The sequence below is a fragment of the Ambystoma mexicanum genome, chromosome 14, assembly GCF_040938575.1.
Source record: "Ambystoma mexicanum isolate Mex_15411 chromosome 14, UKY_AmexF1_1, whole genome shotgun sequence".
NCBI lineage: Eukaryota > Metazoa > Chordata > Amphibia > Caudata > Ambystomatidae > Ambystoma > Ambystoma mexicanum.
The window spans coordinates 52,109,909-52,181,997 of NC_090940.1; the positions used below are offsets into that span (position 1 = coordinate 52,109,909).

Genomic DNA, 72,089 nt, shown 5'->3' on the forward strand with positions numbered 1-72,089 from the left:
AGAACCGGGGGTGGTTCTGCTCAAGTTTGAGAGAGGCAGGGATGCTGTTCCAGAGGGAGGCCACAGCCGAGGAGATAGATCTGTCCCCAACTCTGTGCTCAGAGAAGCGCCTGACCCTCAGAGAGTTGGAGGTGGATGAGCAGAGGGCTCGAGAAGGAAGATGTTTTGGAAGAGAAAGTTGGAGGTAGAGCGGTCCCAGGCCCCAGAAAGCATTGACGATGATGCAGAGGGCCTTGAAGTTGATCCTTACAGCACAGGGAGCCAGTGCAGAGATTTCAGTCCTGGAGAGATACGGTCCCTGGGCTTGAGGCCAAGGAAAAGTCTCCCAGTCCTGTTCTGGATAAGTTGCAGAGGGCAGAGAGTAGAGGCAGAAAGATTTAGAAAGAGGCTGTTGCAGTACTCCAGCCTAGAGAGAACCAGAGCTCTGGAGACAGTGAACCTCTGTGGGAAGGAGAGGAAAGGAAGAATATCTCTGAGGAGGTGCAGCGGATAGTTTGACTTCTTAGAGACATCTGAGATGTGAGGAGAGAAGGAGAGGGTGGAGTCGAAGATGACACCAAGGTTCTTAGCCACACAGTAAGGAGCAGGAAGAGGGCCCAGAGTGGGCGGTCAGAGACAGAGAGGAAAGGGAGAGCGGGTGTACCAATGTGGAGGATGTCAGTCTTACTGGCATTAAGGCAGAAATTATTGGTGGCACACCATTCCTGAATTGCGGCCAGACAGTCTGGTATGAGAGAAGAAGCAGAGGTGGCTGAGGGGAGCCTGAAAGAGAGCTGAGTGTCATCCGTATAACACTGAAAATTGAAGCAGAAGGTAGCGATGCAGTGGGCAGGAGGTGCCATGTAGCGGTTGAAGGGCCAGGGAGAGAGGGTACAACCCTGGGGAACACTACAAGAAGAGAGAGAGACAGAAGAGACGAAAGACCACATTTGGACCTGAGGGGGTCGGTCGGCGAGAAAGGAGGTCAATCAGGCCACGGCCTGATCAGTACTACCAAGGTTGTTGCAGAGACGATTGAGCAGGATGGGATGGTTGACCGTGTCAAAAGCAGAGGATAGATCGTGTAGAATGAGGACAGAAGGGAGATTAGTGTCAAGATTGGAGAGGAAGTCTTCACAGGTGTTCAGGAGAGCAGTTTCTGTGCTTCTGGCAGCTCTGAATCCAGAGTGGTGGTCATGGAGGTCACCAACAGATTCAGTATGTAGATTAAGCTGGGAGATGGCCAGCCTTTCCAAGAGTTCGACCAGGAAAGGAGTGATGGAGATCGGGAGATAGTTAGCCGAAGAGGACGGATCGGCCCAGGACTTCTTTAGAAGGGGTGCACAAGAGAGTGCTTAAGGTGGGAGGGGAAAGTTCCAGTGGCAAAGGAGTGATTGCAGAAATCGGCCAAGGCTGGAGCAAGCATGTCAATGTGGTCCTTGATTGTTCCGGGTGAGCAGGGGAGAACCTGCTTTGATGAAACTTTCATAAATTGGACTTGTCTAGAAACATTGTCAGGGGTGAAAAGGAGAAAGGAGGAGGACAGATGGCCTCAGAGGGGCCAGGATTGGTAAAGGAGAAGGAAGAGGAGGTAGAGGAAGAGAGGAAGGGAGGGTGGACAGGATGTTCTGAGTTCTTTAGTGAAATGAGAGGCCAAGGCCATGCAGAGGGCCTGGGAGGGAACAGGAGATCTAGAGGCTGAAGCAGGATTGGCCAGCTACTTGTAGATTATGAAAGGTTCGGGCCGTGTTGATAGATGCTGCAGAGATGCCTGCTTGGATGTAGGCTCTCTTCGTAGAGAGGACACAGAGACTGTACTGCCTTTGGAGAAGGCGGCACGCCAGTTTGTCACGGGGTGCACTCGATGCCCTCCACTTCCTCTCTGCCGCACTACACTTGTGTTTAAGGGCAGCAAGGTCAGAATCGTACAAAGAGTTGCACTTGGATTTGGGCCGCAAGCTGATCCTCATGGACATCCAGAGTGTTAGAGATTGAGAGATGAAGGTTAGAGAGGGCTGTGTCAGGGTGTGAGTCAGCCAAATGTCCAAGAGGAGAAGAGAAAGTAGCGGCAAAAGCCTCAACTGACACACGCTTCATGGGTAGGATGATCGAGAAGGTAAGTGGCAGTGCTGGAGTTGGATTTACCTGCGGGGAAGAGATGGAGAGGTGGGAAGAAAGGAGACATTGATCACTCCAAGAGAGAGGAGTGGTCAGTGTGATGCTGGAAATGCATCGGAGGGACAGGTCCACCGAATCCTTGTCCTTTATTGCTTTATCATGTATGTTCTGTCATGTTTTCCGTGCAGGGGTTCCTGTGTGACTCCTGGCGGTGTGGCTCTTCCTCTTTTTGGTTTGGTATACATACCCATGGGATACCCTTATGGCACCCATGTGTGGGGGTACAACCCTGTACCCCTAGTGTATGCTTTTGTGCACCTGTGTGTGGCCCACAGAGCAGGATATGAGCTGGTGGCAGCTCGATGCTGACTTTGACAGGTGCTCTGGGTATCCTCCATTTGGGGATGACCAGGCCCTACCATTGGAATCAGTAGATTCCTGATGGGAGACAAGATGGCCCCTGTGGCCTCTTGCTTTCTATCACCTATTACCTTGTTTTCCCAAAGTCCTGGGAAGCCCTGACTCTGTCCCTTCCCCCTGACTGGCTGTTGGGTGGAAGTTCCATATATGGTGTTGTGGGGAAGTCCAGGCCAGACTGGCTGGAGCCTTCCCAATGACTGTATGTTGTGGGTACGTGCTTGGAGTGGGACCTGAGTGAATGGAGTGTGTGACCAATATGCACTTCATGTTATGGGTGTCTGGTTTCTGGTATGTAACATAATGAATGAGACAGCCCTGCTCGAAACTGGTATGAATGCAGTGTGGAGTGCTGAATGGCTGGGTACTTGTCCCAATACACATTTCTTGTTGTGGGTGTCTGGAGGGAGGAGATTGGGCTGAATGCACTGTGAGCCTGATTGGCTGCCTGCCTACCTGAATGCCCTTCTGAATGATTGGCTGCCTGAGTGTGACCCAGCAGAGTGAATGAGAGACCAAACAGTATATCTGGAGACCTCTTACTGATGGAAATCGTTCAAAAGCTGAAGTTAATGCTTGATGCTTAACCTGGAAGCCGACTGGAAGAAGAAGAAGAATTGCTGCGGCTGTCCTTCACCAATCTGAAAGCTGCTGTGCCTTCAAGGAACTGATCCAAGAGAGGACCTGGCTAGGAGACCTCACCCCGAGCTACAAGGGACCATCATGCACCAGCTAACCTTCGCCGAAGCGCCCTGGTAGTCAGTCCTCGAAAGGCTGCAGACCGGAGACGGGGACTGCCGCAGAATCACGAAGCCAAGCACCCGGACATTGAAATCCATCACCGCCGCCGACCGGAGCCGCAGTGCTCCTTTGCCCAAGAACTCTTTGAACGAAGGACTCCCTCGCTCATCACCGACGACCGCTTTGTCCCCCCAGAGAAAGTCAAGGGCATCGATGACCAAGGAGAATCCGCCAGTGGGTTTCCCGCCACCCGAAGACCACAGAGACGCCAACGACCTGACGCCCTTGCTGGACCAAAGTGCTTCAGTAACTCTTTGCGGCAACTAACGTTCGTCGTCGAGGTGCAACTCATGCCTCATCTTCGCAGGACGTCCACGACTGATCATCGACGAGCACCACCAGGACCAAAGCTGCTGCCTCAAAACCTTTGTTCACCATTTCCTCGTGGGATCTCAACGATCCGTGGCTCCTGCCTTAAAGGGAGCTGCTAAAGAAGGATCCGTCGATGACCTGATGTTGAACTCTGCTATTCCAGGTACACTGGGGTGGTAGAACTTTTTTGGAGGGAAATAAGACTCATATGAACAATATATGGACTGGACTTGTATTATATCTTTATTTACAGGTTGCCCAGGTTGGGGGATTCTCACACAAAACTGTGTCTAGGTAACAGTATTCTGCCTATTGTTTTAACCAACCTGCTTTCCTCCTATGTAGATTGTTGGTTCACCTTATTAACTGATGTGTATGACATTTGAACTGAGTACAGTTGAGGCATTTTAATGAAATCAAGGCGTAATTGTGATACCACATAGAAACGGTATATATTTACCATTTTAGATTATCTTGAGCACAAAGTGTGTTATTGTGATTGTGTACATAACTTGAGCCTTATTTATTTAAAGAACTGTGTTTTCACTAACATAGTGATCCACTCAGGGAAAATCAAGGCTACACCCCCACCAGGACGGTTGGTTCGGAGAGGATCTTGTAGCCATCGGGAAGGAAGAGAGTCACAACCCGTGACAGAGCTGGCCGTGAACCAAGTCTCGATGAGACCGAGTACATCCAAATCAAGCTCTTCCAGGAGACGGCAGATGTCAGAGGAGTGTTTGATAGCTGAACTAGACTTGAGAAAAGCGATGTGGAGCAGATTGCCACATTTGAAGGACTTTCAGGGAGGAGTGCCAGAGTAGTGGCAGAGAAGCGAGGCAACAGGGTTGCCAGAGATGCAGCAGGGGGTGCTGAAGAGGTGGCAGAGGAGCCATAGAGGGGTAAGAAGGGATGGCAGGAAAGGAAAGGAAGTTGATAAGGTGCGGGAAGCATCTATCAAAGAGGAGGAGATTGCGCTGAGGACCCTGGACCAAGATTGTGGCATTTAAGTAGACATTAATTATGGCCTTAGAGGGATGGACGGGGCCAGGTGGGCCTCCCAACGGGTGCCACCATTAATGGGAGTAGAGGAAAAAGGAGAGAGAACAGAGACCATATGGGTGGTCCATAGGCCTGGAGAGGGAATGACAGAGAGAATGTTGGTAAGGGTCTGTCTGGAGGAAGCACTGGTGTAGGTGTCAGTGATAGGGAGGCCTGGGTTGGATACCAGATAGGATAGTTGATAGAAAAGCAGTTAGAAATGATAGGTGAGACAGTGAGCACCATAGGGATTGCAGTGCGGTAGAGTGGGTTGGGGGTAGGGAGAGGGTAGCCCATGCAGGGGAGAGGCGAAGGGAGGTCACGCGGGGGGGGGCATACAGGAAGGAGGCACAGGTGGGACACGAAAGGGAGGGGTGCACAACAAAGAACAAGAACAATGGACCTACAAATCCGATGCAGTACAGAACCATCAGAAAGAAAAGAGCACAAGAGGGAACCTAGAAGTAGAGAATGCAGCTGTAGTACAGAACCAAGGCAAAGCACAAAGCACAAAAGTGAACCTGGAAGTAAAGAAAGCAGATGCAATACAGGACCAAAAGCAAAACAGAGGTCAGCAGGGAACCTAGAAGTGAAGAATGCAGGCAATTACAATGTGATACCACAAACCGTGGACAGCAACACAATATCAAGAACCGTAGAGAGCAAACACAAAGTCAATACAGTCAACAAGGCACAGACCACAACAGGAACATAGAAGAAGAATGCAGGCAATGCAAAGTAATGCCAGAAAAATTGTGGAGTATGAGACAGTGTCAGAATAGTACACAATACTTCGAAGAGGGTAGGGCTGGGATGCGAGAGGAAGGAATGGAAATGCAGGAGGGTGGTGAACGGAATAGGATACAGGGACTTACGATGCAAGGGAGCGCACAGGGCTAGAAAAGCAAGGGAGTGCACGCTGCTAAGTTATGCGTGCCAAGTTGTGGACTAAGTAAGCAGAGCACAATGCAACACACCCAGATTTGACATACCTGATCAGTCGCAGCAGGTCAACGGCTGCAGGCTAAGTGCTACCACTGCGGACACCAGCAGACACCACTGGAGCTGTCCTTAGCCTATTGTCCTTGGCCGAGGGGACTGCCATCGCAGGGGGTGCCTTAGGTGGCCGATTTAAAGGGGCCACCAATGGGAGCACGGTGGGAGGGAGGGATGGAGGGAAGGGGGAATCTAGGATTTGAGGAGGAATCTAGGATTCCGTTGAATAGGCCAAAAATTTGGGCTCTGTATAGGGAAATTCCTGCCCTAAGTGCTATATCTACGGCTGTTCTTAGATTGGTAGATTTATTTGATGACAACTGTTTGGGGAAATGCAAGGTGCATTTATATTCCAAGGTGATTTGTTATCTGATCTATCTGCTCAGCAGGATTTCTCACAGAGAGGCTTTGAGCTACACAAGCCAAGAGCGCAGTCTCAGTTGGGCAATAAAGTGGTGAAATGGAAAGAGAATTGTGCGATGGGGAGTGGTTTGAACATATGCTGTAGAGTTGATGCAGGGGGGCGGAGGCAGGTTATTGCTGAGCAAGAGACAAAGGGTTGTGCGGACTGGTCATGGCTCGCCTCCACCCTCAGGTCAACTGTACGGCATATACCAGGATTCTAATGTGTCTTCTATGTCCCTTCTTTGCTGGAATTCTCTGGGATTTAGCAGTTTTATGAATCACAGAATGGAGGCACATTTGTAAAAATGTGAAATGGTGTTGATCAAAGAAACGTGGTTGATTGACTGTTCAATTATGGATAGCTACCTTATAAATACCAGCAACGCTAAGAAGGGAAGGTATGAGTGCCCTTAGTGGCAGTAAAACATTTGGTTGGCTGGGAGCTGTCCCCCTTGCCGCTTGGGTTATGTTCCTGATCTCTAGATATTTTGTTATTGTAATAGTTTTTTTATAACGCGCTTAATAACTGAATTCGGTTTCTAAGCGCAGATTCGAACCTCTGTTGCGCTGCATGGTCTTGCTTCCAAGACCAGCACATTGCCCCTGTGCTATCCTCCGTTCACAATAGATAGAATATGAGTGCAGGGGAAAATGCGAGAAACATGCTATTTATTAATGTGTATATTAACCCAGGGGGGAGGAAGTGGAGAAGACTGCCCTGGACATAGAAGAGGTCTTGGTTACGGTGGATTAGGACTCAGCAGCAGAGCAGAATTATTGCTGGTGGTTATTTAAACTGTTGCTGCCCGGAGATGGAGGACCTCTTCATGGAGATTGACATTCAAAGAAGTGCCAGTATATTTTTGGGTGTCGGAGCAAGGTATAAGAAAGAGTCTAGAGGGATGGTATGGGCAAGGTCTATATCCAGATGGATCTTGTGTAAAATCAAGGACCTCTTTTAAGGGCATTTGCCCTGTCAAGCAACTTAGTATGGCCTGGTGTAATCTACAGAAAATATAATATAGCATGAACCAGTGGATTGAGGATGACAAAATCCCTTACTCTCTAGTATGTTATAAAAAACAATGTATTACAAAAGTACAAAACTACACTATGTTTACTCTAAATGCATACATACATTGATTATACAAAATAATTTATTGGCTCACAAACATTTATCTCATCACACATTCTTACTCACACTCTCATGTACGAAACTGGTTCTCAAGGTGACACCTCATATATCACCATCTCAAACACAGGTGTAATTGTCTGTCTATTAGTATCACAAACAATGTTCTAGGTCGACACGTGTTTCGGTTGTCTATAGTGGGCACTAGCAGTCTTGCCCCTATGTTGCTTCAACCTTCATCAGGATGCAAAGCCAACTACTCATTGTGTCTTGCTTCAAATATACTTGGGTGAGCCACACCATTTAAAACACATAATAAAATCTCTTGTCATTTCTCTTCTTGTCATACTCATTATTTTATTCACTATGTGCGAAAATAACTCTACTCGTATTTATACCCATCGCACTCACCTCCACATTGAGTAATTGGAGGGTGTGCAGATGTCGTGGATTAAATCCTTCACAGGCTCTCGTATTTAGATATGGTCTTGTGTCTTGGCCTGCAAAATCCAAGAAACCCAGGATTCATATGCCCGTTGGTTCCAAGCTCAAGTATTTCAACCTTGAACACAAAAAATGATTATAATTCATTATAGGTGCACAGGTTGTATACTTACACTCAGGATCGACCGTGGGTAGTGCAGTCACCAGAGCCTACTATATTTCTTCTATGGGTAGGTAGAGTTGTTGACATACTAGGGCGTATCCGGTCAGTTCACAACCCCTACAAAAAGGAGACCATTTTCTAAATTTCTGTGAACCTATTCTGGTATCTTTTTCTTACATCCTTCTAAATGTATACAGTAAGTATATTCATGAATTTACCACTTTCATGAGGGGACATCTCCTCACTTGTCTCGGATTTCTTTATTTTATTTTATTTGGATATCGTCCTCCCTGCGGTTCCTCTTTATCACTAATTAATTCTCAATGTTTCGCACATCAATTGTGCCTGTAGGCTGAAAATAAAAGCAGCTCTCATCAATGTTAAATTTCTCAATGTTCAAACATTCGCTATTTTCTCTCTAGTTCGCCTTTTCCTTACTCTCTATTTTCAATGTCTGCTTAGTACCCCTGTGACTTAGCCTAAATGACATGCTGTATAACAGCACGCTCCCAACTTGTTTTACTATCCATCACTTTCGCCGCATCTGGATATTCACATTTCAGTTGCTATGTCTATGTTGCGCATTCACTTTTCAAAGCTTAGATGCAATCATATATGATGAACAATGTTTTAACGTTCATTGTTAACCTCTCACGTTGTGCTGTAATGTTCGTGGTTCACAAGGTTTTCTCATTTCCAGCCCTTATTTCAACCCCCTTATGCTCTGTACTGCCCTGTTATATGTACACAGGAATACTTCTTTTTCTTCCTTACCTTAACTTGTTTTATCGCTGTTCACGGCATTCTCAAAACACAACACGGGCGCATCCATCTTCACCCTTCTCGTTAACCACCTCCCTATCTATGTTCAATGAACATAGAAAGGGGACAGGAAACACACCGTGTTCACCTGTTGATCATTTTATTTTTTGTTTTTAGCATTGCTGCAAACAAGTTATTTACATTCATGTTTAGTTGGTGTTCTATAGTCAACAGCATCAATACAGGAAAAAAACACATCTTGCGCAGTCATTCCATCCTGGTTGGCTATCGGTTGGCATGGTAACAGGTATGTCAACATTGTCTACGGGTGCCAAATTGTAGAACAGATGTACTATTCGTATAGCCACAATGTTGTTAAAGGCATCCAATGTCATTATAAGATTCATAGTCTACATAGGCACGTGTCACATCTAGCGTCTAAACTGGCCTATGGTCAGTGATGTATGGCTAGTGGGGGAGCAGACTCGCTCGATATTCTCATTGATTACCATGTTTCAAGGATAATATTTATTTGTTTTCTCGTAACGGAGGAGCTACCCGTTATTGTGGGACGTTCACTCTTGTTCTTCGTAGAACGTCCCTGACTCAGTTCTCACCGAGAACAGGCCACTCCGTGTTCTCTCCAATTCTCATATCCCAATCCCACTATTGGCCTTTTATAGAGTGCAGAGTTTACATTTTCATGCATCCATTTTTTTCATACCCTGTTGTACAGTGTTATATTCTGCTGATCATGTTCTGCCACCACATAAGTGGCACCACTGTTGCTTTTGTGTTTCACCTTATCCTTTTGTGATAAGGTTATTCCACTCCACGGAAACATTAAGTCCCTGCCGTACTGTATCCAAAGTGTATATCCAGTGCTGTTCTATCCGATGTAATATTGTTGCCATATCTCTGCCTCTGGATTGTGGTTTGATAGATTGTAATACAAACCATTTCAAATCCGTGTCCTTATGATTGAACCGCACAAAATGGTCCACCAGAGGTTTGTCTGCCACTCTGTTACGTAAGCATGACCTATGTTCCAATATCCTCAGCCTCACCTTGCGGGTGGTTTTACCAATATATATCAGATCACACAGACATTTGTTGATATAGATCACGTTTTTCATCAAACAATTGGTGTGGTTTCTTAGTTGCCAGCTAGTTGTCCCATACTTAAATTCATGCTTTGTTTCAATCATCGGGCATGCAGCACAATTGCCACACTTGTGGTGGCCAGTTACTGGAGGTAAACCCCACTGGTTTAAGACTGACTACTCTCTTCCAGTTTCCTTGTATATGTGTTTTAGCTTTTGTTTGAGATTTTGGCTTCTTTTGAAGGCAAACATAGGTTTCTTCGAAAGACTCCCTGATTGTTTCACCAAATTCCAATTCCGGTTAATGATCTTCTTTATTTCACTGCTTATTGGATTAAAAGTGGTTACGCATACCAGCCTATCACTCTGGGTCTTTTTTCGCGTGGGGGTCAAATAGACCTCCCTGCTTGTGTTCATTGCCCTCTTCAGGTCCATGCTATATTATATTTTCTGTATCTTTACCTGAAGGACCAGGGATTAATTTCAGGTAACTCCCATATTGTTTTGAATCTGGTATCATCTACTATATTAGATTATATCTTTGCTGCTGGGCTCCAGAGAAGTGATATCTTATCCTTTTCTGTGGAGGGAACTGGACTACGTGATCATGCATGGTTGACCCTGCAATATAGTTTCCCTGGAGTAGAAATGCGAAGTATTAAGTCATGCTGTGTGAATATCTCGGTGAATTGTGCCGGAACTAGAATTAGACAGTTAGGCGTGAATCCCCAAAAAGTAAATCAGAGGATTAAGGGGTGCTGGGTTATCTGGACAATAGGAGAGAGACAGGTTCACTGTTCACCGGCACATTATAGTGACACATTGATAAACTGGCAACCTAGTGTTCAGAGGGAAACACATTAGAAGAAAAGGCCCTTCTGTAGGAACGTGAGAGTGGACTTTAATCCCATCGTGAATGATAGGAAAAAGCAAATGAGGGCAGAAATTAGACAGGTATGTTGTATCTGGAACAAAGGGGTAAAAGTACAAAAGATCAGGCCGGTCCATAAGAACTGGCTTAAGTCCCATAGAATCTTCTTGACCATATTAAGAGTAATCAGGAAGTGATGTGTGCTTCAGTGGCGAAAGATGCCAGCACTAGCTGGCAGGTACAAAATAGCGATGATAACAAGCAGGTTACCTGTCAAGCTATTTGTGTCCCGCAGGATATGTGGGTGGATTACTTTGTACCTATGCATGAAAGTCCTAATGGGAATGTAACGTTCCCCTCTAGTTGTGCCCTCGATGCCTGGAAAGTGAAATTTGATAAGGAAGATGTAGAGCTTGCCCGCCTTAAATTGAATAATTCTCGGGCATGTGGACTGGATGGCATCCCTAATTCCCTCTGAAAGGGTATTACAGGGTTATGGGCAGCCATTCTTCACAAACTTTGGGCAAGTGGCTAAGTAATTAACGATGCCTAGGTCTTGGTCAGAGGCGATTGTCGTCCCTATTTATAAGAATGGAAAAAGGACTCAGCCTCAAGTTATACGCCCATCACTCTCATCGATACCTCGCCCAAAGTACTAGCAGGGCTGATTTTAAAGGACTTAGTCAATTGAATTGACTCTGTAGATAGGCTGAGTATATTCCAGACTGGATTCAGGAAACAGATGGAAACAGCAGTTATTGGTCTCCTTATGTCTCTGTGCATGGCAAAGGCTTCTGGGACTCCTGGAGACTCGCTGTATGTTACGAGTCTGGATCTGTCTGGCCTTCGACAGAGTCGATCAGGCTTGTTTATGGAGCAAGTTAACTGATTGTGGTATTCAGTTAGCCTTCTCAACATGCTGCTCTTATTAGACTCAGAAAATAAAATCAGAGTGCGCCTGAATGTGGAAGGTGACCTTTCGAGGGCGGTGGGGGATGGGGAGGGGCCTCCAGCAGTGTTGTGTCCTGGCCCTGACGCCTTTTAATTTTTATATATCGGATGTGTGGGCTGTGCAAATGATATCTGGTGCATTCCCCCCAACCTGAGGGTGGAATGTATGGCTTATGCTATCGATATCATTCTCTTGGATCAAACCCCAATAGGATTGCTGGGACGGCTTGATATGGCTGTGGAGTACATTACAGAGAATGGGTAGTTATCAACCCAGAAAATCTAGAATATTGCAGACTTAGAAGAATAGGAAAGGTAACAGATTCCACTGTGTAATTAACAGGCAGAAGGCAGAGGAAATAGACAAGTTTATCTACTTAGGATTCATCTTTGCCAATAGATGTCATAAAAACCTAAAGGGTAGAGTGGTAGTGAAGCTAGCAGCATTTATTTCCCTTATGGAGATTATAAAGGTAAAGAATTGTACATTCTCACTATGGCCTCTCATTGGATTTTATAGGGCAAAAGTTACCCCCGCTGTTATCTATGGCTTATAGCTAATTCATTTTCAGAGGAGAAGATGGTTTGATGTTCATGAGGGTAACATTTGTAGGGCTGTGCTGGGCCTTCCCCCTTCTGTACTTATTAGAGTTATTAGGTTGGAACTGATACTACATTTGTGGTGGTCCCAATATAAGTATAATATACTGGGGCTTTACTTTAAAATTAGAGATGGGTCGGATGGCTCATTGAATTCTAAATTGGGCGATGTGGCCCATGATAAGACAGAGAAGGCACTATTAGATTTTATGAGATCATGTGATGGTTACCTATTGGAAGCAAACATCTCAGCTGACCTGTCGAAGGCCGTGATTAAATCTAGGATGAGGAATTGGGACACAATTGAGGATGAGTTGGACTTGTGCAGGCTTAAACTCTATATGGACTCCTTGATTCAGTATTCCAATCAAAGAGCCTTGAGACCTTACCTCATGAAATATCCATCACAAGATATACGGATGTGGTTTATGACGTTCCGCCTAAACGGTCTCCACACACTAGAGTCATTGGGCCTAGAATAGTTATTTAGAGAGACAAACGCACATGTAGGCTGTGCTAAATAAATTGTATAGAGTCACTCTATCACTTTTTGATGAAATGGCCTATACTTACTGTGACGAATCTAGCGATATCGTCACTGATTCTCTGGAGGGAAAATTCCCCTAGGTGGCCAGGGAAAGGCAGAAGCTACCTGACTCTGACCCTGGGGGTTCCTATCTGTGGGAGGTCCACATAGGAGAGGACAAACTCCAGAGGGACAGAAGAATATCAGAACAAAATAGTCTTGCAGTTACAATTCCCAGTGACACATATATGCCTTTGCAAAATACATAACTATTGTGGTATAAATGAAGAAATCCAACCTTTACGGCAGTCAAACACCTTATGTCCGCCTTCCTTTCAGTTCTGAGATGAGGAAGAGGGATGGTAATGAAGATGACCAGAAGCGGTAAACCAATACTGTGACCTAGTCTTTGGAAAGCATTACACTGATCTGGAAAATTTAAAGTTGACACAGCTGGGAGAACACCAGAACGAAGAGAGTGGCAGAGGCTGGCTCTGTCGGGGTCTTGTTCTGATGTCAGTCAGAATGCAGAGGACAAGCAGACCATCAGAAGCAGTACTAAGGCTGACACAAATGGCATGCAGGAGAGACAAACCGAAGGACCCTTACCAATTAAGTGACCGAAGCGGCAAGAGCCCTGTGCAGCAGAGGAGGGCGAAGCAAAAGCCTTACCAGCTCACTGGAAACACACCATGTCAGCGAACCGAAGAAGATGGAGAAGGGAGGACACAAGGAACACTGAAGCCACCAGTAAACCCAGAGACAGCGAACAGGTTTCTGGAGCACATGTAGGTGAATGCTGTGTCATGTTAAATAACAACATTGGAGAAGTTGATGAGGATGCAAGCAATATTAGAAAATGGTTGGTGACATAACTTTTCAAAGCAGTAATTGGTGTGAGTGTGAACAGTGCTGGAAAAGGGTTGATGACCAAATATCTGAAGAAGGAAGTGAAAGCAGAAATTAACTGTAATGACAAAGGGTTAATGGCCCAATATTTAGAAAATATTGTTTTGTAGAAAACAAAGAAAGGAGTTGGAGAATGGAAAACCCTAGCAGGTTAGTGAACCAGGATAATATTGAGTCTGGGGCTCAACCAATCAGTAGAAGTAAGCTTTGTGAAACAGTGTGACATCCTGGCACGAGAGTAAACCAAGAGAAGTGAACTTTGTGAAACAGTGTGACATCCTGGCAGGAGAGTAAACCAAGAGAAGTGAACTTTGTGAAACAGTGTGTCATCCTGGCAGGAGAGTAAACCAAGAGAAGTGAACTTTGTGAAACAGTGTGACATCCTGGCAGGAGAGTAAACCAAGAGAAGTGAACTTTGTGAAACAGTGTGACATCCTGGCAGGAGAGTAAACCAGAGGTGGGAAGGGAAGTGAACCTGAAGTTGGGAACAGTGTCAATCCAATACATAAAAGGGGTGAATTATACCTCTTTTTGTACTCCGTGAGAAAGGAATAAACACCCTACACCCTGATAGGAGTGTATACTGGGGACATATAGAAGAACGATCATCGGAGAAGGGTATATTGATACCCCAGAAAGCAGGTGGAAGATACAAAGTGTGAGGAATTGGAACAATTAAGAGGAATGGCTTATTTAAAGGGAGATGCAGGGGAAGGCTAATCCCCTTGAAATTGTGAAGTAAAGAGCACCATTTGTGTAAAGGAAACTCATGGGAAAATCCATATCATTTAAGATTGTGAAAACCTAAAGTAAAGCATTGAAAGTGGAAGTAACAGAAGGAAAAAGAGGAATTTGTCCTTAAAAGGAGTAAAGGCCTAAAGAAAGGTAGAGAAGCTCAAGGGAGAAATTGCTCTCAATGAACTTATAAATCAAAGCCTTAAAATTGAAGAAAAACAGAGGGAAAGAGTCCCACTTTTGTTGAATAGTGGAACTTTATGAAACTTTATCCAGAAGTGCCGGATAGACACAGAAGGATCAGAAGAAACATAGGGGAAGGTAGGATCCCTTTTTCCTGGTGGAACTTTATCTCTTTCTTTTCTGCATATTGAACATTTTATATTTTTGGGACTTTGAAAGAAGGCTACGAATGCATAGTCTCTAGAATTCCCCTTCTGCACATTATATTAAGTTTAAAGCAGAAGGGTCAGTTTAGGGATTTTAGACACAGGAAGGAGTACGCTCTTTTGTTTAACATCCTGTAGCAGACGGTCCTTAGTTTTGTTGAGGCAGGGAAACCCCCCTTAGGTTAGGGATAGATAAGATTTCCCCCAACCCCCTTATTGTTTTGAGAAATAAAAGTCTATAGCAAACAAATAAACTTTCCACTGTGTCAGAGTCTTACTCTAAATCCCTTACATAATGCAGAGGAGAATATTTCACTTGGGGAAATGTGTGCACTCACTTGCAGAGGTAATTCCTAGTAATGTGTGGTCAATAATAGTAGGCTGGAAGATGGATATCTGTGATTGTAGCAGTAGTGTCATTTATAAAAGACATTTTTTGTGAAATTGGAGGATACTGTATAAGTGAATTTGAGAAAATATGTGACCCTTGACTTAATTTGAATAAGATGGATTTTTTTAGGCTGTATGTTATGTATGCGATTTTATAAAATGGTGTGGAAATCTGTTTATATAAATGTGTAAGGTCTAATATTAACCTGAAACACAATTAAAACAATGAATATCAACCTTACAATCTAATACCAATGAAAGAAATTCCAAATCATCACTTTTCAAATAATGTAACAGCCTGTATCGCATTTATCCTAGTTTTCAGAGTGCATTCTGATACTGACAATCTTGATGTGCCTAGTTCATCACAGAAAGTTGTAAACAATTGTAAATTTCTTCCATGGCAAGACACAGTAACACAAGTACAAGTGCACTATTTCACGTTGAAAAACACTTAACACAAAATGAACAGAACATACAAAGTCCAATGGATGATAAATGATGACTATCAGTATTATTTGTATACCTGTGGTCCATGTGTCTCTTCCATCTCGACCGCTTCAGTAGTAGACGTCTTGTACATAACAACACATGCAATAAACATGGTACACTAATTAGACAACATAATGTTAACCTTTTTGATAATAAAGATTATGGGCCTCATTAGGACCCTGGCGGTAGCCATGCCCTTATTTTTTTTTAAAACTCTTTTTTTATTAATGGTCACGTATAGGCCGCCACATCACAGCACAATTGTTTAACAGTTACATCAAGGGTGGAATATCCGTTACATTACACATAACAATATTATGAAGACAAGTCAGGATCGGCAATCATGTTACATAGGTAGGATCTGAACGGGCCCCAAATGTCCTTGGGCCTGCATGCCGAGGGGCGGGTTAAAACAAACTGTTCCTCTGACTCGTTGACATGTGTCAGTTCTTCAAGGAACTGGTTTAGGGTGGGCGGAAGCGAACTTTTCCATTTCTGTAAAATACATTTTTTGGCAATAGCGCATGCAATGTTAAATAATCTTCTAATTTTCTCCGGTTGCTTGCCAATGTCCCCAAACAAGTATTTCTGAGGAGTCAAATCGGGGGGAACCTCAGTGAATTCCTCCAGGAGCTCAGCCACCTCCCTCCAGAATCCCCTCAGTACCGGGCAGTCCCAGTACATGTGAAAGGATCCAGCCTGGGGAGCATTACATTTAGGACAGGCGTCAGAGGCATCCGGTGCAAACCTTGCGATTCTGGCCGGCGTATAATGTAGCCTGTTCAGGATTTTAAATTGAATCACCCTTAGACCAGCATTAAGCAAAACCTTCTTGGATAGCGCACAATAGTTGGCCCATTTCTTTTCTTCAATGGTCCCCTGTAAATCCGCTTCCCACTGCTCCTTTATCTGATTTAATGTGGGGGTATGAGCTTGCACGGCTGTGTACAACCTGGCAATCCCCAGGCCATTTTTAGATGTTATCAATTGCACACATGGATGGGGAGGGGGCTCATCCGGGAAGGGCGGCCACCTCTTTTGGAATGCAGACCTCATACGGTAGTATTGCAACGTTTTCAGGGGTCCACCCCCCAGTGCCCTCAACAAGAGACCCCGGTCCGCAAAAGCACCATTCACAAACATGTCACCCAGTTTCATTTCCCTGTTAGGGTCCCAGGACTCCTGTATGTTAGTATCATGCGTGGGGGGTATGCCCGGGAAGTCCCAAAGCGGCACCTCTGGGTTGTAGGGGACCTCCACACCTAGCCTCTTAAATATCGCCATCCATGCCCTGACTGTGCAGCTAACCGGATTGTATGCACATGTGTCTTTATACTTTGGATCGAAAATGACTGACTGTATATTCGTGGGATGTGTGGTGTGTTCCTCTATCCATGCGTGGGGTGTATCGTTCTCGTCATTGTACCAATATTTCGCAAATTGAGCTTGGGAGACGTAATAATAAAGTTCGAAATCGGGGGCTGCCAACCCTCCAGAGGCATAGGGCTCCGCCATCCTCTCCCAGCTAATCCTAGCAGTCTTACAGTTCCAGAGAAATGTTACCACCATGGATCTAAGCCTGGAGAAGAAGGCCCTGCCCGGCCATATAGGAATATTAACAAATAGGTATAAAAGTTTAGGGAGGACCACCATTTTAAGAATGGCAACACGGCCGACTAATGAAATTGGGAGCCGCCCCCAGATCTGAAGCTTGGAGCCTATTGCCTGTAGGGATTCCTCGTGGTTATCTGCGTAGAGTGTGAGCTTGTCCCTGGAGACCAGTATTCCCAAGTATCTAATGTGGTCCGCGGACCACTTGAGTCCCACTGTGTCTGTAGGGCATTGGGTGGCAGGAGTTAGGGGAAATATTTCTGATTTCGACATATTTATGGTATTCCCGGAATAGTCTGCAAACCCCTGGATCTCAGTCATGACGGGTGCTATATTAGCCTCAGGTTCCCTGACATATAATAGTGTGTCATCCGCGTAAAGCGAAATTAGTTGGGTGGAGCCCTTCATAGTGATCCCTTTGTCTGATTGTCTAAGACGGACCACGGCCGCCATAGGTTCAATGGTCAGTGCAAATAGTAGAGGCGAGAAAGGGCATCCTTGTCTGGTCCCCCTTTCTAGGAGGAACATCTCGGAAATGGTCTTATTGGTCAGGACCCGGGCTCCAGGTTCCGTATATAGGAGTTTTACATATCGTATAAAGGTGGAGTTTTACATATCGTATAAAGGTGGGACCCACCCCAAACGCCTCATGCACCGAAAGGAGATAGACCCATGACACCGAGTCAAACGCTTTTTCAGCGTCAAGGGATATGGCCAACCCGCTCCTCGCGGGGTCGATCTGCACCATGATACCAAAGAGTCGTCTGAGGTTTAGGGCTGTAGATCGAGTAGGGACAAACCCATTTTGATCGGGGTGGACTAGGGTCGGGACTGCCGGCAGAAGGCGATTCGCCAGGACCTTTGCAAAGATTTTTGCGTCTGTGTTTATGAGTGATAAGGGCCTGTAGGACGAAACGTCCTGTGGTGGTCGCCTGGATTTGTGGAGTACCACTATTATGGCCTCTCTCATAGTTGAGGGCAATCTGCCGGATTCGAGCGCTTCCTCCCACACCTGTAGTAGTATCGGCACAAGTTCCTTACAGAACTCCTTGTAAAATTCGGCGCAACATATCGGACCTCCCTTTAAGCAAGCTTGTCAAATTCCTGGAGATTAGTGTGTATGTCGGCTAGCACTTTCCTGTCTTGCGTATTTGAATATGCTACCTCAAGTGCATCTAACTTCCCTTCCACTGCCGATAGTTCGGTCCTCACAGCCCTTAACATACCCGTAGTTCTAGACATCAGCAGACCCCTCATCCAGACCTTGAATGACTCCCATACCATTGAGAGTCTGTCGACCGATCCGATATTATTGGAAAGAAACTCTGAAATTTCAACATGAAGTGACTCCACCACCCCGTGGTCACTTAACATTCCACCAGACATTATCCACCTCCTAAAGGGACTCGGGGTGTTCCGGAATAGTAGTTCCAGCAATACTGGGGAGTGATCGGAGAGGGTACGGGGTAGGATTTCACATCGCTCAACAGAGGGCGTCATAGGCGTGGACACCAACCAGTAATGAATCCTGGACTCGGAATCATGTACCGAGGAATAAAACGTGTATCTTCTGATGCCCGGGTGAACCTCCCTCCACGCATCAACCAGTGAGAGCTGTGCAATGACATGTCTGAGGTTCAATGCTGTCCTGCTTGGGGGTCTCATCACCATAGAGGATCTATCAAGAACCGGATCAATGGTCAGGTTGAAGTCCCCCCCCCACAAGACACCCGAAACATCCAATGCTGTAACCATCTGATATATATCCAGGTAGAAGGCCGGATCATCAATGTTGGGGCCGTATGTATTAACCAGGAGAAGCTGTTGGTTAGCCACCTCCCCCCAGACCATGACAAATCTCCCCTGGGGATCGACCTTGTGCCCACCAACCCGGAACCCAAGGCTTGGGTGAATAAGGGTGAGAACCTCTCTGGACTGGGTAGAGTAGTCCGTGTGGTACCTCTGGGGACCCCACCCAGGCAGGATGTGAGAATTACCTGTCCCCACTGCATGGGTTTCCTGCAGCATCAGTGTTTGTGGATTGTGCCTGGAGACGTAGTTGGATATCTTCCTAACCTTAACTGGATTATTCAATCCCCTCACATTCCACGTTAACAGCTTGACCAGCAGCCCGTCACCGGGGACCTGAGATGTCACATTAGCCATTTCCAAATCTCACAGGTGCATAGTGTACGTGCCATGTAAACAGTGCCAGCCCAGCCACGACCAAAATTTTACTTTTCCAACAACAGGCCGTCCCCCTCCATCCTCCTTTCAGAGGTAGCTCCGGAAGGCAGCCAAAACTTCCAACAAAATGTCCCCTCGAGTCCATCCAACAACTGAACATAACTTCCCCTCCACCCTGTCCCACCCGTCCCCCCTCATCACCCCCAACTTGACGATGTAGCCCATACAATTTATGGAACATTCCACGGGTGGCCATGTTGCTTCACATGGCCGCTGATCAGGTCCAACAGCTCCACCGACCAAAGTGCCTGGTGTACTTCAATCAGTTATTCGTATGGGCCCCGGGCCCGCGCCGGGTCGACGTACAAGTGTTTCTCATTCCACGGGTCTGGGCCTGTTATTTTGTGCTGGTCTGCCCCCTCTGGGAGCAAGGGGTATGGAAGTTTCAATATAATGCATGGCCTCCGCTGGGGACTCGAAGAAATGGGCCCTTCCCGCATGTTGAAGCCTCATTTTTGCCGGGAACATTAAAGCGTATGGGATCTGGCGCTCTCTTAGGAGCTTCTTGACTGGCTCATAGGACCTTCTGCTCGCTTGTACTCCAGAGGAGAAATCAGGATAGAAATGTATGTGACTTTCCTCATAGTAGAGGGTTCCCGCCTCTCTTGCTTTTCTTAGGATTGTGTCTCTGTCTCTATAGTTTAGAAGCCGAGCGATTATGGTGCGTGGTGGCGCACCTGGTTTAGGTGCAGGGGCCAGCGTACGATGTGCTCGTTCCACCAAAAATTGTTCAGAGAAGGCCTCCGGCCCAAACAGGGTTTTAAGCAGTGTCTCAAGATGTGTCTCCATTTGGGCCTTCCCAAAACATTCCGCTACGCCCACCACACGAAAATTAATGCGCCTAGAGCGTGATTCTAGGTCCTCGCACTTGCTCTGTAGCTTCGTCATATTTTCCTTAATTTGGGTGATATTGTGGCTGTGGTGCGCGATAACGTCTTCATTAGTGCTGATACGGGTTTCAGTTTCCGTTATGCGTAGGCTTTCCTTCTCCACTCTAGCCTTTAAGGAGCCGATGATAGAGACTATGTCATCCAGCTTAGAGTTTATCGAGCGGAACCCGTTTTGAACTATAGCTGTTAGGTTGTCCAAATTCTCACTGGATTCAGCTGCGGGGATCTCGGTGTCGGCCGAGTGGGCGTCGGCCGATGCGGCCTGTCCCTGACCCCCCGTGTAGGCGTCCGTGGGGCCCTTCCTCTGCTTCCCCGGAGTCTTGGTGCACTTAGCCGGCCTCTGTGGTTCCCCCATGAGTAATGGCGTTCCAGGTGGAGCAGCACGCCGTATTCCAGTTATCGGTAGGGGTTTGGTTTTCCGTCCGCTCTGAGACTTGAGCACACCGCCTCAACAAGGGGGGTGCGGGTCCGATTTAGTTGCTGCCCGGCCAACCCCGCGGCAACCCACGGAGCCCCCTCTCCGCCCAGCCCCGTCTCCTTACTGGTCGTCCGTGTGGGTATTACTACTGCAATTCACTTCGGGTGCCTCGTCCCGCACAGCCCTGTGGGATTTTTAAGGAGTTCTATGGGGCTGAGCATCTGCGGAACCACCACTGGGGCCGGGTCGGGCCTGGAGCAGATACGGGCCGGAGAGTCGTCCACACCGCCGCAGCCCAGAAGCCGTATCGTGTCGCCAGAAGAGTGTCAGGGCAGAGCCGGGACAAAGCTCCTCCCCTTTTGGGCCCAGCCATTCCGGCCGCGCCGTGGCTCTGTAGTAGTCTGCTCTGGAGCTCGCCTCCGGATACCTGTCAGTCCGCGCACCGGTCAATCTGAATCGTGCCGTAACTCTGGCGACCTCGGACCCCGGGCCTCAGGATTTCGTCTGGTCACCCACAGGCGGCCGGGCAATCACCCCAGCCCGTCTGAGCAGAAACAGGCAGCGCTGGACGGATAAACTAGCTCAGGATTTCTCGTTGGAGCGGGAGCTCTTAGATCAGGCGGCCATTTCCAACGTGCGCAACAGCGCCCCCCGCCATGCCCTTATTAAGGGCAAGGCTGCCGCTGGTAATTAATTTTTACCAGGTCCATGGAATGGGCAATTACCAGGTCATGCGGACCTTGACGGACCCGGTAATTGCCCATTCCATTCCATGGACCTGGTAAAAATTAATCCCCATTCCCATTGAGCCCCGTAGGGCTCAATGGGAATGGGGTGATGCTAACAATGGGCACGTTAATAACGGGCCCGTTGTTAGCATGCTTATCCCCTCATGGGACCCGCAAAGGACGTCTGAAAAAAACAGACGTCCACAGCGGGTCCCGCTAGGGGACCTCGTAATAGGGCGGAACGGGGTTAATGGCACCGGCACCTTTACCAGTGCCGTTAACCCCTTACCACCCTCCTTGTAATGAGGCCCTATATCTTGATAAGTTACCTTTTAAGCTTGTCAAATTTCAACAAATAATCCAATTGGCAAAGAAAAGGTAAATATATTGAAAAATTATTTTATAATTGAAAAAACATGTATTTTAAAGAAATAGAAAATCAATCATTTCAAGTAACTAAACATTTTGAGAATCATTGATTTTGAAATGTACCTGTGGCGCTTCACTGGTGTCGCAGGTAATTGGCGTTAGAGCTAGCACTATACTATCATCCTTCAAAAATAAAGAGAATACATTATTATTGACACCAAGAATAAGCTGCATTATAATGTAGATTTTCATGTCTTGCACTTTAGATGTCCAACAACAGTATATTAATACATACATAGACCACTTGGAGAATAAAAGATTCCATGTAATTCATCTACAATCATAGTTTTTGGATTGGATTACTGTCAAAGTTGCATGTAGGATAGTGAATGACACTACTACATCCATAATTGCATGCATGCATTCAGATTTTTTGACAGTGTTGTTATTTGATGATCATTTAATGACCGATCATTAATATCATTCAATAAAGTATCACATGCCATACCTCATCCGCCTCACTGGTTGCAACAGAAGAAGAGTATGCTGCTGAAGTACCGTCATCATCCTGTATATAATTCTTTTTGACAATTATAGTGATAGAAGAGAAGTATAGCAATATACATTGAAGTAGAAAGAGAATAGATACTGTGGTACGATTAAAAATTCTAATTATTATCAATAAGAAATATAATCAATAACAATTATCAGTTTGTTTAATATTTGAACTTGACCTTAAACATCTGTAGTATAGTCACAGATACATTTAGAATTAAAAAAAAATATTACTTGAAAGGGAAGTGAGCTTGATGTTGATTCTAGACTAGTGGTCTATGATGAAGCTTGTTCCTTGATTCAATTTATATATTCATAACAATGGTCAATAGAAAATATATATTAGTCATAAACAATATATATTAGTCATAAACAATAGACTATTTAATACACTACAAATCAGTTCACGTGCATGTCAGTAGGGCTCACCGTTTGGATATTTGAGGTGTCTGTCATTTCCTCAGAGGTACCAGTGTGGACTTCCATCATTGTGGTCTGCGTAATGACAGACATTGTAATGATTACATTTGAAAAATAACCAATTTACAGATGCTGCTATTAAAGTTTTTAGAAAGGCTCACATTGCAGTGAACTTTGTATCCCAAAAGTAGGTATTTATTCAAGTGGGTATAGCTTTGTGAGCTAAAGGAGACCACTTTTTTAATAGGGGCTTGTGGGATGTGGTCAATACCGGATAACAGAAGAAGAATTCCCAAAACAAGCTACCTACTGGTGTCACACTTCTGGGCTGGTTATTTAGGCTGAAATGAGGCATACGTGAATCACAGTCTTGTGTCAAAGCAAATATCACAAGATATGCACATAGGCTAGTATTTCGAAAGGAAATATTCAATTTTATTTTTCTAGTACATATTAAAAAAAGGAACATAATGGGTCCAATTATTAAAATAGCACAAGACAAAACAGAGAGAAATCACAGTCCTGTTGGAAAAAACTCATGTGAAACGATCACGTGAATCTATTTACTTGAGTCAAATTGTACATCAAACCTGTTCTATTTTTAAGGTGATGTTAGTAGTGAAAAAAGTGACTTCACATCATAGACATAGTATTGTAGTACTTTTGCAAAGACCCCAGTCGGGACAATGTGTAAAATGTAAATAAATGTGTACATTGTAACACAACATAAAGTTGGCAATAAAATATCTATGCCAATATTACACAAAAACTTCAATCCTTTCATCCCATTGACACACAAGTTCAATAGACTGTTTGATCATATATAATGAAAAAACTGTTAAAAGGACATTATGGTTACAAGTAAAATCGAAAACCCCCTGAAATCTGCCAGTTATGGTAAGCTAAGCAACCATAACTCGCCCCACCACCGAGCACTGCTGAGACTAACACCCAGGACATCAAAGATGACATCACAAATATCATTGATGACATCACTGATGACATCACATGTCTAGCCCCTTCATTTTTGTTCACTGCCATATCTAGGCCAGGTGGGTTTATTTACTGACAGTCAGAAACCTAACTTTCAAAAGGTATTACATTTATAGATATTGCTATTCTCACATGTTCTTACACTACTTTCCTTAAAATGTAATCGCATCTTATGGTGTGCATATATAGGGGAAGAAGCAGGCCTGAAACACAGCAATCATTTTTGTGCGTGAATCCAATCATGTAGATTATACACAGTTGCTAATGATGCTGCCTCTTGTTTGCTTACTTTACTCTCCATATATAAGCCCCATCTTTGTATGCATTGTAGTCTAATTATGTTTTGTGTGTAACAGTAGAAATATGCAGTAAGTGATGCATTATTAGCTACTTAGTACATGTTTCACAGTACGGAAAAGTCTGATGCAGAAGCATTCACCGTTTTATTATATAACTTAAAAATATAGCACCTCTGTGGTGTGTGCTGCAGCCAATACCTACATTTCTGTTTGAGTAGGTTCCTGTTCTAAAAAGACCCCCCTCTAATTTCGCCCCCTCTTGAGAAAATCCCACCAAACTTTAGATAACCATTTATATCTAGATCCAAAATCGTTTTTCCAGATGTTGTACAGATTCATCAAATGACACCACATTTATATGCCTTTACAATATTTTGGGAACCCCCCCTCTAATTTTGCCCCCTCTTGGCAGAATCCCACATAACTTTGCAAAACCATTTAGGATTAGTCCTAGAATAAAATTCCAAAATTACATGCAGTTTCATTGAGTGGCGCAAAAGTTATAAGACATCCAAAAACTGCTTTTCCCCAACCCTGTAATGCAGAAATAGGTACAGATGTCCTAGGACATCTGAAGAGTTCGCGAACACCACAGGACTGTCCCAGGGCATCTGGAGTGTTCGCGGACTTTCGGGGGGTGAAACAACCCGTTTATTGGCTTCTTATGGCCAAATCCAATCCAATCCTCATACCCAGAGATTGTTTGTTGAGTTTGACAAATGAAATGCTGCTTTTTTAAAAATGTTTTCACTGCGCTGTCCGCGGATCTCAAAAAAGTCTGCGAATCCAAGTTGGCAGGCGTTTCAGGAAAACCGACGCATTTCATGTTTTCCCACCAGCCAATCAGCGAGTGTGTCCCGATGTCTGCGGACCACGCAAAAGTCAGAGATTTTTCTGTCCAATCAGAGACCAGTCCGCAGACAGAACCGCCAATCAGAGGCCAGTCCGCGGACCGAACAGGGAAGTGAGTCCACAGAGCGGACACAGATATCCCTAATTTTTTTGCCTTATGTTTTAATTGTTTGAAAAAAAAACTACTGGACGGATTTACACCAAATTAACAAAAGCACGCTTTCGGGGTCCTGCCACAAATTTGACGGAAATCCGTCCAGCGGTTTGGGCTGTAAGCGTGAGCAAAGTTTTTTCCAATTATGTCTATGGGAAAAAAAGAAATGCTGGGACCCCACCTATAACTTTGCCCCCCCCTTGACCAAACCTCACCATACTTTGCAAACAAATTCAGAGTGGGCCATTTACTTTTTTTGCAAAGTCTGGTGAGGATTCGTCCAGGGGGAGCAAAGTTTTAAGACACCCAAAAAGTGCTCTTCCTATGGGTTTAGCAACTTAACCATAACTACATGGACGCTACCTCAGGCCATGTAATATCACAATTCATTCATATTCATTACTCACCTGACTCAGTGTGTTTTGAAATGCAGTTGGAACAGCATTGGGAAGTGATTTGCAAGTGAGTCTGGGCCGACGCTTTTCAGTGAACTTTTATGGTTGGTACAAATCTTCCAAGAAGTGGAGGCTGCAGATGTGAAATGTATTGCCCCTCACGTCATCCAAGACATCCTTGGCTCTGCTTTCATCCTCAGATAATGGGAATCCACAATTGACGAACCATGTTCCCATCAACGACATATCATTGGGGAAAATATTCCTAAGTGTACCAGGAGTATTATCATGGCTGATATTAGGGAACCCAAAAACAATGCATAATGGCATTGTTTTATGCTCAGGAAGATTTAGTAAAATAAATTAAAATATATACAATATATTAAAGAATGACAGTGATTAATTCACCAATAAAACCCTTGCAAAGACAAAGTCCTTTACAGTTTGGCAACTGCCCTGTAAGCAAGTCTGACCTGGCCTGCCAGGCTAACCATCAACTTTTACGTCAGTGGTCTGTCATATGAAGAAACATTTTACTGCTACATTGATGATCCATTGTGCCACTGAAAGGAAGGAGGGATGACAAAACATTAGATATTCAAAAAAGACTGTATCATGTAATGTAGGAATTCAAGATGTAAGAATACTTAGAAAGGTGGATAATGGTGAAGGCGTTGAGATTCATGAAAATTAAATGTGGATGAAAATTGAGTAAAACGAGGACACTGTAATAGCCAAGAGCTCATTTACCTGTAATAGGGAAAATCTACCTGGCGATTCAGCAACGAAGATAACAAGCGGTGCAATGATGCTATCTGTAGTAGAGTGCAGAGATGTTTTCTTGCAAACAGTTTGAATTAATTTATAAACACTTTGTGTGTATGTGTTTTTTTCCAAGAGGAGGGTGGAGGGACTGCCCATACATTTTGCTGGTCGTTTTTGTTGGGGGGTGTGATGTAGTATTGTTACATAGCCATATTTGGGTATGTGTAAAGATGGATAAGGTGAAGGATTGATGACGTCAAATTTCAAAAAAGAATGGAATGTGGACACCTGCAAGCAACTATTGTGAGCGCATTGTCCCAAGTGAGAACTGCCTTTGATAGGGGTGGGGGTGTATTAGGATGAAGCAAGCGGAAGAGCCCAGGACTGTGTGAATGGTCACATACATTTCTTGATTGCAGGGACAGGGTCTTCAAAGGGGAGTATCCAGACAATGGGTGTGGGGTGGCCCTGTGGCCAATGGTCTCGAGAGGCCAGACCTCTTTGAGCTGTCCATGTTGTTCGACACCTTTTGCCTTCCCATCCACCCAGGCCCATTGTGAGCGCATGGGCCTGGGTTAGAACTGCCCTTGATACGGGAGGAGGATAGATGAGGATGACGTGAGTGCAATAGGCCCAGCACCTTGTCAAAGGACACACAAAGATATATTGACTGCAGGGAGAGTGTCTTGAAAGGCGAGTATGGAGAGACTAGGTGTTAGGTGGAAAATTGTCGACAGACACAAGTACACATTGACTTGTACATTCACTTACACTATGTTGAACCTGCTGGCCCAAAACCAAAAAAAAATGAAAAGGCATTGAATAATTGATAACTGTGCATTGATAAGGGAGAAATGCTTGGATAGATTTTGATTCAGTGAGAATGATATTGAAAACAAATTGATGGTAGCAACAATAATATTTGTTGATCTTGCTGGTATATCATACTGTTTTTATTATTATTCTTCCATCTACAGACAATCAAAAAAATTCTACCATTCCTCGCCTTCACGCCCAAAACCCTGGCGATCATCTCCCTCATCATGTCCAGGATAGACTATGCCAACAGCCTATACCTCAAAATGCCGGATTATTTACTAATGAAACTGCAACATATACAGAACGTAGAGGCCAGACCCCTCCTCAAACTCTCACAAAGAGACCACATCACGCCTGCACTAAAGATGCTGCATTGGCTGCCAGTCAAAAGACGAATTACATTCTAAACAATGTGCCTAACACACAAAGCAATCAATGGCCAAGGAGCGGGATTCATACAAAAGAAAACACCCTCTACAAGCCAACTAGAACACTTAGATCCTGTGACGACATCCGAAGAGAACCTAAACCTAAACATAAACCTAAGCACGAGGAGAAAAAACATGGTGGATCAGCATTCTCTTCCTTAGCCGTAAAACTCTAGAACTCACACCCAAGAAGAAATACGAACTATGGAGGACCATCTAAAATTCATAAAACCTCTCAAAATCTGGCTCTTCAGCACTGAACAGGATGAAAAACGTTGGAACAATCCCGTTCAATCCCACTAACCACCTCCACCGCCCTCATTGCATTACAGATCTGCCAGAGCACTAAGAGACCACGCAACAGTGTGCAGTATAAGAACCTTTAGCATAACATTATACTTAGTGGTGTTGTTGACTTGGACAATCACTGTCATTCCCTTGTCATCATATTACTTCACTGCTTTTATTTCCTATGACTGTCAAAGTGTGATCATTGTTAACATTTAATAGAAGAGTTGTGTATTCATAAATAGAATGGAAAGACATTCTGGAATGGTGGTCAAGGTGAGAGCAGCTTGAGTCCTCAGCTCCTGGCCTCCTCCCTGAAGCTGCTTTATTGCTAATATGAATACCAAGAAAAAGATCATGGAACCTGATATTCCTACTGCAAAAAAACAAAAACAAATCACAGTGATGGATGAGGATGACCCGAGTGTCCAGGATTTATACAAATTGATGCACCAGGTGGCCATAGACATGGCTGAAGTTAAGACAACCATGGCAGAAGTGAATGGAAAAGTTTCTCATTTGGATACAAGGGTTACTGGTCTAGAAAAGAAAGCCTCTGAGATGGGAACAGAAATTACTGGGAGCTATAGAGCTTACAAGAATTTGAAGGCTGATGTACAAGAGGGGAAAAATCATCGCCTGGAGATGGATTTGAGACTGCGTGAGAGGAATTTGCGGCTAGTTGGTGTAGCAGAGCACTCAGATCCTACAGGTGAAAAGTTGTTGCCACTGATATTACAGATATTTAAAGAGTGCTATGGTGTGGACACTTTGGGAAATGAAATTAACAATGTTTATCGTATTGGAAAACTTCCTGGCCTGAAGCCTAGACACATTTTGGTGTCATTTACTCTGGCTAGAATTAAGGAGTCCTTGTTGGAGGCATCAAGGGGCAAGATGTCTGTCAATTATAAAGGGAAACCAATCTATCTGTTTCCTGATTATCCCAAGATGGTGATGGAGGCAAGGAAGCTGTTTGCAGGGGTGAAAGAGCGTGCAAAATCACTTCAAGTGAAGGCTTTTTTAAACAGGTTCAATAATCTAACATTGATCTTGCCTGGAGGCAGCAAGTCCACTTCGGACCCCCAGGAAGCCCTTTCATGGTTGGACAATCTTGGTGTTCATGATAATAACATTGCTAAGTGAACTCTTTATTTTGCTTTATTTTTGGTCACTTACTATGGGTTAAAATGGCGCCTATCTATCGCCACAGTTGCTCTTTTTTCGTTGGAAAAGAACTTCATATGATGCGGATGCGCGTGCCGAGATCTTCGTGTTGTGAGTAAAGCACCTTCCGAGGCTCCGGTCAGCTGATTTGCCGTGGTGCCGTCTCTTTCCCGACGTCGCTGGGGATCTACTTCCTGGTTCCGGGTGCAGCAGTGTTTTCCTTTCTCCGGCGCTCGTCGGGACTGCAGGCGGCTTCCTGTCGGATCCACGAGAACTAATGTAGCTGGATCGCGGTGGAAGGACAGACTCCTAGCGATTGATTACTCCGGACCTCGATACTCAGCAGAGTGAGCGGCGGTGAGCGTGGGTGTTGATGGGACTGCAATTGGATTTTTTCATTTCCCTCTACAACTGGATCTGTAGATAATATGGTACTTTTATGGCGCAGGTCACTCGTTCGCTTGCTTTAAGGTGTTCCTTTTTGTCCTTGCCTATGTTTTGCATCTGGGGCGCGTGTACTGCTGCAGCCTCTCTACTACAGTGGCGGTGGGGCCTGTCTGTGCTTCCGGTCCCTCTCTTATCTTCAGCAATCTTAACTGTTCGTGATGTCGGCACTGCAGTCTTGACTTGCAGTATTAATACCTTAATGATTGGGGTGTCTCTTGTGCGGCATTCACCTGGGCCTCGCCCCGCCCTGGCTGAACCTGCTTGTGTCTATCAGCAACACAATCTCGGAATTCCTTGAAATGATATCTCCCATTTTTTTTTGGGGCCACCGCCGCCTACACCCGCATTTCCAGTTAACGAGAGGGCCTCACTTTGCCCTACCTGTATCCGCCTATGTCTGTTGGTGGTACACGTTTCAAGGTTCCCCAAGGGGCTTATTTTGGCCAACATCGCCTCTACTTTTGCCCATTTACCGCATTGACGTCATCAACTTTGCCTCATAGACAAAAGGGAATCTCTTTTCGGCCATTGCACGGACGGCTCATCTGGCCTTCATCTGGACCTTTGCTAATACCTTCCCGCACTCGAAGGTGCTGTGCTCTGATGGTGGCATTCCCTGTGTAACCGCAATGTAGGGGGGGGGCAGTTTTGCCGCAGCTAACTCACTTGGCCTCATCTCATCTCACTTCTGGGCTCTGGATATACGTATATGGTGTTGTTGTTGCTCTGGGGGGTTTGACGATGGGTCAAAGTCCGATAAAGGTTGCAGTCTCTGTTGTTGTGGGGCGTCATATACATGCTCTCTTCTAATGCCTTCGGGCAAGGTTTTAGTTTTTGGGTCCATTGTTTGGTGCATGGGTTCCTTAAATAGGTCCCCCTTGTTTTCTCCCCCCTCTTTTTTTTTTTCTCAACCATCTGTGAGTTTGTCGTTGTAGGATTTACTTGGTTGATATCTACTCTTGATGACCTAATTGGATTACTACTTTTACTGGGTTTTATGGGGATGGATTGGCTGATGTTTATGCATATTGTTTATGCATGACTTTGATTATTAATGTTAGAGGATCTGATGGCTACCTTGGATTTGGGAGGGGTGCTGGGGCGTTGGTTTGGTCTCCTGTGCTTCTTCTGCTTTGGCGTCCTTTTTCTGTTGCAGAGGGTTTGGGGTTGTTCTTCTTTTTTTGTTTTGTGTTATTGTTTTCATTTTCTTTAATTCTTTGACATCGCTTGAGTCTTATGTAATGTCTTCTGCTAGGGACTCTCAACTTAAGTTCTCCTCCTGGAATGTTAACGGAATGAATAATCCTCTCAAAAGGCAAAAAGTTATGAATAGTTTAAAAGATATGCAGTGTGATGTTTACTTTTTGCAAGAAACTCATCTTTTGCTGGAGGATATTGGGGTCTTGCGTAAAGGTTGGTTGGGTGAGGTTGCTGTTTCGTGCTATTCCTCTAAGTCCAAGGGGGTAGCTATTCTTTTACGGAAGGGTTCTCCTGTCAGGATTCTGAAGACCACTTGTGATCAGGAGGGGCGGGCGGTGGCTGTGTTGGTGGAAATACAGGGTGTCCAGCATGTGCTATGTAATGTTTATGCTCCCTCGGTGGACCGTGGCACTTTCTTTGGGGAAGTGTCACAGTTGATGCTTGATTTGGGTTCAGCTAATATCATTCTGGGTGGGGATTTCAATTTAGTGATTGATTCATCCATGGATATCACTGGACGCTCTGCTGTACAGAGAATGGATGGGCATTTTGGTTCTTTTCGGACACTACTTGAGGATTTTGATCTTAAGGATTGTTGGAGGCTACACCACCCGGACTCCAAAGAATACACATTCTATTCGGGTGCACATGACACCTATTCAAGGATTGATATGTTTTTTACTGCTGGGGATGCGACTGCCAGGCTTTTGAATAGCCGTCTTGGCTGTATAGCTGTCACCGACCACGCGCCTATCTTTTTGGGCCTGTCCTTGAATTTTGTGCGATGCAGGACTTTTCAATGGAAGATGAACACTTCTATATTGCATGATGAGTCTGTTTTGGAAAAGATTAGACTGGAAGCCGAATATTTTGTGACTGAGAATTCTTCTGATGTTATTAGTAAAAGAGTCATTTGGGAGGCATTTAAGTGTACGATGAGGGGCATTGCTCTGGGCTTATCCTGTAGTAGGAGGAATAGAATGTCTAAGATGCAGAGAGACACTGAGGCTCGAATTGCAGAAGTGATGGGTGAATTGGTTCGTGATCCGAATGATGTTACAAAACGAATGGAGATGAAGCGGTTGAAGAGGGATCTGAATGACGCTTTGGGCGCAAGAGCTGAGAAGGATTTATATAGGATCAAAAGCGCTTACTTTGAGAAAGGAGAGAAATGTGACAGGTGGCTGGCCTATAGATTAAGGCAACAGATTTCGGGGGGTGCCATTAATTCTATAAAAGGGACAGATGGGGTGGTTACTTTTGATCCTTGCGAGATCAATGAAGTTTTTAAGGACTTCTACATGAAGCTGTATGAGAATGAGGCTGGTGTTACTGGCAATAGTGCATGCTTCTTGGACAGTTTGACTATTCCTAAAGTCTCGGATGATGACATGAATAGTTTGAGTCAGCCAGTCAGTGTTGATGAAATTAGGATTGCTATTGCGAGTTTGAATTCTGGGAAAACACCTGGTCCTGATGGTCTGCCGGCTGAATTCTATAAGGCTCTTCCGGAGGCGGTGTTGGGACTTCTAAGGGACATGTATGTTGAATCCAGGGAGGTGGGGGTTCTTCCAGAATCTACTAACCATGCCTCCATCTCTGTGTTCCTTAAGAAGGGTAAGGATTGTGCTCTACCTTCAAGTTACAGGCCGATAAGCTTAATAAATACCGATAACAAAATCTTGGCCAAGGTTCTTGCGTTACGTATTGAGGACTTGATTCAGAAACTTGTTCACTCAGATCAGTCGGGTTTTATAAAAAATCGTAGAACCTCCAGCAACATTCGGAATCTTTTGCTGACCATGACTACGGCCCGAGATCTGGACGATGATGTGGCTGTGTTTTCCTTGGATGCTGAGAAGGCTTTTGATCGTATTAACTGGCAATACATGTTTGCTGTGATGAGGTTAATGAATTTGGGTGATGGGTTTATCTCTTGGGTATCGCTTTTGTATGCTCGCCCCACGGCTAATGTTAAGACGAACGGTTTGCTATCCGGTACTTTTACTCTAGGGCGTGGCACAAGGCAGGGTTGTCCGTTTTCACCTTTATTGTTTGTGTTGGCTATTGAGCCTCTTGCAATTGCTCTGCGGGAGGATTTGACCTTGGAGGGTGTACCCTTTCATGGAGTTATACAAAAAACTTGGTTTTACGCGGATGACCTTTTATTGGTTTTAAGAAATTTGGAAGTCTCTTTGCCTGCATTGATGGCGATTTTGGATCGGTTCCATACTGCGTCTGGTTATTTGATTAACTGGTTGAAATCAGAGGCTTTACCTATTACAAGAAGTTGTATTAAATCTGTGGTGACGGGGTTTGGATTCCAATGGTGCACTCAAAAAATGAAATATTTGGGGCTTTGGCTTACTCCGATTGTGCATGATATGGTGGAGGCAAATTTGGGGGAGGCTTGTCGTGATCTAAAGTCATCCTTGCTACGATGGTCGGCTCTGCGTCTGTCGTTATGGGGCAAGGTAAACGCTTTGAAGATGGTGGCGGCCCCCAAAATAAACTACATTCTGGGTATGCTTCCTATGAAGGTTAGCGCAAGTTATTGGAGATTGATTGATGTTTCTATGCAAACCTTCCTTTGGGATGGGAAACCACCGATGCTTAAGTTGTGGAAGCTTCAGCTCCCTGCTGACAGAGGGCGTCTTGGGGTCCCCAATTTTAGGGCATATCATCTTGCCTTCTCTTGTCAATTTTTTATTCCTTTCCTGGATGTGTCTCCGGGTGCTTGGGCGGTGGCGGAGGTGGGTGCTATGGGTCCTCTTACACCAAGAGCGATACTTACGTCAGTTAGCAATAGGGGTAAGACGCTTCCCTTGACTGGATTTTTGCGAGATGTGTGGAGAGACGTTCATGAAATGTGTGGTTCATCGGCTCAGAGATCTCCTTCGGCATCGATTTGGTTTAATAAATCCATCACTGAGGCTGGTAAGCCTATTTTTTGGCCGGAGTGGTTTCTTGGTGGTGTGCAATGGGTTAAAGACATTTACAGAGACGGAAAATTCATTAATTTTGATCTTTTATGTGCTGATTTTGATATTGAACATGTATCCTTGGCGGATTACAGAAAATTAAAAAGGTGCGATGGTGAGATTGATGTGTGTGTACTTGAAACTTTGGAGAATTTGGCGGTGGACTCTCGGTCGGTGGCGAGCAGATTATATCGCAGAATGGTTGCAAGCTATAAAGATAATACCGGATTGGTGGAGGAATGGAGCAGGCGTTTAGGTTGCGAGATTACTGTTGATATGTGGAATGAGATGTGTGCGAATGTACAGCTTTGCTCAATCAATCTGTGTGAACGTTCAAGGCAAATTAAAATTCTTAACAGGGTGTTTTGGTGTCCGGAGAAGCTCAGGAAGAGGGGCATGATTGATTCCGACGCGTGCTGGTGCTGTGGTTTGGATGTTGGTACTCTTGAACACATGCTCTGGGATTGTGTCAGGGTACGGAACTTCTGGCATGAGGTTTGCAATATGTGCTTGCGAGTCCTGAATTGCACGATTGATCTGGACTTTAAGACGATGGTTTTGGGATGTGGTGATTTACTTGCGGATCTTTCGGTGTCGGAAAGGAAATTTTTGTTTAGGGGTGCCTCAGTGTCTAAAAGACTGATCTTGAGGGGTTGGAAGTCCCGGATTCCTCCAACTGCGGAAAGCTGGATTGATGAGATGATTTCATTGGCGAATGTTGAGAGGGTAATATTTAGGCGATTGAGGAAATTGCATATACATGCTAAGGAGTGGGATTCATTCTTGGACCTGTATTAGCAAGTGGCCTATATGTGTACTTACATTGGCCTAAGAGTTGACTATATTACAAGAGGTGGGTGTTTTTTTTTTTTTTTTTTTTTTTTTTTTTTTGTCTTCTCTCTCGTTTTTCATTCAGTGTATTTGCTATGTGATTGTTGTATTCCTGTATTGGTTAAATTGTAAATAAATATTTAAAAAAAAAAAAAAAAAATAGAATGGAAAGAAATCTAGAGTACCTGAAGCCGCGAAGTAACGTGTCAAGAAATAATAAGAATAAGAATTGCAACCACCCGCTAATAATGCAAGTACTGAGAATTTTGTATTTTGACTTCAGGGTTTGTGCTTTTTGTATGTTGTTGTTAAAAATATGAGAAAACCTGAAATTTGCTAGGAAAACTAAGTACTTGAAATGAAATACACTAAATTAAAATAATTAGAAAATAAACAATGCAAACAATATTTGAATACAATGCACAATTAAAAAAAAGGTTGATGGTATGTACTAACTACAAATTATAACTATGAAATATATTATTATGTGTATAATTGTAATTCTATAAACGCTGGTAAGATAGCGCAGCGGGTTGAGCGCTCGCTGCTACGATCTGAGCGTGATCTGCAGGTCGCAGGTTTGAATCCCGGGAAGGCCAACTCAGCCTTTCATCCTTCTGAGGCCGATAAAAGAGTACCAATTTCGGTTGGGTGATATTGTATGTAAATATGTGCTCTGTAAAGCACTTTGGATAAAGGCGCTACAGAAATAACACATAATTATCATTAATTAGCTGGTAGTTGTAGTGTCTGTAAAAATCCCTTGTATTGTCCGGAGGAACTAGGAAATTGTTCACCGATGGCTTGAACCACAGAGGCAGATTTGACACATTGAGCACGGAATCCCAGTCTTCCATGAATCCACCCTGTAAACGCTTGATAGGCCACACACAAGCCTGCGCCACCTGTGTAAAAGAAATAGTTGTGTTGCCTGAATCCAGTTATCTTCTAAAATAAAAGGCATTGGTATGAATTCAGAAACATACTTTGTGCGTAAGGTAGTCACAGTCCAATACTTTTGTTGCAAGGGCAATATAATAATGTATACACCTTTTTGACAAATAAAAGCTAGGAAGCTGATTTTTAATTAGATTGAAAGTAACAAAAATTGTATTGTTGACTCGCTAAATAGAAAATGGAATAGTTTGGAATGAACAAAGAACAATACATTTTTCAATATACCAAAATGTATATCGTGAGTGAACCCATGAGATCACAATGTACTAGGAGAACAACATAGAAGGCTATAGTGCAAAGTTATCACAAATAAAACTATTGTTAGGAGCATGGGGGCGAACAGTTTCTATAAGTTACTGCATCAGCAACATCATTATTCTCAACACGGATCTAGTAAGGCAGGCAGCCTTGTAGTCATGAAGCTGGGCAGCACATAGCGGTGGAGGATTTGCTTCGGCTATGTAGGCCAAGCAGCCAGAGATTTCTCGGCAACAACAGTTCTTCACCAAAGTTGGCATGACCTCACATCGATGGCAGGTACACCAAGTGGAAACGTCTTCCATGCAATGAGAATCAGGATCCTGGGAACAATCGTCATCACGTGCACTCTATTCACCATCTTTTTGGCTACTTTTTCTCTCAACCATTTCCTCTTCAGTATACTCTGGGCCTCATTACAAGTGTGGCGGTCTGGAATTATGGGTGCCAGTCGCACCGTACCGGCACCCATTTCCGGACCGCCACACAACAATTCTGTGGCCGGTGGGGCCTTTGTGCATGGCAGGTTTCACCTGTTGGGTGTAACGGCACCCGCCCACAGAGTTTTCATGGAAGCACCGGCACAGTTAGCAACAGTGCCTTCATCTCCCCACTCCCATGCAGTCCTATCGGACTCCACAGGAATGAGGGGTTACATTTTCCAGCGCCTGACTTCCCAATACGCCGGGACGTCAGGTGCCAGAAAAGTGTTACGAGTCCAGAGGCAACCCACCGGTAGCACCAGCAGAGTTCCCGCTGGACTCGTAATGAGGCCCTCTGGCTCTTGAAGTTATGGCTGAATGATGCCATAATTATTGAGGATTGAAGAAAAAGAAAGTGAACTGCGGGAGGAAAACAGACAATTAAAAATTAGGATAACATAATGAATTGAGGTTTTATTTTAAAATGCTACATAAAAGAGAATGAGAAGAAACAGACGTGTTATAATAATCCATAGTGCAAAGACAACAGGAATAGGCCCAAAGTTGGAAAGTTCTCATTGGCACACGAAAAAAAAGAACTGATGCAAATATACAATTTAAATATGGTTTAATAAAAACACCTGTCAATTATGTAATAATAATTTTTTTAACTGAAAGCGCTTACAGAGTACATTCATTTGAGCTACTATAAGTACCTTTTTCAGTTAAATGTGTCATAGTTGTTAGGTAGCTGAAAAGAGCAGAATGAAGTTGTGGAGGCTCATAATGAAATGGACAGACACTAAGGCAGCAGAAACGCCAATGTTGTTTGATCAGAAAGAGTTTGTTGATAGTTATCGAGGAAAGAGGTGTCTTGAAATGTCCATGGAGATATGTCAATAGATTGCGCACAGAGGACGTTCAAATGAGACGTTCACTGGCATTGTGACAAGGGGCGTAAGCGTCTAATGATGTCACCATGAGGGGCAGGGGACCTGATTTACTGCCGTGAGGGCACTTGAACTTAGTGTGATGGATCAACGGATAAGATAATCACAAGATGGCGATTTCCGACCCATGAGTTTTGCATGTGTAAATGTCAGAAAATCGAAGGTAAGATGCATTGGAAAAACAATTCTGATCGATCGATACTCAAAAATACATGCCTTATCCATTGGGCCAATACAATTCCTGAAAGAACTTCCCCTTTAAGGAAAATTCTAAACAATGCTATGAATGATGTCCCAATGTTTACTTTTATAATCATTAAGTGCCTTCAAGTACATACTGCATAAGGATTATTGCATAAAAAAAATCATTATAGACTAGCTTTCCATTCAACACAGTGCATAATGTGGCACTGTTTCCCACTGAACTGAAACAGACTAGTTGTTGATCTTGAGGTAAAATGGCAGCCATATTGAGACGGCAAGCTTACGTCACAGAGTTTTTGAATAAAACTGCCAACCACAACATGGTAGTTCCCTTGCCTGTGTCTTGGAGCCGCTATGCAAGTATTGAAAGCCCTTTGTTCCAGCAACTAATAGGCCTCACATCCCGGGCTCGCCAGCTGTAGCCACCATTTTGCCACTTTCTATTGTCAGTTTGCCTCCTCTCCCACTCAATGTTTTCCACTTTCCCAGGTGTTCTTGGAGTACATGGAGGCTCCCCCTAACTTCCTGAAACCCATTCATTTCATTGTGGACCCATCTGTCCCACATTAATACCTTCCCAGACCTCTTCACCACTTGGCTATGGAAAATCTTCAATCCATCCTTCTCAGAAGGTATTTTCCATTCCTACTTCAAACCTGCCCTGAACCACTCTGTGCTAAAATAAAACCTCTGTGGACCCTGACAGCGCTTCTAATTAGAGATCCACAATCTCCTCGCTCAGCCATTTTAAAAGCATTGCCAGGTCCCAGTGTCAACAGAACATCGAAATAACATCTATTAAAGCAGACTTCCATTTCTGGAGGGTTCTACAGTCACATTGTATGGGATCTCTACTGTTTTCTGCTTTCTCTGCATGGGTTGTAGGATCTTTGGCTTATTTTTGTGTTCAGATGTATTTCAGATAAAGTACCCCTGCCGTTGCAACCCTTTTTAAGCAAATGGTCCAATGGGCTGGGGTGATTTTGAAGTACCCCATGTTGGCCCTAGTGTGATGGTGTCACCCTACATTGGTTTCAAGGAGTAGGTTGGTGGCAGCTGTAACTGAGTTTTGGCTTCATCAGGACCGCAACCTATTTAACGCGTTTGTAGCCAATGCATCTTTTTGGTAGCTATTGGGTTCCTAATGTATTTGACCAAGTCCTGCTCTCTACCATTTTGTTTCAGGGGCTTTTCTTGGTCTATGGAAACCAAAGGTCACACCTAAAATGGCAGTTCTTTAAACATGGCCTCCTCTCCCCCTATAGTGGTTTCGACTGGCTTAGACCAGTCGCTGGATCTGGGTCGGCCATTAAACACCTTGTGGTATCTGAAAGTGCTGCGGTTTCTGGGGCCAACCCCATTGGCAAACTGATAAAACCTACATTAGGATCCCTGGTATGTGATTTGAGAGTTGGCTAGGGGCAGCCCATGTGTGCCTGTTTATATTTAGGGAGAACGCTAACCCTCCCTCAATTCTGCTGGTTGTATGCTTGGATTCACAAGGCTTGATTACCTGCTAGGGGGTTTTACCTCAAAGGTATTGCTGCTGCATTTTAGGTCTGCCCATATTGGCTGGATCCTGTCTCCCTCCCTCTCCTCTGGTTTCACCTTCTAGCTGCTGAACACTCACCCTGGTCCTGAAAGTTAAGTCAGCTGGGATCGTTGTGTTGGAATCTTTTCGTGGCCATTTAACAACCGCTTCTCAGTTTTACCCCCGTGGTTGTGCATCTTGGGGTAGGAAGCTGGCGCCAACTAGAAGGGTTGTGGCACATCACTACCCCACCTCTGTTGGCTTTTTGGGCTGACCTGTGTCACTGCCACTATGTTTTCATCGTGAGACTGTCTTCTGCTGGCTGGCTGCCCCGTCTTGCCCTTCAAGCCACCAGTATCTGCTAAGCCACTTCCCTGTACCATCCTCGAGCCACCTTTGCCATTGTCTCCACTCCTAGCCGATAGGTCCAACTCCTGTGGAGGATGATTGTCTCTCTATTGTGTTGTTTCTGGGGGTTATCGATGGACTGGGGTTGAAGTTCTTGTGTGACTGGGTCCTGCAACTCAACCTGCAATGGAAGACTAGTATTCGCTCGGTTGTTTTGCCATTTCTGGGCCATCTTTTTGGGAAGCGGAACTGTGTGTAGCTATCTGTGGCCCCTTGGGTGGTGGGTTGTTTGTGGTACTTACCCTCAAGGATCTCCATGGTCCATGGTTATTGGGTTCTGCAGGCCCACCTCATTGGCCCGTATCCTGCTTTTATTTCTTTCCGTCCTGGGGCTGCTGAGTCCCAAACCCGGCACTGGATCGCTTTTTCAGGTACTTCTCTGGTGTTCCCTAGGGTAAGCTGCAGCCTCTTCTGCACCAGTGTGCAGAACTGGAACATACCTGGCCTTTCACTATAACCGCCTGTCTTTATCCCATTGTTTCCGTTGGGGCACATTTGCAAACACCGAGAACTCCTACAAAGTGGCATTCTTAGGTAATTGCCATTTTTCCTGTGCTCCCTGAAGACCCTTGTGTTTTCAACCCAGACTTTGTTTTTTAGCTAGTATTGTGCATTTTTGAACAGTTGGGTTACACATCCCCTTTTTGAGATGCACAGTGTAATTCTGGCACCATGTTGAATAGGGCCGCATAAGTCTGGGTAGAGTCAGCCTAAAGTATATGCATGGATTTTAGTAGCTGTCCTGATTTCCTTGTACACTGCACACCGTACCCCTGTTTCCTCTCTCTAGGAGATATACAAATGCGTAGCAAGCATTATTCATATCATTTTTTGCAAGAGTGTAAGAGCAATGTTGTGACTAGAATGTGGCAACTTGGTTCCTGAATATGTTGATAAAAATGATTTTTCTATCGTCTAGGGTTCCCGTCACTTCCCATCTCTCACAGTGTATATGTAGTATGTCTACCATGGGTACGGGGCTTGCGTTTTAGGGTCAGCAGTGGGTTGGGTCTCAACTAACCATTACTGTTTTCATTACTCTGCTCTTCTCTGTGTTGTGTTTCACCTGAGTACTGGTTTTTGGTGTAAGAGATATATACCTGAGAGCTTATATTCCAGTATACCAGTGTGATGTATTCTCTGGGAGTGCCCATTGGGAATAACTGTACTGCACTGCCGGCCTTCACCCATCCTTTGAGTAGGCCTGATTGCTCCGCTAGAGCCACCATTAGAGAGTCTGCTTTTCCTTTTGGGTGATCTGCTGATCTACCTTTCTATTAGATGGTTACGCAGGCCTCACTACCAGAGGGTAGGGCTAAAATCTCCCTAAAACGCTCTCAGGGGACCATGAACAAGACTCCCGCCAGATCACTTTCATTTATGACATCATCCAAACCTGGTTGACCTAACACGATCGTAGACATCGATCAAACTGGTTTTGGTTGCATGCATGTGAGTGTGTCTACACTCCTCTACTTTACAGCTTTAGACAAGGGAAGACTTACTCTATATGCCTCATGGACCTCTCTGCTGCCTTTGATCGGATCTGATCTGACTCCACCATGTTCTGTTGAATAGGATTCTCAGAACCCTGGTCCTCAGGGCTCCTCGATAACCGTCTTCTTTTCTAGCCCTATTCTGCTCTCTCACTTCTCCCCTCACTTGGAGTGGCCAAAGGTGCTAACAACCCTCTTTCACTTAATCTATAACCCCCAAATAGAATAATTCAACTATTTCCTTTGCAGATGATGTACAGCTTATATCCATATGTCACACCCTAACCCATTTTGGCAGCTGGGTCTTTTCCCTGGATGACTTTAAAAGCTGGATGGCCAAAAGCTGGCTTTAGATGAAGCAGAGGAAGGGTCTCCCATTGTTTCGCTGAGAGTCATTACTTCATGGTAATTTACCACAAAGTAATTACTTCAAAATGTAATTTAAAAAATAATGGTATTTGTGAGTAGGGAGTAAAAATGGGGTGGGGAGGGTTTGGGGGGTAGGACCAGTAATGAAGTGAAAGGACAGGCATGGGCCCCCAAATAAAAAATAAAAAATAGATGACAAATTTCAAAGTGATTAATTTGTGGTAAATATCCACTAAGTAATTAATGTTGTGGAAGTGACATGGAACCGGGGAAAGACGAGCATTCTCCCAGAATGACTCAAAGCTACACCCCTGCTCTGCCCCTTGCTTTTTTAAGGCAACGTCTCTCATGCTTAAGGTAGGGCTTTTGATGGACTCTACAATGACCCTATCCCACTATATCTGAAAAGTCAAGACCATGATCTCTTCAAGCTCAAACAGTTCAGAGACATTCTCCCTCTTTTCCCAGGAAAACATGTAATAACTGTGGTGGGAGCCCTTATTAAGCCCTGCTTAGATTACCACAGCCCCCTGTATGCAGAGCGTCTGGTTGCGGGCTCTGGCATATGTCTGGCAGCTCAAAACACTCCAGTGGGACTGAGACTCAAGTTGAGTTCATATATCGACTGGGCCATCTCCTTCGCCGTCTCGAGTTAAATAACAGGATCCTCTAAAACATTGTGTTTTGTCCACACATTTCTCTGGGGCACTACCCCGATGTATCTTAACAGAAAGATATTCTCTGTCCAGAGCCTTGAGATCCGCTGGTACCGGAACTCTCTCTGTTCCCAATGTTAAATGCCCCGCCTGTGGCGGTCAGTGCTTCGCGGTCTGGAAACTGAGACGCTGAAAACCACTTGCAGTAGTTCTCCGGCATGAGCAAACTGTCTTCATTTCAGGGTGCTCCCCAATACTCATACTTTCAACAAATAGGCCTGGGTATCACACCTCTCCTCTGCAGGGATGATCGGCAGCAAGAGTCGATTACATTGCAGTGCACGCTATAATAAATTACCCAATTACTCTCTTACCACAAACAACTGGTTTAGGTTCACATTCACTGGGTGCCCCGTTCATGCAAATGACATCGATTTATTCTGATAATCTAGTCAACATTCCTGCTGTGTGAGTACGTGCAAAGAAATCAAAAGGTATCTTGGAATATTTTACTGCTTAATTGCACTAGCATATAGAATTGATTGTACAAGTACTGAATGATTACTGCTGTCGATTAACGCATCTTCTATTTAATCAAACACATTTGCATCAAATATTTCTATATACATATAAAAGTCAGTAATTCAATTCAAGGAATACTAAAATACTAAAATTAGAAACCAACGAAATAAAATAAACAAACAGTATATAATTATTAAAAAACACATATATTATATGTTCTGCAATTAGGGACAAAAATACACCAATCGTCTCCAAAAATGGAAGCATAAAGAATACAAAATGCACAAAAATCTTAATATGGGCAAAAATAAGACTCAAAAACCTATTGCTAATACATTGATATATCAAATGAAACAATTTAGCATAGGGAAATCAGTCCTTAGATCCGTTTAGACGATCCATCCGGTGACCCACAAGAATGAACCCATTCATAATCTCAGTTGGACATCTGAGCACGAGCTAAAAATATTGATACAGGAAATGTTTCACGTTTGTTGTAAAAAAAAAGATACACCATGTTTTTTTAACAGTTGGTAAAAGTCAGTTATAAAGTTATATGTACATTTATCCAACTGTTAACAATATCTCACATAAAGAAAGTGAACTATTTTCCATATGAATATGTTTAGCTAGTCTAGGATGAATCCTGTAAACAGCGGGTTTTGATGACATCCTGGGTATGGGGGTCTTTCGTTTTGTGATAGCAAGCAGCGAATACACCATTGGATTTTCAATATACTAGCGTCAGGTCATACTGTGCTCCTTTGTTTCAGTCTAAAGATCAATCGGACAAGTACACCAATGACCTCTTTTAATAACCAGAGCCTGTTCTAACTGTTTAATCCTGAATATAAATAGAGCGGTGTGACATGAAACTAGTTGTGAAAAGAGACTGTGCCCATTTGCCCTATTCTTTTTATCATTTCTTGATGCTTTGCCCTAGATATTGAACCCAAAGGAAACACCATATAGTGCCACTTTTGATAAACGAAGGTTGTTTTCCTTTTGAGGGTAATACTGAAAAAATGGTGTGGGCGATAACGAGATTTCTATATTAGGCTCTCAAAATTAGAGAGAAAACGATGAAAGCCAAACCCTATTGATACATTTTCATTAATCTGTAGTTGTTTTAAATTTAATGTGATTTTTTATTTTACATTACTATTTACGCTGATGATTTACAGAGGTTTTGAATGTGCTTCGATGGTTATTGCTTTGTGATGATGACCTTAGCCAAATAAATCCTAACCTTAATGAATTAGTCAGAAACAGAATCAATTCAGCATAACTATTGGACCATGGATCGAAATAAACATTCAAGCGTAGACACAGCCTTGTGGCATGCCTTCGGCGGGAACAAGAGGTGTTTCAGACAAGACCATATAAAGACATACAATCATTTCAAATATAATGACTAAGGGTAAATAAATTCAGGAAGCGGAGGGAAGAAAGAAAAACGAGGTTCTGTGCTCACAACCCCTTTTTAAAAGAGGCAGAAGGCCAAACATTTCCACAAAAGAGATTGAAAGATAGTACCAAGGAGAACCTCCCCATGTTCCAGTCTATGGCTTCTCAGAAACCACATGAATTTCCTTCCAGAGGAACATGGAAATGAAAAGTAGCTACACATATTTATTAACAAACAAAATATACCTTGAAGGCCCAAGTAGAAAGAAGCAAAATAAAAAAAACACTACATGGCATTCATAGATCTTTCTCAGGCTTTTGCCATTGATTGCTGTAGAGAATTGTGGGACAAACTACAGAAATGGGGATGTCCGAACAAAATCTTATAGCCAATACAAGACTTCTATTCAGAGACATTTATCACCATCAGACCGGACCGATCAGGTCTCCTCATGAAGGAAATTAGTACCAACAAGGGCCTTAAACAGGGATGCCCGTTGGCACCTGAACTCTTTAATCTGTATATATCATATGTGGAGGCTGCTTTCTGCAATACAAGATACTTCCCACCGAAAATTGTTCAAAATAAAATTGGACGCCTGATATATGCAGATTACATAGTCCTACTGGACCAGACCCCAGTGGGACTTCAGAGACAGATTGATGCACTGCATAAATACGTTGCAACAAACAACTTGGAAATAAATCCTTCAAAGTCAATGGTACTGGTCTTTAAAGGTGGCACAAATCGTAACCCCAAGAAAGGATTCACGTGGCACCTTATCGGAAAACAAATCCCAGATGTGAAATCCCTTACATACCTGGGAACATGCTTGAACACAAGTATAAGGGTTATTCCCAGATTGGAGTCCCTAAGAGCAAAAGCGTAAAATCTGGAATCCCAAGCGAGGATATAAACAAGAAGATATTGTGGGTTTTCAATGGCACCGTTAATTACATTCTATCACATGAAGGTTCTACCCATCTTGACATACGAAGCCGAAACCTCTTTTTCATTCCAAGGGGAAAATTGGTCTAAGAGAGTCGGGCTGTTTTGGAAAAGTACACTACGGCTACCTAAGAGCACCCCTATCCATGCAATATGGATGGAATTGGGACTTACAGCCGTAAAAACTATTGTCATCTGGAAACCTCTTGGCCTCTATAGGAAATGTCTGGACAATACAAAGACAGGAGGTTTTGCAGTATTAAGAGAGGCTCTGTCAATCAACAATGACGAGATATTGTCAGAATGGTGAGACATATGTCATTCAATCCTGTTAGGCCTGGATGAATCAGAACTAACTTTGTGCAACAATCCTGACAAAGTTAAAAAGAAATTATACATCCAGGATTGTATACATACACAGGAAGAATGGCAATCCTTGACATTTTATACGGGAAATCATTTGTGGAACCAAGAAAACTAAATTCACTACCAATATACCTAGAGTTTTTCCGCATTGGTATTATAGGGACTAATTTTTGAGGTTTCGTCTAAACCTGTTCCCGACCAGAGAGATTCTAAGTAGAAGGAAAGGCTATAAATTGGCGACCGAATGCAGACTGTTTCAGGATGGAACCACAATAGAATCATTAAAGCATTTGGTCCTGTTTTGTCCAGTTATGAAAGAATCTAGACTGTCCTTAATGACGGAGGTGACCAAGACCTATGGCCCAAAACACATGAAGAGTGGTGGACTGAACTACTTATGGGAAATCGTATTGCACTCACCTTAGCCCTGGTGAAATGGCTGGGTTTTATATTTCAGAAGATTGGAGAAATGGCTGTGGATTAAAAGAATCAATTTTGAATTGTTAATAATTGATTTCATATAATTTTAAAATCTTAACGGATATTAACAATGGCAAAAGATTAACTGTATAGTGTAACCATATAACGCCAATAAATACATTTAAAAAATAATAATAATAAACAAAAAAAGTTTTTCAAATCACCTAGCCACACTGCTATGGATTCCTACACACTCATGGCCAAGGTTAATCCTTTTAAATCCAGCCAACCAATATCCATCATGCCCTTGGAGCGTATATATGGGTCTATTCACTTTTGTATAAATACATTAAACTCTTGGTGCAGTATCCAGCTCTCAATATATATCTAATGATGTTAAACTTCTAAACACAGGTACAGGCAGTGATCATTTTAGTATCCGGCGGGGGATGTGGTAGCCTCTGACACAGTCAGGAGGCTCAGAATGCAAGCTTTACCACATGGTAAAACCCCTGCTCCAAGCTTCCTCGGAAGCGGGAGGCCGCCATCTTCCCTGCCGGGACTCAGGTAAGTATGCCCCCGCACTCCCCTGTATCCCACCCCCCCAACCCTCTGCTCATATATCCAATCCTCCCACCCCCACCCCACTTACCTGCTACTCCCTTGTCCTACGCCGGCGCTGGGAACAGTAGTATTCACAGCGCATCCCCATCGCGGCAATGGCTGTAATGGAAAGCGCGAAGGAACTACCAGGAGTTCCCTTCTCCCTCTTCCATGGTGGCCATCTTGGATTGTAGTTTTTATCAAGTTGAGAAACGGCAAACACACCATTTCTGAACTAGAAAAAACCAATTAGTATCCCAGTACAAAGAGCCGGTGGGAGTAATGCCCCATTACTCGGGATATATTGCTTAAATAACTCACAGTCTTCAAATTCCATTGATGTCATAAGCAACGCGTATTTTGTTTTGTTTTTATTGAATGACATAATGTGCTTCAACCAGAAACATTTACAGTAGCACACTAGCGGACAGACAGGGCTGTCCTGAAACCGAAGACCTGCAATAGTTGGGAAATCATAGTTGGAAAATGCTGGGAGAGGAAACCAGAGACATTGAATACTATGAAAGGGAGTGGTCAAGAGGGGGGGAGGTTATACACAGAAGGGTAATAGGAAGAAAAGGATAGGAGGGTGATTTGATGAGATATAATATGATAGGTTATTTATAACGTGCTTAATACCCAGAGGTTTCTAAGCGCGGACCCAGGAATCAAACCCGTGGTGCTGTGTCGTCTTGCTTCCAAGGTGAGCATGTTGCCCCTGACCTATCCTCCCGAGACAAGTGGTGGGAGGTAATGCGGGGAGGGGTGATGGTAGAGTCAGCAGGTGGACCTCTTGCAAGGTTGGGGAGATGAAGTTTCAGAGGATTTAAAGGAGTGGATAGTAGTGGAGCTTTCAATGTGGGGGGAGTTCCTGTGCAAAGGGGAAGGCGGTAGAAGGAGTGGATGCGAGAAGAGGTACAGGACAGGTGGGGGGGCAGAGAGATTAGTGTGAGTGCAAGAGCGGATGATCTGGGAGAGAGTGTACCTGGAGATGGAAGGGGGGTGCTAGGCCATGAGGGGTGTTGAAAGCGAGGAGAAGGAATTTATAAACGGATCAATGTTTCATAGATAGCCATCCAGAGGTGTGTAGGCGTGGGGGAGCAGCCAGTGAGATTGCAGAGGGTCACAGTGGAAAAGTTGAGAACTTTGTCAAACGGGGAGAAGAGATAATGGGGGAGAACAGGAAGAAGGATGGCACAGTAGTCAAGCCAACTAATGACCAGGGTTAGAATAAGGATTTTAGATGAGGTGTAAGTGAGGGGGGTTCCAGGTGTTCAGCAGAGCGGTACTGGCTGCTTCCGAGATGGAAGTGGTGAAGTGATGAAAGTACAATTTTACTGTGAAAAGTGCCCACAATGTTGCGTGACTTGGTGGAGTAGGAGAGTAAGTCAGGTGGGAAGACGATAGGAGAAGGAAGGAGAGAAGAGGGGCCAGAGGCCTACATATATAAGACAGATGTCTTAGATGAGCTCACCATGAAACAGTGAAGTACCAATCAGTGCCATAGGGTAGAAAGACAATTATGCAATCAGAGCGTTCAGGAGTAAATGAGGGGAAGGCGAAGAAGGTTTGTGTGTCATCAGCAAATATGGGGTGGGACTATTCAAATGGGGCGATGGGTCGGCCCAGGGAGGAGGTGTAAAGGGTTGAATATTAGTGGGCCAAGGACACGAGCTCGTGGAATGCTGACCGGCGGTGGGGTGGGATCAGATGTGCGGCCATTCCCCGGGATTGAGAAGGCTCTAGGTGCGAGATAGGAGACAAACCATTCAAAAGCAGTTCCCTGAAGACCAAGAGCGAGAGGGAGAGTGGAGTGGTCGGCCATGTGATAAGTCTAGAAGGGTGAGTATAGAGGGCGGTTTACAGCCATGGACCACGGTGAGAAAGTCACAGGCGTGGTTAAGAGCTGATTCACTGGAGCGTCGATTGTGAAACCCTAATTCAAAAGGATTGCAGAGGTCATTGGAGTCAAGGTAAAGGGAGATAGTATTGAAGACAAGTTGTTAAACTGAGTGGTAGTTTATTGTTGAGATCAGCAGTTGGATTTTTTAGGATGGGAAGGACAGTTGTGACTTTGAGGTAGGTGGAACAATCCAGAGAGAGAAGGAGAGAGAGGGAGAGAGGGTTGGAGAAGTTAAATAGGACGGAGGGAGGTGAGAGGTGCCAGCTTCTATATTGTCTGCATGGCACATGGGCAGCTGGTGGTGCTGGAGGGGTTGCCTGTCGAGGGTATGGAGGCTAGTTGAGTAGGAGGGGTTGATTGAAAGGGAAGGCAAGCTAAAAAAAGAAAAGGTAAGTGATTAGGGCATAAGATTGTGCCAAGATGACTAACAGGCATATCCCTTAAATGTCGCAGGTTATCCAAGAAGTTACTAAGACTTAGCAAGCTCTGAGGACAAAAGATTAGCACATCTCTAAGAGCAAAGTGCAAGTACCAAAACTAATAGCTGAGCAAAATCCGAGAAACACCCACCATGCAAAATTGATTAGACTAACACAACACCATGGCTCAAAACCACAGACAGAGGACAGTTTCTAGGTGTCCCACTAACTTGTCACAAGAATTTGTTGGGCAAGGAATCCTGCATGCATAGAACACAGCTGATAGAGATCCAAGGATAGGGAATGTTTAATCAAAAACTTAAGTGGATAAGATCAACAAATCTATATGTAGTTAAAACAAACTGTAACTGGAAATGACCAAGTACCGGGAGCATAAGCTGTTGCTAAACCCTAACCTGGAAGCAGCACCCACTTGTGCATGAGTAAACACCAATCACGCACCACCATTCAGTACCAGAGTGGATCTGTAGTATGCCACGCAGTCACCATTGCAAACATCCTCACCACAGCCACTTTTGTCCCCTTCTGTTCCTCCAAATAACAAGACTCAAAACAAAATCACTGTGGCTTCAAAAAGCCCTGCCTGCCAGGGCAGAGTAATCCCAACTTCTGATGGAGCTGATCGCAGACCTGGCATTCTCTTCTGCATCGGGCAACTTGGCATGCATCTGTCACCTGTCACACCCAGCAGGGCACCCAAACTGGTCTGGATCATTCCTGATGCCCGTGTATTGGGAGACGCTTGCTGGCTCATTGTATGGGGGACATGAGTGGGACTTGGGTCGCGTCCCGGATAGCACTGGAGATGGCCTGGGGTTGGGTCCCGCAAGGTCCCATGATGTGCATCATTTAGCATGTACCTATAGCAGGGGCTCAAGCTTCCATCTGTGGGGTCATGGTGGAGTTGCTGGTTTTGATTAGCATCTACGTCCCACATGTGGCTTGGGATTGGCAAAGGATTGACTAGTGAGACCATTCTAAGATGTAGGGCATACCGACCTTTGCCTTTCTAGGTGCCAGTTTCTGGGAGCATTCTTCTGATCCAAGATGGCCTCTGCTGGACACTTGCTTCCGGTCTTAGGGCTTGTTAGGCACGTTTATCGAGCCGGCGACCATATGGAGCCGTAAAGCGACTATTCTCACCTCCGGGGTGGGACTGTGGCATACAATCGGCCCAGGCAGCAATGGGAAAAGTGGCCCACAATCATACATTACAAGTCATTACTATCCAGAACAGACTGTTTGAGTACTACCAAGGAGGGTGTTTTTTTTATAAAATATGTTGCAAATAATGCATTTAAAACATATTTTCTTAGTATCATTATCATTGGTTAAAAGTAGTGTAGTAACTTATAAAACTGGGCCATTCTGGCCAAAAAGCTGGTACATTCTGGCAAAAAGAACTGGCCCATATTAAAATCATGGGCTGGCACTTTGGCATTGCCCTATTGCCTTATAAGCCAGTCTGTGTCTACTCACTTCCCTGGCCACTCTTGAACTACTTGCAGCTTGTCTTATGTTTATATATTTCGACTCCTTGTCCTAGGACGGCGGTACAGGAAGAAGACTCGCTTCTTCCTTATGTTCAGCACTGTGTCTATACAATTACAAGGCTGAGAAGGTTGGTGAAAAAACAGGCACAACTTTTTTTGAGAGACGCATGAATATGTCATGAATAGCTTCTGCCCCTCCTCTGGCCTAACAGTGCACAAGTGAGAACGTTACTCACAGAGTCAACAGAGGACTTCGAGTCGGTTCTCATGTGAGTACGAGAGCCAATCTCCCTTCCGTACCATGATGTCATCTGTGATTGTGAGTTAACAGTTTACCTTAGGCTATAATTCCACATCTAACATCTGCTTTGCATGTCCAATATCATCAGCGTCAAATGTCCACAGCAATCAAAGACAGGGAGGCACTGCAAACCCAAAAGAACCGACTCAAGTCTGAAACAGCAAAGAGTCCTACAGCTGGTTGACGAGCAAGGGATCCTGAGAAGCTCTTCTGTACAACAAGCTCTTTGGAAATACATTTCATGATGCCAAACATTTTGAACTTGCAAGCAAACTTTCAGATGCTCCCCATTTCAAAGGCAATGCCTTCAGCCAAGTAGTCACTGGCATTGCCTACATGGTCGTGATGTAGAGGTGCCATCAGAGGGTATCCCCTCGTTGCTTCACCTAAAACACCCCCCCTACACTTACTATACATTCACCTCGCCAGACATTTACTTTGTCGTACATTTACTCCTTCATGCCTTTACTCCTTCAAGCCTTTACTTCTTCATGCCTTTACTTTTTCATGCCTTTACTCAGCGGTCTAATTGGATGGGAGCGGTGCTCCTCTACTTTTTTAATTAAGTTTAACTGTTCCTATACTTTTATTTTTAAAAGAACCCATTCCGGAATGGTTTCGTATTACAGTAAAAGTGTAGGAGCAAGTGGAAACATGCACTTCAGTGCACTGCACTGAACCTTCCCTTAAACAGCAGGGTCATGTGTTTGGGGGTTTGTATTGTGCGTGGGAGGGGCCGTGGTGATGGGGTTTGTGGGAAGCGGGGGCGTGCCAGCAGGGAACATAATTCCACTACTTCTTTTCATACACTTCGACTACTGCCTTTACTTGTTCATGCCTTTACTTCGTCTGCATCTTCACATTGTGAAGGTGGCTATGCATATGGTTAAGGTTAGCTAAAGGTCAGAACTGGGGTCAAGGGATGGCAGGGGGTAGAATATAGGGTAAAACTGGAAGGAGGGTACAGGGGTCTCCCCCTGTAATGACGTAGTGAATCCTGGGAGAAGTGAAAGACAAAAGAAGTAAAGGTATGAAGAGGCAAATGTGATGCGGTGAATGCAGAAGTAAAGACATACATCCCATCAGACAGGGTGGCCATGCTTGCAATGGAGTCAGACAGGGTGACCATGCTTGCAATGGAGTCAGACAGGGTGACCATGCTTGCAATGGAGTCAGACAGGGTGACCATGTTTGCAATGGAGTCAGACAGGGTGGCCATGCTTGTAATAGAGTCAGACAGGGTGGCCATGCTTGCAATGGAGTCAGACAGGGTGACCATGCTTGCAATGGAGTCAGACAGGGTGACCATGTTTGCAATGGAGTCAGACAGGGTGGCCATGCTTGTAATAGAGTCAGACAGGGTGACCATGCTTGTAAACAACTCAGAGAGGGTGACCATATGTGCAATGGAGTCAGACAGGGTGACCATGCTTGCAATGGAGTCAGAAAGGGTGATCATGTTTGCAATGGAGTCAGACAGGGTGGCCATGCTTGTAATAGAGTCAGACAGGGTGACCATGTTTGTAATGGAGTCAGACCGGGTGACCATGCTTGTAATAGAGTCAGACAGGGTGACCATATTTGTAATGGAGGCAGACAGGGTGACCATGCTTGTAATAGAGTCAGACAGGGTGACCATATTTGTAATGGAGGCAGACAGGGTGACCGTGCTTGTAATGGAGTCAGACAGGGTGGCCATATTTGTAATGGAGGCAGACAGGATGACAATGCTTGGAATATAGTCAGGCAGGATGACAATGCTTGTAATAGAGTCAGACAGGGTGATCATGCTTGTAATAGAGTCAGGTAGGGTGACCACATTTTTAATGGAGCCAGACAGGGTGACCATGCTTGTAATAGAGGCAGACAGGGTGACCATATTTGTAATGGAGGCAGACAGGGTGACCATGCTTGTAATGGAGTCAGACAGGGGGGCCATATTTGTAATGGAGGCAGACAGGATGACAATGCTTGTAATATAGTCAGGCAGGGTGACAATGCTTGTAATAGAGTCAGACAGGGTGACCATGCTTGTAATAGAGTCAGACAGGGTGACCATATTTGTAATGGAGGCAGACAGGGTGACCATGCTTGTAATAGAGGCAGACAGGGTGACCATATTTGTAATGGAGGCACACGGGGTGACCATGCTTGTAATGGAGTCAGACCGGGTGGCCATAGTTGTAATGGAGGCAGACAGGGTGACCTTGTTTGTAATAGAGTCAGACAGGGTGACCATGCTTGTAATGGAGTCAGACAGGGTGGTCATGTTTGTAATAGAGTCAGACAGGGTGACCATGCTTGTAATGGAGTCAGACAGGGTGGTCATGTTTGTAATAGAGTCAGACAGGGTGACCATGCTTGTAATGGAGTCAGACAGGGTGGTCATGTTTGTAATAGAGTCAGACAGGGTGACCATGCTTGTAATGGAGGCAGACAGGGTGACCATATTTGTAATGGAGTCAGACAGGGTGACCTTGTTTGTAATAGAGTCAGACAGGGTGACCATATGTGTAATGGAGTCAGACAGGGTGACCGTGCTTGCAATGGAGTCAGACAGGGTGACCATGTTTGCAATGGAGTCAGACAGGGTGGCCATGCTTGTAATAGAGTCAGACAGGGTGACCATGTTTGTAAACGACTCGGAGGGGGTGACCATATGTGTAATGGAGTCAGACAGGGTGACCATGTTTGTAATGGAGTCAGACCGGGTGACCATGCTTGTAATAGAGTCAGACAGGGTGACCATATTTGTAATGGAGTCAGACAGGGTGACCGTGCTTGTAATGGAGTCAGACAGGGTGGTCATGTTTGTAATAGAGTCCCAATACCTGTGCATATGACCGAGGCACTATGCACTATGAATAAGAAAATATGGATAATCCAGATTATAAAGCAGCGTAGGACCAGGGAGCAGGATGGTCTCAAAGCAGACGCTCTTATCAAAACCATGGTGTGCTGGGCTGGCAGATGCAAACCCATAGTTGGGTGTTGTTGAATGCTTTCGGCCTACTGATTACAAGATCCCTTTCCCCGGATCAAAGAGTCCCAGGGAGCAGGTACTTGGGGGAAACGAGGTCTACTGACCTTCTAACCATGATCAACAAAGTGCTGGGGCGTCCTAATGAGTTGGACACCAACGACACCCCCATCACTAAAGACAAGCACCGGCAGGAGGCGAGCCACCCAGGAGTGCACATGTGAGTAGGACGATCTCGCCCCTGAAACAGTAAACACCAGCAGTAATGGCGCGAAGGCCATTTGTGCCTGGAGCTGTGGCCGGGATGCGGGAACGGGCTACGGCTTCCAAAATGGACTCCAGTCGCCTTTCCCCTGAGTTTGCCAATTGCATCAATCTGAAGGAAAGGAGAGTGGATTTGGCAATACACTCTGCCTTTTCACTAAGTGGCACGAATGAATGACGAGACATTCTTTTAGCTCTGAGTTATAATTCATTTACAGCTGTGTCATAGGTCAGGGCTTCGCCCTAAGCCTCTAGAGTCACACAGTTCAGGGTCCATCTAAACCGTTAATATGATCACAGGAACATCCAATGGCATTGGGGAGAAACACGCATTGTGAGAGTTAATCTGTGGAATAGGGGAGGGGGGCAGGGAACGGAATGCGGCTTAGAACTGTGTGTTTTCTCCAACGAACATCTTTTTTTTCAAGACCTGGCACACGATAATTATTTATTACAAAATAAATGTTTAAAAAAAGACCACAGAAGCTGAGCACCATATAAAAAATTACACTGGCTGCATAACGCTATTAATTAAAAATTGTTTTCAAAGGTTACTTTTTCAGTGACAACAGATGGTTATGGAAAAAAACATTTTTATAAAAGCTTTCTGAATAACATACGTATTAAACAGGATGCAAGAGAAGGAAAAAAAAAGCTGTTAAGAGCCGGGGCAGTATTCATAAAATGTACATCGTGAAGTCAGAAATCCTGCTCGTGTTTTGATCAAGAAAGCGAGAAAGCGGGTTGCTTAGTGAAGAGGGGTGTTGGGTCTCCTTTTCCTGCAGGTCTGACACAGTGGCTGGCCTGGCTGGCCCCCGGCGAGCGAGCACCTTTCTGATTGAGTCCACCGACTGACCTTGGGTAGCGCAGTCCTAACATCAGCCAGACAGGCTGCCAATGGATCCACACGACGTGGCATAGAGATGGAGGAGGCCACAATCTGTGCACACTCATAAGGGGAACACAACATCAAAAATCAGAATTGCAGCTACGAGACCCATTTAAGAGACAGCATTATGCCTTGCGGCGCATCTTTGCAACGGTAGTGTCCATGTACAGTAGCGGTGTAATGGTGTAATGCTATTTTAGTTGGGAAAATGGAACAAAATCATTTTTGTAAATCGCCAGTTAAGAACAAATATGGTGAAGCGATGCTATTCAGTTGTTGCCAGGCAAACACATTTGAGACCCCTCACAGTCTTTTCAGTTTGGTTGACCTTTTTCAAACTTTTTTCGGTGCAATGTTGTGCTACGGGATCTCCAAGACGGCGTAGTTAGTGTGGGCTTTCTGCTCAGATTGTATGGACCATTGGCCATGCAGGCAGGCCTTGCCCCTCATCATATCCTCTCTTCCTTTTAAGATTCCTATGGGATGTTGCCTAATACTATTGCAGGAGCCAGAATGGAGCAAATTCGTTTTCCTGTGTTTGGGATGAGACGAATATTTACAGGCATCATACAATGTTACTATCTGTGTAGATTGAAGGCCTATATTTATCAAGACGTAGTTAATGCCGTTTTGTATAAATAGTTCTACCTTTTCTTATCTGGGAATGTGTTTGAATATTAATTTGAGTGACGCCCTAAGAGAAAAGGTATTAAGGCAAAAAATGAGGCTCTACAGAGCTGTGTTTTATTGAGCCGTTATTCATTACTTCCGGTCTTGAATTTTTATGAACTGAAAGTTGCGTCAATATTGAGGTTCGGAGCGCAAGATTTTTTTTTTGCAGTCATTTAAGTTATGGCCGGTACTGGGGGGTCTGTACTGGAAGAGAGTTCTGTCACTACCTAAGGGAGTCCCAGTTCAGGTAGTTCGACATGAACTGGGCCTCATTTCATTCTACGCTATGGAGTTATGGAAAACGTATCCCTCTAACGTAAAAGTATAACTAAGGACGCTCCGGCTGCATTTCGGATAGTGGAGAGATCTTTAACAAATAGGAAGGAGTGGATCTTGAATCAATGGAAATCTGCTTGTTGTCATGTTTTCTTGACATTCGACACAGTAGAAGAGGTGCTACTATTAGCTAATCCTGTTTCAGTCAAAGAAAAATTGGTTTACCATGAATTGTCCGAATTAGAAATGTCCGAAGGAGAAAGAAACGAACATTATTTGACCGAAAAGAACTTTTGGTTTGGTCTCCCGCCGACATCTCTTGCAACCCACTCCCCCCACACCCGTACTTACATTTGGCGGCACACTTTGCTGTGTGCCGCCGGCACTGCTATCGCTCTGCGACGCCGGTTCCCTTCACTTACGTGCATGGGAACAAGTGCAGCAGGGTGCTTTTTTTTTCGTTCCACAACTTCCTTACTACTAGGTCGCGGGGGCAGCCTTGCAACCTCCAATGCGGTTGTAGTGAACATAGGTGCGGGGGACCTCCGCTCCCTTTGTTCACTTTGAGCGCACTGAATGGTAGATTTGATCGACATTTTTGGCTGTTCAAAATTTTCGTTCAGTCGAAATTCAAACAAATCTACCACTCGTTTTGTTCTTCTAATTTTTCTACGGGTTCCAGAAAAATGATGGAGAAAAGACTGGATTGAGCCCCAAGGAGGAAGAAAAGTCTATACATTATGCTACCATTATAACTTTGAGTGTCGTCCATATAATGCCCTCTCAAAGTATTTAATGAAGAGTCCTAGGATGTATGATCGGACGCAAGTTCTGCACTTCAGAATGAATTTATATCCCTCAAAGGAAATCAGAATCCGGGTGATATGAAGGATCTAGAACGCTGATTTTGCACAATAGTGAGTAATATTGAAACACTTCACCATCCTTTGTTATTTCTGCACAGGTGTGACGGAGCTGAGGACTAATGTTTGGGGACATATTTTAATGAAGCTAGCAGCACGTCCACTGCCACGAAGAGTGGTTAGTTATTTTCCGGTGTGGGGAAATGGCCATAACATTTTTTTAGAACAAGTGTTTAAGGTTTGCTGCTAATTTTAAATATAAAGGGAAAATAGGTTCATAATTCCTAAAAGAGGTAAGGAATTGTATCGGATTAAGTTAGTCTATCAACCGAGAAAGAATGGTGCAGACTGTTTTTAAGGTTTTAAGTTTTGGACCGGTACTTCCTGAATTTAATTACGTTTTAATGTTGTTATTTTTATATTTAGGGTTTTCAGATATATGCATTTGAATGTATGTAACCTGTATTGTGTTACATATCTATGGTCAGAGTGTTTACAGCGAAATGGAAAAGAGATGATTGATTTTAATGTTGCACCTGTATGGGGAAAGGACAAACACAGAAAATAAAATGAAAATGAAATAAAAATAAATAGATTAAGAACCTTTTTTCAAGTCAGTTTCACAAGTGGCCGAACCTTCCATTTGTCTGCGTGCCATAAGTGTGGTAGATTCCCATTTATTCATGGGTTTCTTTTCATTTGGTCATTGTATCTGCTGTTTCATATAACACAAAACAGGCTAGTTCATGTCAATGAGGGTAACATATGAAGTAAGGGGGGTTGCAATATGTGACACGGAACATAAGGCGCCGAGATGCCACCAAGGTATTGATTGACGAGTAACATCTGGAGTTCCACCATGACCACAAGAGCATTGGCAGAGTCCAGACTACCACCGGGAGGGTGCTCCAGTAGACAGGGGCAAACCAAGAGTAGGTCGGTTTGCTGCGTTTGTCCTTGCACAGCAGTTTCGTCTGGAGCCCAGCGATAGCCTGCCTCCTGGGGGAGGGTGAGCCACTTGAGCTACAGAGATGTGCAGCTAGGCTAGTAGGTCTGTGAGGTGTGGTTGCCTTACAGGTAATGCAGGCAACCTCTTATTAATGTGGCTTTTATTCCAACCCTGTGATTAGGCACAATTCTCAAAACCCAATCTTCATCTAAATAATCTCTAATTTGCCACATCCTCGTCCTTTTTTAGGAATATTGGAAAAGACTAACTGTTCTTATAACTCGCTTATAAGGAGGTATTACGTGCATGATTTTCAGCTCATTTGCATATCCACATTGCATTGCTGTTTGGCTCTGAACTAAAGGTCGACTTCTAGGGATAGCTATTGGGTGTGCTGTGTCACATGTGGGTTGTTGGCCTACTCTCACACTTCAGGAAAAAGGGATTTTTTCCAGCCCACCACAACTTAATGGTGGTGTTTGCTAAACTCACTCTAGAAAGGAAAAGCATCCTGCCTACTTTCCCAAAATTGCCCATCATCTTTTAAGAACACGGCGTACCTTTAAGAGCATAGAACTGACTGTCCACAAACCTCTATGGCTTTGTCCATTAAAAGCCACAGGACAAGCTGACCTGTTCTCTTGAGTTCTATTCGCACGCATACTGTTTCTGCGCTTTAAACATGTTAGACATGCAAAATGAAGAGAGTCTGATGTGTTCAAAAAAATCATATGTCCTAATAATGTTCCTGTGGGCATAGACCCGCTTTGCACAATTTTTAAATATTAGAAAATTGAACACCAGATGTCACAGGAATCGTGGAACGGCATGTACCCTGACTTATGTATGTGGATGACGCTGTTGACTGTTCGCATTCCAGGGGCTCACATATTCTGGTCTCCAGCTGAGACTATATGAGAAAACGAGGTTTGTCAGTAAATGCAACTAAGTCAAGGATTTGGTCATTTCAAAGCAAAGGCAAGAGGACGGGCATTCTAGTGGGGCAGTGTTAGGCTGAATCCCACTGCACATTATGCATCTTTGGGGTTAAGGTTTTTGCCATCTTCATCTTGGAAGGCTCATGCAGGGAAGGTAGCGAGGACAATGATCCAGGCTTACATACTCATGTCGATGTTCTCTGAGGGGTCAGTGTATTAATCGCTGCAGCAGAAATGATGAAGTATATATATTTCCACGCATGGGTGCTTAGCGAGATGTGAGGCTGGCATATGGATCTTGTGCAAGAAGATAAAATGTAGATGGTGGACAATCCTTTCTTCTGCGGACTCCTCGGCCTCCCTAGGGGTGCGTCTACCGTTAGCCTACATACTGAGTTGGGGATTCCATTTATTGCAGACACGGTTGCGTCTCTACCACAGATTATTTTAGAATGTCTCTTTAGATAAATATCCATGCGATACTGAATGATATTTTCAGGTACGTATTAGGTAATCCATTTCTCTCATTAGTGTATATCTGTAAAACGCAGAGTTTAGTAGGTTTTCTCTAACTGGTATTCGAGACTGACTAAATTACCAAAGGAATGGAAATCTCTTAATAAAAATCTGGTGTCGCATTTTCATTCGGACAACAGAGAATTCATCGCCATGAATGAATCTTCGACAATCAACCATATTCCATTGGGCTCCCAAAGTGGAGGGTGGATTATTTGCCAATGGTAACTAATGGGAGTCATGGATGCGCCTTCACTTGTTTCGCCCTCTATGGTCTCAAGCTGACGCCTGTAGTCGGTAGTTGAATCATTACGCAGCTGGCCAACACGTTCCACCAGCGCGGGTCCAGTGATGCAGAGACATTGATTCACCCTAGCTTGCGTCGCATCTAGACAGAAATGTGATTGTTAGAATGTGCCACATCCGTATGGAATTCTTAACTTTAGCCTATATCGAATCTGCTAGATAGAAATGTGACTGCTAGCATGTGCCGCACCTAGATGGAATCCCACAATTGCAAGGACAGCAATGCCAACTAACCAACCAACTAACAATTCCATCCCTCTTCATACACCTCTCAAACTCTAACCAAACACAACCACAAGCCTAAAACGCAGCAATCCGCACAAACCTCACAACAATGCAACAACAAACAAACCACACATAGACTTGCACAACAGCACACGACGACTATGGACCGTAAAACACCCCCATGCCCAGCCAACGGACCCACCGGGCTGAGGCTTCCAACAGCACATCACTGCTCTCTTGCACTTTTCCAGCTTACTCCCACTACCCCACCCCCTCTCCTCCCCTTTTTCAGAGCCGCCAGAGCGCCAGGGGACCACTTCGGTGGTGATAGTGCGCGGTACAAATGTCCTTTAACATTAACATTAACACATCATAATTTTTGTGATGAATGTGTGTATAATTATTATTTTTGTGATTCATTAAATGAAAATGGATTTACATTATGCAGACACGCACTGTTTTATTTGCTTTCATTAGAATCATAGAACCTGTTACTAAATGGCAAACTATAGGATATCCACATTATGCCTGCGATCGAACATTTATAGTCTCTGATGTATGGCATTTATCAATTTTTATAAATGTGATGTTATCAGCGTCGGTACATTTATTTTTTGTGATATAATTCGCTTTATTTATTGTGTGATTTAAGGTTTTAAGTTTGTTATCAAATTTGTATTTCATAAAGATGATCGGTGATGATGAAACAGTAGTATCTTTTTTTTTTAATTTTAGAGTTTTAGAATAATATAATACATGTATAATTATCCTATGGTTAAGGGAACTGCACATGTGTCCAGTTTGTTCCCAAGTATCACTGCAAAGTAAAAGTGAAGGTTAACCTTTTGTAACCATATCCATTGGATACATGTGGACTGTTTACCTGAGCTGCCATTGACGTCTAAGACACAAGTCTGAATGAAACATCATGAAAACGCCACTACACAGGCGTGTCCAGATAGGTGGTAAGCATGGACCTCTGAAGAGAACAGGATTGGCTATAGAGGGCATTGGAAGTGTGCCTTGACATTGCAGACAAATAACAGATGCTTACTGTTACCCAAAGCAGTCGGACACTAATTATCACCCTCAAAAGAATGCAGGGGCTGATTGGATCTCGAACCTGTGATCACAAGATCAAAGAGATATCCCCGAAGGAGATGTCTTAGTGCACTGTGCCACAGGCCCATCTGGCTTTAGCGGGTTGGTCAACCCATCTCGTCTCCCAATCACCATGCATACTCACACCTGATCTAAATGCATGGGCATTTGGAAAGGCATGCTATCGAGGCAAAATACAAGTGTGCCTTTTATGCAATAGGGTGCATTGGCCCTAACTCCCTCCCTCACCACCGTCATACTGGAACAGTGGGAGAAGGGCCCTATATGGGACTCCACATGTTATGCCTACACCACTTGATTGTACGAGAGACAACATCCACTCAGACAAGCGTATCAAATGTACCCTCACACTGAGAGAGTGGAAGGATATCGCGTGGAAGGACGTCAGCATGCACCATTGGACATCATGTAGTGCTGCGTGAAATCTGATGAGGGCAGAGTGATGTCATGAAGACGATTTATGAGGACATACTGAAACAATATGAAAACACTCAAGGGTGACGATGTAACTGAAGTGACAAGAGAAACATGTACAAAATGATAAAGTAATCATGTATTCAAACGAAGATAAAGTAACGTGCTGACCAATAAGTGTAAATACGCAGCAACGCAAGATAGATGAGACGGTTCCATGTGTTAAAATCGCGGCAAAAAATTGCTCTGGACACAAAATATTGCGACAAAAAGGCTGTGGTTTTGCCGCCGCAATCCATGTAAAGGATGCGGGGGGCCTCAACCCCCGGACCCATTATACCATTTAAAGGGGTGTGGGACACCCCCGCAACCCCCGCTCACCTTAAATGGTATAATGGGGTTACACCTTTACCGGGTCAAACCACAGCATTTCTGCCGCAATTTTTTGCATAGGCGAAATATTTGATGCGATTTTATCACTGCATACCGATGAGACATATAGAAGCTTGCTACAGAGGAATATATAATGTGGCAAGAACGGCCATGAAAGGAAAATGGATGATGGCTTGTGTAAAGATTCCATCCAGCTACCTCAGAAACAGACCAGGGCAGCAGAGCCAGGAGACGTTGGAGAATTAGCTTTGTGTGCAAAACAAAGAGGAGTCTGCATTGGCCGGGGGTCAAGGATGTTATTTGAGGAATAGCTGCAAACCACAAAGGGAGGCGGACGGATAAGTCATGGATGTGAGACATATTTCTCTTAGATTAAAGAAGAAGAAAACATGTGCAAGAGCCAAGTATTGGACAATTAACAATGGATATGGCTCCTACAAGATGGAGTGAGCAAGTTTCAAGAGGCCAAGAGGAGCAATGGCACCCAGTATAATTGGTGGGGTTTGGACACACAGCAACTGAAGTTTTAGGAGAGAAAAAGCAAAAGGAATACTGTTTTGGGAGGAAGTAACATCCATATTAAAAATGAATCCCCTGACGAGTGTAGTAACTTTATTTGTACTCCTGGAAAGCCAGGACGTTTCCTGGCCACGTGCCCCCAATTTTGCCATATAATGTAATTATAGCACATTGGGCCTCATTACGGCTTTGGCGGTAGCAATGCCGCTATTGGCGGCATGGATGCCACCAAAACCGGGTCCGGGTTCCCTGAATGGGGAATTACTGGGCCATTCCAAGTTTGGAGGGCCCGGTAATTCCCCATACAGGGAACCCAGGCTCGGACCTTCCCCATTCCCATTTGAGCCCCCATAAGGCTCAATGGGAATGGGGAGGGAGCTAACAATGGGCCGATTACGACTGGCCTGTTGTTAGCTCCCTGGTCCCCTCGCGGGACCCGGTAACGACGCCTGGTTTTACCAGGCATCCTTACCGGGTCCCGCGAGGGGACCTTGTAATCAGGCAGAATGGGTTTAACGGGTCCGCATCCATTTGCGGCATCCGTTAACCCATTCTGCCAGAGTCATAATGAGGCCCATTGTATCCCCTGACCATTAGTTCTAAAACATCCCTGAAATGACAGAGATTGTTGTCTTCAATTCTTATGCCACTGGTTGATCAAAATAGGCATACCTACATTTGACTGGATACAATTTTACCTAAGGAAAAGTGACCAGATTTATTTCACCGAAAATTGTAGGCAAAGTGGTATATGTATAGTGCAAAACTAGATGGGGTGTGAAGTATGATATGATATGATATTTTATTTATAGAGTGCCTATACACAAGTGTTTCAAGTGTTTCAAGTGTATACGTTATGGTAGGGAGCGGTGAGAAGGGTGGCGCGGGGGTCTCACCCTGCACTAGAAATAAAAAGTTGAAAAAGTTAAAAGTTAATTTCGTTTTCCGGTGAAATAAATGTGGTCACTTCTCCATTGAGCAAAATATTTTCAAATAAAACACTGAGATCCATCAAAATAAAGTCATGATGAATACGTACCCTGCATTACTGCAACTGGTGAGTGCATATGCAGAAGACATCAATCAGGTAAGAGTTCTGGTAAATGGGATCACCACGGCAACTTGCCTGTTTCTGATACACACCGGTAAGGTGCTTCACTTTGTGCTCCTTGTGCTTCTCTTTGGCTCTAATGCTCTGGGGACAATTTATCAAATCAACACGGTCATAATCTTAGTAAGTAAGTAGCCGGGATGATGGCTCGGTGAGAGGCTAATATCTTAAGCGGCAAATGAAGGCATTCCAAATAGGGAAAGTAAACTACCACATATTCCTAAACAAAGAGAAAAAAGAAGAAGTATTAGGCTTTGTGCATGTTGTTGGGGAGATGAAGGGAGGGTGGAGAGAGACAAGAACGCTTGTTGGATAATGAACTCATTCCGTCATTCATTGCCAGCACATTTGCTGAGTATTTCCCACCATTTCTGTTTCCGGAAACCCTCAAGACCCTTTGTAGGGCTTTTCTTACTGTTGCCTGTCAGGGCCCAGATGCCTTCTGGCCTTGGTTGCACTCAATACATTTTTTAAGCATATGTACATGCATGACATCATGGTCCGGTACGAAAGGTTACTATTGCACAATTGCTGAATGAGACTAAAAATGGCATTGGGAACAAGCAGGATGATAGTTTACCAGGTCCAGTAGGCCTCTCTAAAATACTCAAGAGGAACTCTGTATGCATGGCAGACCTTTGCCCCACTAACCTCTTTTGTATGTTGGCATTATCTGCAATCCACATCAAGGCTCATCAAGTCGTGTCCCCTCTTATTAGAACAGTAATCGCGGGGCAATAATATGGCTTCTAGGGGGCATCTTCATAAAGGTTCATTGAGATACCATCAGCAGCTCATATGTGGGGTGCTTGAGGGACATAAAGTATGACAGCAAATATAATAATTAGTATCAGTTTTCCCGGGGGAGGTAAGCGGAAAAACTGGCAGAGTCTCCTCTGATCTCACCCCTATTTGCCTGATTGGTTGAAACATTTGAAGAGGGTTTGTTTGATTATTTCGATATCCCACCTTGGGGTCAGCACAACAGTTTGCAATTGCAGTGTTACCTGCTTTTTTGGTGCAAACGACTCAATAAACTGAGCGTCCATTTTTGTAAATATAAGTTTCAATTTCATTTACCCACTAACCAAAAGCTCAAATTTCTGCATACTTAATTCACACAAAAACCCATGTAACCACCTCTCTCACAGCAAACCGCACGGATTTCACCACACTGCAACAGCAAACAATCAACACATAGTTTGCAACAGCAGCACGCAAGGACCCGCTTCGATCCTATATGCACAGCCAAGCTCAGCGGACTGTGAAAACCGAACTGAAGCTGCCAACAGTACACCACCTCTCACTTTCCTATGCCCTTTTCACACACTAACCCACCCCCACCTTTTTGTTTACAGATCCAACTGAGCGCCTGGAGACCAACTCCATTGGTGACGGTGCACTATAGAAATACCTTTAACATTAAGCATATATCGACATGCACTCATTTTGAATGATAACTCGGTTTAATAATTTTGCATGTAACAATCTCACCCTTTGAGACAGAAGACAAGCTGGTTTATAATAACAATTATTTTGGATTAAATATGAAGTAATCAACCTAATGTGACAGCTGCATCCCTAACTGAATTGCAAGAGGCAGGATTGGACTCCCACTTGAATCTAAATCAATTGAAACTATTTGCTTTTCACAACTTGACATTGATACTTTCACAGAAAATCAAATCAAACATTACATGGCAGAGAATTATGCTTTTAATCCCACACCATCCCTAAACTAAAAGTTGAAGCAGTTGTTTGAAAAAATTTAAAACAAACAATTCACTTACGTTGCATCTCAAATCTGATTCGCATTACTCAGGGTGATTTTTTGGACACGATCTATGACACACTATGAATCCTAGATGACACCTTGGAATTCTGGGACAGTCAGCCCTAACTCACTCACTAGCTTCAAGATATGCGGTTCACCCTCAAAATGACCCAATTCAATTTGTACATTAAAGAATAGATTTCAATTACTTTATGGTCTCTGCCAGACAACAATCATAGGACCTCTTACCCCAACCTCAATTTGAGATGTCTAAAGCTAACAGAGATCTCAAATTGCAGGAGAAAGTCTTAATACTATGATGCTACCTAAGTTTTTTCAGTTTTAATTATAAATCACAATGTACATGCACTTTGCACTCTATTCCCTTTTTCAGTGCGATAACTTTTAAGCGGGGCTCCCAAAAGACGTTTAAATGCTATCTGGGATTTCATACATTCTCAGGAAAATGTCCAAGTAAACTTGGGTCTTGGGTACTCACTTTTTGTGTGTCTGGCAAAAGCCCTGTATAAGTAAGGACACCCCCTGGCCTCATGCAGCTCTGTGAGGCAAGCTCTACCATCAGTCTGTATAACTGCTCAAAAACCCTCTCAGGTAAGCTGATCCTGCTTTTGGGAAAGGTCTATGAATTCAGTCCAGTGTGCATAAGATCATTTTAAAGATATTTCCCCATCAGCTGCATACAGCTGGAATCCAAACCTGCTTCTCTCATGTGGAATGGAGTCTCTTGCTTCACTCAAAATGTCCTTTCTCCTATGTGTGTGAGCTTAAATACTCATCAAACTCCACCCTTAAGGGGAAGGAAGGCAAGTGCAGCTGATTCTGATTGGTAAGTGTATTTGATTGGACTCTACACCTATGGGAAAATGACACATCACACACCCGTCCTTTCCTATTGGCTCTTGCACATAAGAAGAATTGATACAAGAGGACGTGTCTTGAATGTTGTTTTCATTCCCCCATAAGCCCTCCCACTAGTATCTCACAGAATGTAGGCAGAATAATTCCACAATTTTATAAATATAGGTTCAGTGTATCTCTCAGCTTAAAAAATCATGTTTGCATTAGTCTCTCTCTGTATAAACTGTGCAACAATGTGTCTGATCTTCCTAGAATGTATAATTGCAGAGTTGTGATTTTAATATTTCAGTTGCAAAACCTCACTTAATGCCAGTAATCTTCATATGCATGTATGCAGCATAAGATCAAACTAATGCACATGTGATCTTTTTTTTTCATAACGGGACATTGGGAGGCCAAGATATAGCATTTGATGTGTTTATACATTTTAAGCAGATTTAAATTCACTTGAAACCTTATTTTTATGGGGGCACTGTTGAGCAGCAGAAGGAAATGGCTGCCTGATCAAAAGGCTCCAACCCCACTTGCAATCCTTAAAACTCATTAATCCTTAAACGTGCCTATTCCAACACTAAACTTACCAGCAAGCAGAGATAACAATGGCAAGCACAGTGAGTTTGAATATGTCACCCTGTGTCCCCCTCTAATGGGAGCTGAAGCCTGCTGAAAACAGGCAGAGACCATTGCAGCAACCTGTGGGAGGGAGCAACAGAGGCCTTTGACTGCTGGTGGTAACTGAGCACGAGTGGGCCCACGTTTGCAGTGACCGCAGATCCTTGGTGCCCGATCTCTTCATTTGCTGCAGAGGAGGTGTGGAGGGACGGGGAGCTGACTGTACCCTTGCTTGCAACAACTATTGTTTCCCCAGCTGAGGTAGTTAACCCGGCTGTGCAGACCGGAGTACGGTGCCGTGGGACAAGATGTGCCTGCCTGCCACTGAAGCCTGTTGTTACCCCCGAGAGATCCTGAGTGGGAGCGACACCATCCCGCAACAAACTGAGACGGTGAGTGTGGCCCAGACGACCTGACTCCCAGTGAGGGATAGAGTGCCATCGGTCCCCAGGCACTAACGCAAAGGCCCCTCAGACCCTAAGGCGAGGCTGACCCCGATACACCAGTGCCTAAATAGAGGGAATGCGCCCACCGCAGGCAACATAGAAGGTGTCGGGTGGGGGCCCCAGGCGGACCATTTCTACATGCGCTATCGCACCAAGAGTACGCGCACACCCTGTGACACCCCACTGGCTCCTGTCTGCACCAGCTGAACTCAGAGCACACAGCTCCAGGCACTGACAGCTCTGTAACCTGATTGGTGCGCCTGAGATCAATATATAGATAACAAGATTGTTCCATGTAAATGTGCTGATATTTACGAAATAGATAATATAACATAACAGTACTGATCAACTTGAATAAGGTGGAATGTCAGTATTTATTCCACGGTCATTGGTAAACAAAAAATGTGCAGGCACGTGTTTCAACCTCATTGGTCTTTTTCAAGGCAAATTGTTCAATCTCCACTAATCTCATGTGTCCTTGCCAAATTGGATGGAACTATGTCATATTCTTGTTGCTGTTGAATTGCAGAGATCTTGTGAAACCAAGGTGTTATTGTAAATGATTGTGAAAGCTGGATTTCAGTAAGGCGTGGTTTCCCTCGTGAACAGAGTAAATTGCTAATATCATCAGTCATTTGGGTCTGTCCAGCTCCCGACCCTGCCACCATCTGGCGTGTGCATTGCATAGTCATATATAAGCTAGATTCTACACCATACTCATCCTAGGAATCCTACGAACTCCAGGGGAGACTGGTTGCACTCAATCTATACTGTATGAGAGGGTGGTTGGTGCATTATCCACCCAAGTAACTTGTGCGAGTACCATTGGAAAAACACTTGTGAAATACGCCCGCCATTAGCCCTCAGAACAGCCGAGAATGCGCAGGCCACGTGATGCTGGACAGAATTTGAGCTAAGAATTGATCACTGATGCCGGCACGACTCTGTAAGCAGTGCTTTTGACAAAATACAACAATGTAGGCTGGCACTCTGACCGTGCTTAGAACACTTACGAATAGAATGGGTGGTGGCTGGATTGATCCCGTTAGCTGAAGGAGGACCGCCTGTGACGATGAACTAATTCAATTGTGCAGAGAGACCGCCTCTAACAGGCATACATAAGACCCCGGCTACATAGCAGGGGCTTGGACTCCCTAACCCACCACCCCACAACAGAAACCTTGATACAGCACCTTTCTGAACGGCACATCCCTTGAATGCGGAAGGGGGATCAAGATAAACCACCACTATTTCTCTGAAGTAGAGGTTTCCAAATAATCCTACCAAGACATATGCCCCACACAGAGCCTTCCCAGGAGTTTAACACCTCACTCGACCAACATTGGCGGCCTAAACTCAGAAGCCCCCACAATCTGCTGACTATACTGAAGTCACACGCCACCACAAAATACCGTGCAAATGCAGTTTTTCTGGCAGTGAACACATAAAATCTTACTGGTGTAGAGGAGCAGTCACACTGAGACAATTTGAATACAAGTTGGTTATCACAACACGATCTCCTGCAAATAGTGTTGCACACTAACAACCCGAGAAAACAGGATATTGGAACCCCGGAATCTGGAACAGGAAAATGCAGTTGGCATACACTGACAATCCATACCGCAATACATCCCGACATTATGACAAAGGGCGCCAACAATAAAAAAGGAACAATGGATTCCTACGCCGGCCTCCGGCTCCTGACCCCTGGGCCCCTGAACTGGCCACTCACTCCAACGCTCACCAGGACGGGCCACGGAGGGAAACACACGAGATGACTTATCAATGCCTCCTTTGCTTCCGGTACTATCCCCTCCAATCACAAACAATCATGGGTGCTCCCGCTGCTGAATAAGCAAACCCTTGACCCATTTATGCCTACTAATTACTGTCCCATCACGACAGTTCCCTTTCTCTTAAAAATCCTTGATAAGATTGCCTACCTCTAGATCCAAAAAATCACAAATTGCTAGGAGCACGACAATCTGGATTCCGCCCACTACATGGAACCGAGACTGCCCTTATCGACCTTAAGTCCCAAGTCGATGAGCTAAGAGATAAAGGGAAAACTGCTCTCCTTCTGTTGCTTGACCTATCGGCGGCATTTGACCTTGTGGACCATAAAGTCTTATGTAGTCACCTGGACTCAGCTGCCCACTTTTCCAAAGACGCAGTAACCTGGATTGAATCATTCCTAAGTAATAGAACCATGAGGGTCTTCTCCCCCACAGCAGCAGCAGACCCTATCCCTATCACATGAGGAGTGCCCCAGTGATCTTGTGTCTCCCCTACACCGTACAATATCTTCACCAAGCCCCTTTTCAATGATCTGGACCATCTTGGTATCACCTACACTAACTATGCAGATGATACCCAGATTCTCCTCCCACTTTCAGGGGATTACGCTAAGGATTTGGCGTTGGTGAATAGGGTGTACCTCATCATCCAGGCATGGATGGCTACGCATGGTCTATGCCTGAATGATGATAAAACAGAGCTTATTATCCTGGGCACCCACTCCAATCTCAAGAAATTAGACCCGGACTACTCCTCCTTCCTAATTGATGGCAACCACATCAAGGTTGCCAAAGAGGTTAAGACCCTTGGCTTCTACATCAACTCTACCCTTCCCTTTACCAAGCAAGTGAATGCCATGGCATCTGCCACAGTTTACACTTGTAAACTCATTAGAACGGGAAAACCATTTCTCTCTAATGATAACTGCATCATCCTGGCCAAAGCCCTTATACTTTCGAGGCTCGATTATTGCAACACCCTCTATATCGGAGCTAATAAATCGATTATCCAGAGGATACAAATCCTCCGAAACAACACCTTAAGAGCAGCCCTCGGTGTGGCAAGAAAATCACACATTTCCATAATCAGGCGCCAAAATAACTGGCTATCAACATTCAACAGAATTCAGCTCAAAACAGAATCCCTCACTCACAAAGCACTAAACAGTGCAGCCCCCACCTACCTCATGGACAGATCCCACAGGAGAACCTCTACCAGACCCTCGAGACTGGCCAATTCCAACTGTCTTATTATCCCCAGATTTAAGCTATCCAAGGTCGGTGGCAGTAGTTTCCCCATCAAAGCCGCCCAACTATGGAACTCCCTGCCACACACCATCAGAAAAGATCAACCTTACCTGAACTTCCAACTTAACTACCTGAATTGGCTCAAGTCCTCTGATTCTTAGCCCGTCCACGCGAGCATCATGCAGGGCATCAATGCTTCATCTATTGTATATATTTGTTTTCATCTATTGTATATATTTGTTTTCCCTGTAATATCTCCAATCTGTAACTATGTATATACTTGACTTGTCTATGCCTTGTAATTACCTCATTGTGTAACTGTTGAAACTAAGCTTTGCATATCCTGTAACTGTTGCGCCCTGATACCCTTGGGTCTTGTGCGCATTAGAAATAATAAACAAGCAAACAAACAATGACCACCTCCTCCATACCATGCAGAGCGGATTCATTGCAATTAATGTTAAACTGGACGATATTGTCACTACAATGGGATCCCTTAAAGCGAAACTCAAGAAAGAAAGCGGCTGCATCAATGAAGTGGAAACAAGAGTCAGCACAGCAGAAGATACGATTCACCAACATGATCATGACATAACGACCCTAAAAATAGAACTAACCAAGATAAGAATCAAATGTGACAACCTGGAATCGCGCTTTGGCGTAACAACATACCATTATTAGTGTACCCGAATCTGCATGTAAAGGCCCGATAAAACCCTTTGTCGAGTGTCTCCTCAAATCATTGTTTGATACCTCCACACTATCTGCGCAGCGTTTTGTTGAAAGAGCGCACCGAACCCTTGCTCCACCAATCAAGTGAAATCCATATTTACCCAGACTTTGCTGCAGACGTACAAGCTCAGAGGAAAACATGAGCCTGTAAAGCGACTCCTCAGAGCCCGTTGAGTACCATACTCTCTGATTTTCCCTGCAAAATTAAGAATCCAACATGGGGGCAGGGCACACTTTTTTGAGTTCCCTGCGGACGCACTGAATTATGTCAAAGGCCTCCATACCTGCCCCACCATTGCATCCGAACAGGGAACTGAACAATCAACTAAGAGAATGAGTATATGGTGATGATGTTAACGACTGAACCAGTACTGCGATGGATACAATTGCTTAACGAGTAGACACAGCAACAGGCATGCAAGAATTTTGTAATTGAAGTTAAGTGGGCCACACCAGAGCCCGATTGGGAGGACATGGCAGCCAACAAAGTGCCTCTGGGAGTATCCAATGTTCAAATGGGAATACATCATCGAGTTGGGCAGAAGGTGCGGGTGGAGGCATGGGGGAGTTAATCAAGTTAATGTGATCTGGTGGTGTGAGAGTGTTGTAGCTCGGCCAAGATCACAAGTTATACGAGTGTATGAAAGCCAGAAAATGTGCATTTTGGGTGAACAGGATGACACGACAAAGTGACGAAAACACTGGGTGCCATGATAAAATCCAGGTTAAGATGCACACACTAGATATAAATGGCTGATCGTTTAAAATTGATATCATGGAATGTGCGCGGACTAAACAACTCGATAAAAGCCAAGAAGTTTTGGGCCTATCTGGAGCAATACTCACCTAATGTGGTGATGTTGCAGGAAACTCATACCCTTGACACGACACACAGCAAAATCGCACCGAAGTGGGGTAAACAGAGATACTATACTTCGTATTCCTCACAAGCAAGAGGTGTGATCACATTGATACACAAATCCATAAACTTCAACACTGATTCCACCCATATCAACCCCAACAAAAGATATGTGATTATCACAGGAGCAATAAACAACAAAGCTGTAACATTAGTTAATACATATGGTCCGTACATTGACAACCCTGCCTTTTATGCCCACAAAGACACCGGAAGCCCCTGTTTTTTGGGGGGGGACTTTAATACTATTCTGGATATTTCCTAAGGATCTGTGTGATATTTCCGTCGCAGAAAAGTCTGAGACAGAAATGTTTGCATGGGAAATATACGCACTACAAATGTTCGTACATTTCCCATGCGAACATCCAATAGAAAACCATACATACACACACTCCCACCCACAACACACCCACAGCACACCCCCATCACCCTACTTACCTTTCCTTCCCGATGTGTCCCTGCAGCGCCGGTTCCCTTTCACTTCTATGCTGCGGCAACCCCCAGCTTTTTTAATTATTTTTTTTGCTCGGGTGAGCTGCGGGGGTGTCCCCCGCAACACCCCGCACACTAGTATAGTGAGCGGGGTGTTGCAGGGGACACCCCCACAGCCCCCAGCTTTTTTTTAATTTAATTTTTTCTTCTGGCAGGGGGCTGTAGTGAGCAGGGTGTTGCGGGGGACACCCCCCAGCCTGATACCGACCCCACCGAAACACCTAAACACATACCATGAAAAGTTCAAACTTTTGGTAGTTATACATTTTCGTAGTGTTTGTTTTAGGTCTTTTGGTGGGGTCGGTAATTTGTATTCAGACATTTCGTCCGAAACCATTTCCAAAGATAGGTCCAACACTACAAATCAATGTAACACTAGAGCAGCCCAAATGATACAGCAGATCATGGCACAGTACTCGCTTATTGACGCATGGAGAGTAGAACACCCCAATAAAGCTGAATTCTACGGTGCATGATGTATTATCCAGAATCGATTTTTGGCAGATCTCGGTCTCTTGGTTGGATAGACTGTGCATATCCATGATATTACCGCGTACCTTGTCGGACCATTAACTGATAGCAATTCAGACAGAGCTAACACCTGAAATTAAACCCTGTCCATTATGGAGAATGGCTCCAACTGCACTCACAGACACCACTCTGGCAGAAACCCTAAGGACAGAAATAAATAATTTCTTCCGTAACA

The 72,089-nt window shown here is 44.3% G+C and overlaps 1 protein-coding gene across 1 annotated transcript; it reads right to left on the reverse strand.

The window, feature by feature from the left end:
- Nucleotides 1-36,398: 36,398 nt before the first annotated feature.
- Nucleotides 36,399-52,857, reverse strand: LOC138527158 (serine-rich adhesin for platelets-like). Its single transcript, XM_069638264.1, has 2 exons — nt 51,125-52,857; nt 36,399-36,450 (listed from the first exon to the last, which is right to left on the reverse strand). Exons 1-2 carry the CDS (start codon nt 52,855-52,857, stop codon nt 36,399-36,401), a joined length of 1,785 nt encoding a protein of 594 aa, XP_069494365.1.
- Nucleotides 52,858-72,089: the final 19,232 nt, after the last annotated feature.

Bases quoted from the DNA above. Each gene is read 5' to 3' on its own strand.
- LOC138527158 (XM_069638264.1), bottom strand. From the start codon at position 52,857: ATGACCACCCTGTCTGACTCCATTACAAGCACGGTCACCCTGTCTGAC. The intron at 36,451-51,124 runs GTATGTCTTTAC...TTCCTCCCGCAG, and splicing joins GCCACCCTGTCTGATGGGAT to TTCACTTTCTTTTTCTTCAA.